The following is a 72089-nucleotide window of genomic DNA, read 5'->3' as shown; positions in this document are numbered from 1 at the left end:
CGTCATACAAGTAAACTTGAACACCCGGTATTCCTTGAAGGATGGCTTCCATGCGTCTCTGGAAAATTGCTGGGGCGGACGCTACACCGAAAAGGAGCCGGTTGAAGCAGAATAGTCCTTTTTGCGTGTTAACAACTAGAAGCTGCTTTGCGTTCTCATCTAGAGGTAGCTGACTGTAAGCGTCCTTTAGATCGATTGTAGAGAACACTTCGCCTCCACTTAAGCTAGCAAAGATGTCTTGAATTTTGGGCAACGGATATTTTTCCGTGTGGCAAGCAGCGTTGACTGTTACTTTGAAGTCACCGCAAAGTCGTATGGACCCATTTTTCTTTACTGCCGGAACAAGAGGCGTTGCCCAGTCAGCGCAAGCAACTGGTGTCAAGATTCCTGTCTGAACGAGACGATCTATCTCTTGGCTAACGGCTTCTCTCATCCCGTAAGGCACGGCACGTGTCTTAAAGAAACGAGGTACGACACCTTCGCGCAAGCGTAACTCAACGGGTGGCCCTTTGATTAAACCTAGCTCTTCCGAGAACAAGTCCTGAAACTCGTCTAACAACTGCTGCACTTGTAAATTGTCCTTAGTAGAGGATGGCTTACCGGGGGCAGCCTTCATTCCGACGGCGAGAACCTGCCTTCCGTGCTGTTCTAGGGCTTCGATGACGTCCCGCCCACACAGATCCGGTCCAGAGCACCCCAGCACCACCAAGGTAGCGTCCAGTGTGGTCCCGCCGTACGTCACCGAGATATTGAGTTGACCCTTGACGGGAATTTGACCGTGGAAACAAGTCAGTTGCAAGGTAGTCTTCTGGAGCCGAGCCCAAAGGTGACGGTATTTGGTGTAGGTAGGCCATGTGATGATTGTCAAGGGGGAACCGGTGTCTACTTGCATTCGGAGAGCCACGCCATCCCATTCTATGGTGCGATAAATTGGCTGGACCATGTTCACCGATGCCGCTTGCAAGTTGAGCAGAAATTGTTCGTAGTCGTCATTATCAGACCACTGACTTTCACAGTGGAATACTTTGTTTTGCCGGGACTGGTGCTGCTGGCACACACGGGCTAGGTGTCCTTGCCTCTTACAAGTGAAGCATTTAACAGAACGGAACTTGCATTTTTCCGCTGTATGACTACTTTTGCCGCAGCATGGGCACGTCCCTTCGTGCCGCCAGTCTTCCCTGCTCGTCGACTCTCGTAGTGATGGATGCCTAGTTGGTTGGCCTCTGCGCTTCATCGTCATAGCGTGCACATTGTCCGTGTTTCGCGCGCTGGCCATGTGGTCCACGTTTGCCGCTGTCATCTCTGCTGCACGCGCTGCCTCTTCCGCCTCCCTCAGCACGAGTTCCGCTTTTGCCCACAGCTGCCGACGAACACTAGCGTCGCGCAGGCCGCAAACAATGCGGTCCCTTAGCATCCTATCGAGGGCGCTACCGAAATTACACCTGCTTGCAATCTTTCGTATTTCCACGAGAAATTTATTTACCGACTCTCGTGCAAGCTGATTCCTTGTGAAGAACTTGTACGATTCTGCGATTTCATTGCACGCCGGAGCAAATCGCTCACCCAGGAACTTCACAGCGTCTTCGTATTTCAGGTCCTGTATCTTCGCCGGCGCGCATCGTGCAGCCAATAAATCCACTGTCTTTGTGCTCAACGCCGTGACCAAAATTGCCCTGCGTTTCTTCTCGTCCGTGACGTCGTGAGCCTCGAAGTATGCTTTCAAGCGTAGCCGGTAAGCCTCCCAGTTGTCCGCCTCCTCATCAACGGTTCGACCGCCTCGTCGCCACTGAAGCGTACAGACACGAATGTACAACAGTGAACAACATTTATTGGGAGCGAGGCTTTTTATAGCCTCTGAGGGGTATGCGCACACAACGTGCGCAGTGGCAGTGACATGTGCAAATGACGATGCATCACTATCTATATATCTATCTATTTATCTATCTATCTATCTATCTCTCTATCTATCTATCTATCTATCTGTCTATCTATCTATCTATCTATCTATCTATTCATCTGCTTACGTTTGGGTGCTCAAGTAGTCAACCCCCTTAACTTGGTGTGAACCAAAGTAGGTATCAGAGAGTAAGATGGTTTAACGAGTATGACGTGCTGATCAGGACATGAATAATGTTAAAACCTCGTCGCGTAAGTCATCAAACACTTCACACCGGACAGTGCCACATACCCACGGGCGAGTATGTGCCACTGGTATGTGGGTATGTACCACAGGTGGTATCTACCCAGGAACTTAGCATCTACCCAGGAACGAAGAGAACACAAAGAGGCGAATTTAACACGCGAGCGTTAAGAAATACTCGACATCGGTAGCATCGACCCAACGAATGCAAGGAATGAATGTCAGGGTCCCAGCTGGAATCAAACGCAAGCATTCTGCGTGGCAAAGGAGCATTTCACCACAGACCTACGCCAGAACTTGGAACTGCTTTTTAAATAGACGTTAATCTTCGTGAAACGTCAATAGTGGTTGTACTGCTGCCTGCCCAGTTTCATAAACATTACACACATGCTCCTTGAATACAGCTGTCACGTAGGGTTAACATCATTTGTGGCTAGTTTCTAGGTGCTGAAGTTGATTTATGTAGCAGTGTCGAGAGCCAGTGTCCTCGCGAGTATCAGCGCTCGACATCATCTTTTGGTGTTGATGAAACGCATCTTCCAGGTAGAATCGTTGCGCAAGTGCAGACAGCTGGTTATATAAACATCTGCCCCTCTTCAACATATGTCTTAGTGTGCAACATTTGTACATATATTTAGCGTCATTTCATGACAAGTCGCGCAATAAATAAATTGCAACACAGTCAACTTCCTTCCACATGCTTGGCTTAGCGTCAATTCCCAGGTACGTGGGATCTGCCGAAATTTTTTTCTCATTTATCGCGTGATTGCATAAATATTTGGCATTATTTGATAAGCTTCTGATGTACATAAACCAGATCAAGACAGACAATGAGAGTGTTGTAGGATATTTTGGAAGATATTAGAAGCAATTTCGACCCTGGTTTGTGTGATACTGTGTGATACCACCGAAGTCTGAACTCTCAAGAATTCATTTAAACACCTGGAGAGCATCAAGCACTGGTGATGTCCAAATTTTGTGAAAATAATGGCATCAAGCTCCAAATGAGATAGTTGCAATGCTCAGTAGCGCGAGCATGGGTTTTTTCTGAATATATTGTGGCGTATGCAAATACAGTTTGTACTTATAAAAATCAATGACTTTCATTGGTGTCACACGCAACTTTTATGACTTTGAACAGAAACTTGAAGACGTTCTGTGCTATGGTCAAACCTATCAAACTAAACTACCTACTTTGGAAGCCATAATGAACCCCCTTCGGGAAACACCCCTTTGAAAAAACGACATCCTAAGGCCTTGGCTACTTTTTAGGGGCGAAGCCCTTTAGGGTGTGGGTTTTCCCTCCTCTGTAGTATTAGTAGTAGTAATAATAGTAGTACTATTAGTATTAGTAGTAGTAGTAGTACTAGTAGTAGTAGTAATAATAGCTGTATTAGTAGCAGTAGTGGTAGTTGTAGGATGTAGCCACCTTTTATTCATGAATTGCACAGTAAATACAGCTTTGTGTATACGATCTTGGAAGTAAAACACTAGATGGCGCTTGTGGTTTTCGTATATTTCATTGACGGACGGATGGACGGATGAATGGATGGACAGACAGGCAGGCAGGCAGGCAGGCAGATAGGCAGACATACAGATAGATGAACGGAAGAACGCATCGCGCCTCTCATAATCATTCACTCTACGGATATGCTCTGACTTTTTCGTAGAGACACTGGGCCACAAAATCCCTAATGACAAAATTTTCAGCGAGAGTTTGCGAACCCCAAATGCGCATGTGCCAGTTTCGTGTGCTCTAAGCATTTTGGTCGCACTCTTCTTTTTTTCTTTTTCTTTCCCATACACTTTCCTCTTTACCTCCCTACGTTTATCGTATCCAAATGGGCGCGTGATTTGTTAACTTTCAGAAGTCGCTTTTATCTTTCCCTCTTGATGACAGCACAATCATTCTCATGAAATGATGATAAGTTCACTTTACATGGCTTTTCATTGAGCCCCCAACCTTTTAAATCAACCACCCATTACCACTACATAACAAATATGCTTCGTCTGCATACTGCCATATCTGCCCAAGCAATAGAAGAGCGAAGAATTAGGACCATGGATCACTACACTGGCACAGCAAGAACTGGTCGTCGGTCCCCGTGCATGCTGGTGACTGCTCTAAAAAAGAAAATGTGGCTGATCCCTCTTTCTAGGCATTGGTATAACAAGAAAGTGAAACGTATCTTCAGATAGGTAGTTGAACGTTGAATGTGCATTGTTTCCACACAAGGACGAACGAATGAATGTTACAGCAACTCATTGTGAAGTCATGCAAGTAACGGCAAGCAGCTCGCAGCACGCACCTCAATCAGAAAACTCACACGGAGTGAGCATACACAGGAAGAGTGTAGACTAACGGCTGTCAAAGCTTGACACTTACAGCACGATGTTCAAACAGAAAGATAGACGCACAATCGAACAGCACAAGTGCGAAGGACTGTCGTAATTCTTACTTCTTGGTGTGTGAGCAGCGTGTTCCTTTCGTAAACGTGGTTGCGGCAGCAAGCGAGGAGACCTTCGTGCTCTTTGGAGTCACGAGTGTCCAGCGAGCGCGAAGGGGAGGTCATGGTCCGTGATGACGGCGCTCAGAAAAACGCAAGAGCTGACGATCTATAGAGCGCGCCCAAAGGTTAAAAATTACTACAAAACGCTCAACACGAGGCTTTCGCGCCATCTCGCTGCTGATGACAAAAACACGTTAACGGTACGGAGCTCAGAGGATCGCCAAGTGGTATAATGTGTATGGCTTGCCGTTAGCCGTTTAAACAAGGTACAGACCTAGCGATTGGCGCCATGCACTGCACATTGGGAGGTCGCTGGTTCGACAGCCCACGACAACATCCACCCTTTTCATTTCTTCTTTGCAATTAGTTAGCATATATTTTACAACATCAAATCCATGACGAAAATACTTCAGTGGAGCCATGGTAGATGCCGGTATGAAACACTTCGTTAAAAAAAGAACCTTTTCAATTTGTGTGGGTTGATGAAACGTAGATGCATCGTGAATGACTTCCTGCAACGTAGATGACTCTCTTGAAAGAGACCCTTGTGTTTTTAGGACAACAGTATATTCTCATCAAAGAGTCGTAGGACGCAAGATTTAACGAGTCCTTTTATTAAGTCATATACGTCGCAGTTCAGTGTTCATCTAAACGAAAAACAAATAGTCTCTATACCCAAATAGCATCTATCCGTGCCGTCGAAGCAAGCGTTTTATATTCAACGACACTGAAAGATACCATGGCACAGGCTACATAAATGTGCACGCTGCGCTGGTAGAAACAGTGCGTGCTCCAGTATTCACAAGCACTTGCCAGTGAACATTGCAGTGCTTTCAGCAGTTTCCAGTGTACACGAGCATGACAGCGGTAAAGTCAGCGCCCATGCTTGTGCAACATATCTATTTTCCAGTGCGCCCAGCGAATTACCAGTGAATACCAGTGTGTACCAGTATCTCCAATGTGTTCTAGTGCCGAAAAACGCACTGGCATCCCGCTGGAGATGGCATTTTCTAATAAGGATATATTTAAAAGCAGATTTTGTTGACTGGTGTCGTTAAAGAAGCCAATAAGCTGGTTTAGTTGGTATGATTGCATGGTGTAACGAGTACACACAAACAGAAGGTGATCACAAGGGACGAAGACATGTATTCACTGGCTCGCAACAAAGTGAAATTGACAAAGCTCACCATTTGACGTGAGGCTGTAGCGCAGCAGTGAATTCGATGGCAACAAATCGGAATGTCATGTGAGCTGAAGCTCTTGTAGCACTCTGTGGTGGGTTCCACCCGCAAACGAAGCGGGCGGAACATAACACACGGGTGCGATGGAAGACGGATGGAGCATTCCCCCTCCACTTGAGCTACGACCATCGGAGAAGACTGGCATCTTTCGCTCGCACTTGAAATATACAGTAAGGTGATGTCGTCACCACACGAAAGCCGGGAAACTACGCGTTGAGTACCTATATATAATTACTATCGCATTGAAACAAAAAAATGAATCACAAAAAGAAAAAAATCGTGGCGGGCGCTTTACGCAAGTTTCTTACTGCATTCTGGCTTGTTTCCACCACGAAGCTGTTCTTTTTCTAATAATACTCAGCTGACAGCATACCGATGCTGGCTTCTTCCCCTTTTCATGCTCTTTGTGTCTGTGTCTTCGTTTCATCATCAATCGACTGTGTACGCCCACTCCACGGTTGATTGATTGATTGATTTGTGGGGTTTAACGTCCCAAAACCACTATATGATTATGAGAGACACCGTAGTGGAGGGCTCCGGAAATTTTGACCACTTGGGGTTCTTTAACGTGCGCCCAAATCTGAGCACACGGGCCTACAACATTTCCGCCTCCATCGGAAATGCAGCCGCCGCAGCCGGGAATCGAACCCGCGATTTGCGGGTCAGCAGCCGAGTACCTTAGCCACTAGACCACCGCGGCGGGGCGCCCACTCCACGGGAAAGGCCACCCACATACTTCTTGTAGAAACCCAGTACTGTGTTTACTGGGACCATGTTAATTAGCAAACTTCTTAATTTTATCAACCGAATTCTGCCTTGCCGTCACATGCTTGTGTACTCTCGAAATAATTACCAATGGTTATATTGCGTTCTTGCCACATGTCCGGCCTGTACACATTTATTTTTCTCAATTTCAGCTAAGACGACCAAAACACCACTGTTTTTTCTGCTCATTGTGCTTCATTGGGATACCTGAATATTTTCACCTATCATTTTTCTTTACATTGCTCCCTGTGTAAACCTCTATTTCCGCTAAATTTATTTCACTTGCCCCCAGATTCCTTCACCATAGCAGCCATTTTCTCGTTCGCCATTTAGTAAATTTATTTCAGTTGTGTTCACTCTCATTTTCCAGTGGTCTGTAATCGACGATCTGTGCATTTTGACGCTCAGTAGGATGAAATCAAATCAAATTAAATCAAATTTTATTTCATCTTTCGAAGAAAAAAGTAATAGAAGAGCTGTCACAAAACCTACTACCGTGAGTAGCTTGCCGAGGCCACAGCTCCTTCTGGTAGGAGAGCAGCAGGCAATGAAAAGGACAAATATTGTCACGGTTCTTAAGACAAACTTGATATAATAGGCTTGTTGAGTCGACTAGCCAAGCAGCAGCTCAGATAGCTGGTCTTCGTCCTCTTTAACTCATGGATCTCACCCAAGCAGATCATGTGGCAATAGTCCCCCCTTTGAAAGCATCGACTCAATGCTCGTAAAGAAAAAATGAAGGCATACACACGCAGATGTAAAAAACCAAAAGAGGGAGAGTGCCAGTACTCGCAGCACAAATGAGGAAGTTTCGCCAATGCTTGCGCCAAGCGCAAAAATAGAAGGCTTAAAAACACAGGAGAACACAAACAGCAGTAGCAGCGCAATGTCACGGCATGTCGCAACACGTGAAACCACAAGGGCTTCAGCCACAGGGGTTTCAGTGTGAAGTAGTGCTTCAGCCGAACGACATGCATGGTTTCCAGCCGAAGCTGTCAACGAGAAGACGCTGCGCCGTCCGAAAATACCTCGTAGGTAAGATCTGTGACACGTCTAAGAACATAGTATGGTCCAAAATAACGGATAAACCTGGTCGCCGGACAGGGATCTACACACACACTCGGTCCCCAGTATGGTGAGTGACGTTTCAATGGCGGAGGTTGTAACGTCGTGTGTCTGCATGTTGTTGGTGACTGGTGTTTATGCGAGAAAGCTGACGAGCTTCTTTGGCGTATTGAGTGTATTGCCCAGCGCCTGGAGCAAGTTTATTGCTTTGGTCACACGGAAGCATAGCATCAAGCATGGATCGCACGTTGCGTCCGTAAACAAGTCGGAAAGGCGCAAATCGCGTTGTTCCTTGCGTTGCCGTATTGTATGCAAACATGATGTATGGAAGAATCTCGTCCCAGGTTTTGTATCGTACGTCCACGTACAGGCCTGCGGGTCTCACAGGCGGAGTCTTGCGACGCTGGCACTCACGGCAGCCTTTCACATATCGATGTGCACTAGTTGATAGCCAAGGCCAGTAATACTGTTGGCGTACTCTGGCGAGAGTTCGCGAATAGTCCAAATGTCCTGACGTGGGCTCATCGTGGCACGCAATCACGCATGTCAGTAGAAACAACGAGTAGGAATGCTTTGTCGCTACCACGGGTGTTTTTCTAGTAAAGAATGCCTCTTATTAGACAAAAAGAGGACAGCCCGTGAGAAAGTGTTGAGGAACCTGAGAGTTCCGGCATTCCAGGGAATCAATAAGTGGGCGTAATTCGTCGTCTGTCCGCTGTTTTGACATAAATTCAGAATCGCTAACTGCTCCGAGAAAGGCATCTTCATCCTCGGAGCCCTTGACAGCGTGCCCCACTGGCGCTCGAGAATGCACGTCGGCATCTTCGTGTTTGCGCCCTCACCTGTACACAATCGTAATATCGAACTCCTGGAAACGCTAACTCTACCGAGCGATACGGCCGGATGGATCGCTGGGATTTGCCAGCCAGCAGAGCGAGTGCTAGTCAGTCACCACTTTGAAGGGACGACCGTAGAGGTAAGGCCGAAATTGGGTCGTCACCCACCTGACTGCTAGGCATTCTTTTTCCGATGTAGAATAGTTGGTCTCGGCTCGAGAAAGAGTATGACTGGCGTAAGCTATTACATACTCAACGCCACGTGTCGTTTTACAAGAACAGCGCCAAGTCCGATGTCGCTGGCATCTGTATGAATTTCTGTCGCAGGGTCCTCATCAAAATGGGCAAGAACAGGGGCTGTTTGCATTCTCTGTCGTAGCTCTATGAACGCTGCATCTTGTTCTGTGCTCTAAGTAAAAGGCGCGTCATCTCGGGTGAGTCACGTAAGAGGTTCAGGTAACTTCGAGAAGTTGCCGATAGATCGACGATAATACGTGCACAAGCGGAGGACACGGCGTACTGCTCTTATATCGATGTAACAGGCAAGGCGGCGACAGCAGCAGTTTTGTCTGGATCATGTCGCACTCCATCTGCACTAATGACATGTCCCAAACATTTGAGCTCTTGATAGCCGAAATGACATTTTTGGGGTTTCAGCGTGAGTTTAGCTGTGCGAATGGCTTGCAGAACCTTTCTCAGACGTTTCAGATGTTCTTCGAAGCTCTCGGAAAAGTTGACCACAACATCGAGGTAGACAAGGCAGCTTTGCCACTTCAAGACAGCGATAACTCTGCCCATCATCCTCTGAAAAGTGGCTGGGGCAGAAAAGAGGCCGAAGGGAAGAACTCGGAATTTGTAAAGTTCGTCTGGAGTCACAAATGTGGTTTTTTCTCGGTCTAGTTCATCCACTTTGATTTGCCAATAGCCACTCTTTAGATCGATGGACGCAAAATACTTCGCGCGTCGTAACCTGTCGAGGGAGTCGTCGACCCGTGGAAGCGGGTAAACGACTTTTTTCGTGACGCTATTAGGATTCCTGTAGTCAATACAAAATTGCAGCGTTCCGTCTTTTTTTCTTCACCAGAACGACTGGCGAGGACCAAGGGCTGCTGGATGGTTGAATAATCCCGTCATCGAGCATATATTTTACTTGCGTCTGAATAGCCTCGCGTTCTTTGGCAGAAACGCGATAAGGCTGGTGCCGGATGGGGCGGACATCATCGTCGGTAATAATTCGATGCTTGGCGAGGTGTGTTAGACGGACTTTCGAAGAAGAGGTGAAGCAAGATTGAAACTCCCTTAAAGGTCATGAAGGGCTGCCTTTCCCTCGTCTGACAGCGTCGAAATAATGTCGATGTGGTCCAGAAATTTCTCATCCTCATACGTTTCCTCGGACGCGTAGCACTCCGTGATGTCGGCAACAGGGTCTCCATAGGCTACGGTGGTTCCGCGGAAAAGATGCCGGTGCTCGTGATTGAAGTTCGTAACCAGTATTTGTGACTGTGGCGGGTGGTGCATACACCTTGGAGAAGCGGAAGTGAGAGGTTTCTTTCAGCCACCACGTCACAGTCCCAGAAATCTTCACAAGTGACTTCGATGGGAACAGTCGCTCGAGGCGGTAGCGTCACAGTGTCGTCGTAACACGAAGCGCAGGTCTACGGCAGTTATCAGCGTCTTGATCTATTGCGCCTTGAGTCGAGAATGTCACGATGCGCACACGGAGATTTATGATGGCACCGTACTCCCGAAGGAACTCCATGCCGATAATCAGCTAACGTGAACAGTCGCGGAGAACGAGGAAGCTGAGCACAAACGTAGACGCACGAATTTTCACTCTTGCCGTACAGCGACCCAGCGGTGTTACAACGTGCCCTCCAGCAGTTGAAATTCGCGTTCCTTTTCACGGCGTAATCATTTTCCTGCGATCTTTTGCTAGCCTCCCGCTGATAATCGAATAGTCTGCACCAGTGTCTACCAATGCATTGACCTGAAAACCGTCAATCAGCACAGGTATGTCAAGTGACACGCGGTCACTGGGTTCAGATGTGGATTTCGGCGTTTCTTCGGTACTGCGATTCTTCTCTGATGAAATGTCTTCCGCGTTACGTGCAAGCGGTGATGGGAGGTTTTCCACACTATGAGGCCCAGTGACCTTACCCACGAAGGCCGCTGCCTTCAGTTTTCCCGACGAGAGCTCGGAGAGCATTCCAGTGCCGTCACTTCGAAACGTGGCCCAGTGGCTGCGGGTCTCCTGTGAGATGGGGACCGCGATTGCCGTCGCGTAAAGGGTGCACGCTGCTGAGCCGGCCTTTGACCAATTTGGGTACGAGGTAACTTGACGGAAAATCCACACAGGCCAAGTTGCCGGTATGGGCATTCGCCGTAATAGTGAACAGCCTCACCACAATGATAGCAGAGGGGTCATCTGTCCGGCGTACGCCAGACATCAGACTTGCGCGTCGGGGCACGGCGACCATCGATGTCCAAACCAGCCTGTGCTGACTGAATTGTGACTGACGGCATCATTGTCTGTATCGGAACGTATGGCATTGTCTGGATCGGAACGTGCGGCACTGTCTGGGTCGGGACTCCTTGACCAGACAGAGGGGTGGAAGATCGCAAGGCTTCCGCGTACGTACGACGGCGACTGTCAGTAGACACAGGAGCCGCTTCCGGATCAACCGACATCGGCGTAAACCGGTGGGCGTGCAGCACCTACTGGACCTCGTCACGGATGACACTGGTGATAGAACCGACATCAATTTGTCTTGTCCCATACATCTTTTCCATTTCTTCCCGGACGACAGAGCGGATGATCTCGCGAATCCATCCGGGGCTCTTGCTCCCAGGGGTGGCGAAAATTTCGGAAGTTGAGGCAGCATTCACTTGACGGTCAAACAGGGCAGACCATTGGTGCAGTACTTGCTCTATTTTTGCCGCTTCAGTAATGAACTCAGCAACACTCTTGGGGGGACTACGCACCAAACCAGCAAAAAGTAGTTCCTTCACACCGCGCATGAGGTGTCGCAACTTTTTTCTTCGGCCATAGCAGGATCCGCTTGCTTGAAAAGCCGTGTCATGTCCTCGACGTACATCGAGACGGACTCGTTTGGCATCTGGATGCGTGATTGCAGTGCACGCTCTGCCCGTTCGCGGCAGTCAGGACTCCTGTAGGTCTCCAGAAGGCGACGCTGGAACTCGTGCCAAGATGTCAGAACATAATACCTGTTCAAAAACCAGGTCTTGGCACCGTCATTCAGGCAAGTGTACACGTTCCGGAGCTTCGCTGCATCATCCCATTAATTTATCGCTGCAACACGTTCAAACTCACTCAGCCAGTCGTCAACATCTTCATGCTGCTCTCTGTGAAAGGGGCTAGGCATGAGCGTGTTCTGGACGGTGCAGTAGATTGCGTGGACGGTGTCGGAGCTTGCACGGGATCTTGTGTCGAAGTCACAGTCGCTGCGTCAGTGGTTGGTGTCTCAGGCGGCAGGCCTCTTTGGCGGCGGCTTACTCTGTGAACAGAAGTGTTCACGGGTTGAGGGCTTGTGTTCCGGCTGCTGAGCGGGGTTTTGGTCACCGGGAGGATCGTGAGACGTTGTACCCAGCACCTTCACTAGTCCTGTCACGTTTCTTAAGATAAACTTGATATAATGAGCTCGTTGAGTCGACTAGCCAAGCAGCAGCTCAGATAGCTCGTCTTCGTCCTCTTTCATTCATGGATCTCACCCAAGTATATCATGTGGCAATTTAACAGCATTGACATTATTACAAGGTACCCAAGACACATATTAGCGGAAACTGTGAAACATCGGTACAAGAACGAAAAAAAAAGACGTAATCGTGAAGTATTTATGGCTAGGTGAAAAAATTTATTAAAAAACAACAAAATAATAAGAAGGTAACGCATGGCGAATTTTTAAAATGTATTAAGGGTTCTAATATTATTAACAACCTTTCAACATCTTTACATACATTCATCACAGAGCTCTTTCATTGATAACATTTCAATATCGACGCCAATTGTTTGCTGCAACTGGTTAAAGAGTGATGATAGCTGGTAACAGACCATTTGCTCCCCGTAGTTTGTGCGACACCGTGCCACTTGCCATTTCTATGGGTTGCAGGTGTTGTATGTTTTTAAATAGTTTTCTGGCTGACGAAGTTTTGCAAGGCCTTGTATTAGTTCTTTGTGCATTGTTTATAGTAACGATAAATCGTCTATTCATATAGTGATAGAACTCGAACAATACGCAATTTGTTAAATAATTCAGCTGTATGTGACAAATAGGGCACCTTGCATTTTAGTTTAATAATTAGTGTTTGTACTAGAAATAATTTCATAATATTCGCATTTCTTCTTGGACTTCCTACGAACACCTTTAATGCAGACACGAATACAACAGCTACGAATACATCTCTTGAGACTCAGTGCTGAGAAGCACGGAGATGATCACTTTGCTCAAGGCTGTCTATCAAGGACTAGCAGTCACCGAGGAGTTCTTCCTACCAACCCCAACCTGATTGGATCCAGGAGATTATTCGCTAGGAACCTCCACCCCCCTTTAATTTTTCACCTTAGAACTTAAATTCATTTCGTATTCACTCACAAATGATCTGTATCATTCGTTCTATTCAGCCTCAGGAAAGTGCTAAAAGGTATACCCGCAGAGTATTGCCTCAGAGCTACCAACAGGGTGGTGCCACCAAATATCAATGCTATATTCCAAGCCAGTTGTGGGTTTCCTCCGTATGCAAGGACTCTCCACACGAAGGGTCGGACGCAACAAATGCGTAGAGTATGTTTTATTCACTTGTAAAAGTGTAGCTGAATGCTCACCATCAGGATCCAGGCCCATCGCTTGCGGAGCAACTCTCACGCTTCAGAATAGGAGAAGCAATGGCAGTTGTCGTGGCGTCACACCAGATCGTAGTGACGGGTGTGCTGGCGTTTCTTGCTGAGACGCTGTGGACGCCCTTCAAAAACACGAGGTGCTTTTGAAGGGACACTCGACGGGCTCTTCAAGGACAACGGAGGCGTCTGTCAGAGACCCTGAGCTCTTGAAACAGCGCGGCTGCCCCCTCCTCTTTCAGCGTCTCGGCAGGGGGGTGAAACTTCGCGGTTTTTCTGTCCCGTGACCACAGCGATCCTAACGTTTGGGCGCTGTACTACCTAAATGAACGTTCTTGTTCTATTTTATAGTTAATACTAGGTTACTCATTAACTCCACAGTTTTTACTACACAAGTGAACCTAAAGGTTGCAGTTCGAGATTGCGAAAATAAGAGCGCCACCCGAAGTGGAAAACGGGAACTGCGCAGTCATCCTATCTCTCACGGCGAAAAAGGGGCGTTTTTTTCGCGCGCCCATGTATGCTACAGCCTGCGGTGTCCCAAAGGCCGCTTTTACCGCTGTAAAGTTTGTTTTAGCGAAACCCATGCAAGATTCAGCCAAACAGACGCATCCATGGATTCTCGCCGTCATCACAAATCGTGCTGCGCTGAGTGGTGTCGGAATTCTTCACGACACACCGGCATAAAATTCTTTCGGATCCCGGCGGACGAAAGGTACGATCTGCATGCTGCTCGTTTTGTCTTTCTACGCTTGCACGGCATATCAAGATGCGGTTGCTGCAGTAGCTGTGTTTTTAATTGAGCTACACGTACATAATTTATTCATTACATTCTGATTGTCTGCTTTTCGGCTTCAATTATACATGACAAACATGGCAGAGCATCTGGAAATTATTCCAGCGAATACATTTGCTACGCACGATTGTTTATACTTGCGTTTTCAATTTAATGCGTTTCGATCGTGCATTGCATTTCGATGTTGCACTTTGGCTGAAGGCAATGCAAGACATGTCACAAATGTATTTGTAACAGCATATACTGTAACTAATAGAACAGTGTAAGCTTATCCGAACTCTTTTTATTACCTTTTGATTGCCTGCGTTCAGTGTGTTCTCGTTGCATGCGTTATTATTATTCTTGAATATTATCAGCCTATTTATGTCCATAGCTGGAGGAAAGCGATTCCCATAATCTTTTGGCTATAAGGGAGGGTCCATATACGTTCATAGCATGTGTTGTTAGTACTATGTTAATTAAGTACTGAGTACATAAATTATTACACTTGTGAGTTTAGACGGATGTTATTACATTATTGCGTTTCAATTGTGTGTTTTCATCTTGGCCTCACGTAAACCCACGGCATATTGCAGAGGAATTTAGCAATAAATTTATAAAGTAATAATTTATAATGTATACTTCAATTTCATGTTTTCAGTTTCAGCCTTAAGTACAATTACGATATATTTACAAGAATGTAATTGCTGCTAAAAGCCCATAAATAATTGGACAATGTAAACTTACGTGTTCTACTAATTTATTACCGGTTTTAATAAGGTTTTTATGAAAGATTTGCAGCAGGGCGCGAGAAATACCCGAGGAATACGCAGTGCGCGACGGTATATATATACGAATAGTTGTTTAGAGATTTTGGTGAGGGATGATTGCTATTGTCTGCAAAAATATATTTTGAATTAGGAGGAAAGCTGGGGTCGTTGCCACCAAACATTACTATCGCGCAAGTAGAAGCATGTATCCGGGTCTCTTAATAATAAAGACAGATTTTATTTTAAAGTTTGCTTTCAGGATTGCTATCACAAGTCGTCTTGGTTACAAAAATTCAAATAAGAAAGGAAGATGAGAAATGTATCAAATAACGCTTACTTCGAATAAAGATGCCAGTTTTCACTCAAAGCTATCCATCGACGCCTGAAAACAGAAATAAATCCATTCTAACACAAATACTACACACGCACACATTGATTTTCCAGATCTCGCGCTTGGCTTCAGTATGCGAGACAGCAGGACCTGGCTCATTTACCACCTCGTCAGATCTACAGCAGCTACCGCCTGTGCTCTGCCCATTTCACCAGCAGAGACTATGCAGACCCTGGACAGACAAGGCTGCTAAGATGTGCTGTGCCAACAGTTTCCATCTTTGGCGATGGGCAGACACACGTCGAAAGTCCAGGTGGGAATACTGTAAAGTGATCATACAACAGCACAAACTTTCATGCCTCTACATCTATTTACAGAAATGTCTTAATACTCAATATGAGTACCTGTCCGAGTTATCATGACTCAGTATTTTTAAGATTCTCGCGCAGATTACACCAATAATACCAACGCATGGTGTACACAGCATCCATGGATTCGCCGGCATGATTTTGCTGGTAGATATAACTAGCTAAGTAAAAAATTTGCCGGCTTCACAATCGTTAAATTTAGAGCAAACGTCTCACTCAGAACGCCCTACATGTAACCTCCTCGATTCTGATTCAGTTGTCTCTGCTATTTTACCCGTGGCGTAGCGTTTTACAGGAAAAGGCGAAAATGACCTCATAACTTGAGAGAGTACTCCATGTGGCGCGTTATCAGCTATTTCGCACATGGCGAGTGAGTAGCGGCCAACTTGGTGTCGCTGTTAAAACAATTGCGCGATAGCTCTGACAGTGGGAGCAACAGAACTGGCCTTTTAGAAATATATATATATATATATATATATATATATATATATATATATATATATATATTCTACGACACCCTAGTTCAAAGTCACTTTTAAAATTAAGAATCCAAAAGGTACTTTATTTTTATTAGCTTTATTATTACAAAATTACTTTTATTTTCAATGGGCCAAATAAGTGTAATTGGCAAGAATTCGGTTACGCGCTAGGTCATCACGGGCACCACGATGTTAACCTGTTCTAGGCACATCGCATTAAGATTTTTAAAATATTGGTTTAGGATAGTTGGGACACCCATATATTAGTGAGTGACACGTAGCGTTATCTTTTTGTGTGTTTACACTTTTTTTATCACTCGTACTGAGACATAATACACGAGGAGACCAATTATTAGTGAGAAAACGCCCTGAGTGATTGTAATTGCAAATATTTAATGTGACGCCTAATACCAGCTGTATGTATCTCACGCTGAAATCTGTGCTCCGCCAATTTCTCTTCACAGGCTCTCCTCGGCCCGCGAATACCACTGCAATGCCCGCTCACAGCGCCGATGAAGAAGTTCAACAGACTGAGCCCTCATGTACGCAAATTGTATTGTGTAGGCCCGTGTGCTCAGATTTGGGTGCACGTTAAAAAACCCCAGGTGGTCGAAATTTCCGGAGCCCTCCACTACGGCGTCTCTCATAATCATATGGTGGTTTTCGGACGTTAAACCCCACAAATCAATCAATCAAATTGTATTGCTCTCTAAGCTCTTTAAAACTATTCCAGATAAATTAATGCCCTGAAGTTATTGTTTTAATGTCACGTACCATTTAACAGATCTTAAAGTGCACTAGGGTGTCAGCTGGGCGAGCTAGTTCATTGCTAGGGGACGAGAACCAGAGCGATGTATACCGAAAGGCAGGACGAGACGAGTGCTTGTCCGATCCTTTTCTTGCTTGTTTGTTGCCTCCTAAGAAGGATTAGTGCCCCGCCGCGGTGGTCTAGTAGTTATGGCGCTCGACTGCTGACCCGCAGGTCGCGGGATCGAATCCCGGCCGCAGCGGCTGCATTTTCGATGGAGGCGAAAATGTTCGAGGCCCGTGTGCTTAGATTTAGGTGCACGTTAAAGAACCTCAGGTGGTCGAAATTTCCGGAGCCCTCCACTACGGCGTCCATCATAATCATATCGTGGTTTTGGAACGTTAAACCCCAGATATTATTATTATTATTATAAGAGGGATTACTGTTTTTTAAAGAAGACTATGAATTCGTTGTTTTTTTCCTGAACATAGCATTTTAAACGTATAACCAATAATGTTTGTTAACAAGGAGTATGCTAATGATTAGGAAAAATTAGTTGACGCTTCATGTTGCCCACGATGCTTATACATGCCATTAGTAGGCTCAATGCCCAGCAGTGTGCTTATCAGAGGCCTGTTCCCAATGCCCCAAGTTTGAATAAGTGAAGGATCGAGAACTAAATATGACCGACTGATTACTCATGGAAATAATCACTTCAATTCTAAAAGCCGCTAGAACTTTTACTAGGTTTAAAGATCATCGTCAGCTTTCACAAAAACACAGTCTAAATGAGCTTGTTTTCTAAATCTTTCAGGTTCCAATCCAGCGGGTCGACAACACAAGCCTTCTAGGTGCTCATCCCGGACAGCCAGAAAAATGAAGAACCTGGAGAAGATAAATTCAAAGCTTCGGAAGGCACTGTCAAGAATTGGCAAGAGAAAGGTTAAAAAGCTTTCCCAGTCCGAGGCGTTGAAGGCTATTAGGCCCTACGTCCGCAAGCGATTCTTTAGATAGCTTGAAACTCAAGGTAAAATTAATGGCGTGAAACGTAGAGGACGGAGGTGGTCGCCCGAGCACCGCCAGTTCGCTCTAAACTTATATTTTCATGGTCCGAAAGCGTACAGACATCTGTCAAGACTGCTTGACATGCCAACTGTGAGGTCGCTAAAGCAGTGGTTATCAAATATTCCAATGACTCCCGGAGTTATTCCAACCGCTACTGAAGCCCTCGAAGAAGCTACCCGAAATTGGCATTTAACAGATCGTGCGTGCACATTAATATTTGACGAAATGTCCTTGAAGGAACATCTGCAGTATGATGCAAAGCATGACATAGTTATGGGATTCTCCGATGACGGTAGTGAAAGAACACTAGCCGTGGCAAATTCAGCGCTCCTGATACTTGTGGCAGGCATTTCAAAAACGTGGGTTCAGCCTGTTGCTTACACAGTATCAAGGACCAAAACGCCCGCAGATACTCTTCATCATCTGATCATAACATTAATCAAGCAGCTGCAGGGAGCCCGGTTGTTTGTGAAGGCGCTCATCTGCGACCAGGGGGGAAGCAACATCACTTTGGCAAGTAAGCTAGGTGTGACGCCTGAAGAGCCGTTTTTTGTGCTTGAAGGCCGCAAGATTTATTTCCTATATGACACACCACACTTACTTAAATGCACAAGGAATAATCTCCGCGCACCTCACAAGCTCCATATCGGGCAAGAAATTGTGGATTGGTCTTTCATTACGCAACTATACGAAACCTCGCATCCTCTCAAACTCAAATTGGCGAAGAAACTAACCGACAACCACGTTTACCGGAAGCGTTTCAATAACATGAAAGTTAAATATGCCAGCCAGGTGATGAGCGAATCGGTCTCAGTGGCCATTGATGTATTCATTGCTCTTGGTGTGTTGCCGGCATCCGCCAAACCAACAGCTGATTTTCTCTAGAAGATAGATAAGTTATTCGACTGTCTGAATAGCTCTGCTGTAAAAAAAGCCAGTGACAAGTTACGGTATGCAATTTCGGAAGGGTCCGAACACCTAGCCTTTTTGCGGGAGTGCCTGTCGTGGGTTGAAAGGTGGAAATTTGACGGGCCTCGGCAACCACACACAGTTGAGGCATGGAAGCTCACCTTAAAGGCTATCCTTCTCCTCTGGGACGACCTCTTTCAAGATTTTCATTTTCGTGTTCTCTTGACTCGCTGGCTACAGCAGGGCCCCCTGGAGAACCTTTTCGGGCTTCTTAGGTTAAAGCATGGCTGCAATGACAACCCAAATGTGCTTCAGTTCACATCAGGTCTGAAACACATTTCTGTTGGCAAACTGGTTGCCCTTTTTTCAGAAGGAAACTGTGAACAGGATCGCAGCACTGTGTTGGCACAAATGTCAGAGCCACCTCATTCGCTTCCTACTACTTGTGATGCAGCACCAACAGTCGATATGCTTCCTGATGAGGAACAGCCCGTTAGCCTTGATATAGTAGAGAATAACGTTCTCTACTATGTTGGGGGATATCTCGTACGGCAATTTTTGTTGCACAGGCCTCCACACTGTGTGTGCAACACCCTTTTGAAGAATGCCGACCGCCAGCTTTGTGCATCACACCAGTATTTTGCTATGTTTAAGGCAAGCAACATCTCCTCAGATTTATTTGGCAATGTAACAATGCCTTCTGACGATTGCTTTCAGGATATTAAGGCCATGGAAGCTTGCTTTTTGGAATATATCGGTGTTGTGGCGCACCTGCCTAATGTGAGTGGAGTTTTGGCAGGCATTTTGCACAGTTGTATGGGAAGGCAAAAATTCTGCTTTGAAGAATGCAAGAAAGCCTTTGTGCACCTCTTTGCAAGGATTCGCTTCTTGTGGCATATTCGCTTCGTGAACATCTCCTTGGCTAAACAACGCACCACAAAATCTGCTGAAGCACAAAAAATGCGGAAGTTTTTGTAACTTTTAGGATTCTGTTTGCATATTTGAGGTCTTGAAAAACTGAGCGCTCAGAAAACACGGACGACAAAAAGACACACATATGCGCAAAAGTAGGCGCTACTTCCACATTTTTGAGCCACCGCTACTTCTATAGCTGAGGTCACCATTTTCTGCCTCTGAAGCGGATATGTGTATGTACTTCGCAGATATCTGAAGCAGATATCTGAAGTGGATATCTGCTTGTATTTTGTTTTTTTTTTCATTAAGCAATATAGGTATGTTACGCTGAAAAAAGCATACACCCTTCGTGTTATTTTATGAGAACACTCTATAGTGGCTTCAGTATTTTGTAAATTTTTGCTTAAGTTTTTATAAAGAAACCTGATGCAGAATAGAAAATGTAGCAATGTCTAACTCCGGTACCTTATAGTTTTTGTATCATTTCCTCTTGCATCCTATGTGTGCGGTGTGCCCTATTATCTTGTCCCACTCATGGGATGATTTTATATCGGGATACGTGCTGTGAACTTGTGTATAGTTATTTCTGTTTTTCTTTTGTCTTTGTATATACGTATGTGCGGCAGTTTGCACTGGATTGATACTAGGTTATTAGCATGCTGGCATGTGCGGTCCACTTTTGTATGCGACCAAAAACGTAAAACATTCAAGTTGTATTTGTACTGCATAAACCGTACGTTTAGGCAATAAAACATTCAAACAAACTCTGCTCTTTATTCTTGTCTAATTTATGTGTACACGTAAACAAAAACAACGTCTTACTTAGAATAAGTAGTGCACAAATAGGTGGATGGGCAGACCATCAATCAGAACGCAATGATGGCCGTTTTCATCATGTGGCGGGTTGCGCAACAGGAAGGTCACGTGCTTGTCATCTGAATACCTTCCACTCGCTCAATTGGGCTTGCTGGTGCATCCCAATTGAATTTGGCGCTAAATACCCCCCCCCTCGCCACTTGTATCCTCAGTAATCAAGATGGCGTCCCCCAGTGCATGTATGCAATGCGCCGCCATGTTTTCGTACCGCCCCCAAACACCAGGCGTTCGTCCGGCGCTGCAAGCGAATATCGCGTTCCATGGAGGGTATAGGAAGTTTCACTCCCCTGGTCTCGGCACCTATGAAAGACCGGCGCCTCTAGCGTCGGGTGGCTTCCTCGTTCACGTTCTGTACTTGTGTTCTAAATATAAGCGCTTCGTTTCCTTCCGACTGCCTTTTGACTTGCCACTGCCTGGATATTACTGCAGCTGGCCATGATGACTGTCAGTGCGTTTGTTTTGCTGGTGCCTGTGTGGCATGTGTGTGTGAGAGCAGACGAAACTCAGCATGGTGCGTGTCATAGCTTTGTGTGCTCACGTGACCAAGCCACCTATGCATCGACGTCACTGCCCACTTCGCCACCGCAAAATCAAGAATGGCGCTCATAAATAGAGCAATATTAAATTATTTAGCAAAAATACACAAATCTCGGCGCGTGTATTGTTCTTCTTGGAGATGAAGGAAACGCTTACAGCAAAGAACACGCATGCCACAAATTTGGTGGCACCACCCCTTTAATGTCAAAGCCTTTGCTGGCTCAATCTCGAGGCATCCGGTCATACCATGGAGTGTTGGCAATTGTGATCTCTCCCTCGCACTTTCTCAGCAATCACGTGATGGTACAGCGGTGTGTGCGCTAACCATTCTTCGTCACTCACGGGCATTCGCCAAGCATATACTGAAATTTACAAAGTGCCATCCAACTTTTTCAATACTTTATCTTTATACAGATTAGCTGCTTTCATTGTAATTTACGGGCAGACCTCCTTACACACTAAACGAAAATGACCTGAGATAACCTCAAAAACTGGGTAAACCATTTGTCCTCTAGCGAACTACATTTCCTGGGTTTTTTTTTACCACCTACTATCGAGGGAAAAATTTACTCTCGTGCTAACTGAGTTTTTGAACGTAGGGAGAGTAGTAATTATTTACTCCAGTGAGGTTTTGAGCGAGTATAGAGAGAGTAAATGTTTACTGCCTTCACAAGGTTTTTGAGGTGAATTCTGGGAGTTATTTCCAGTGGTAAAAAATAAACATTCACGGGTGCATTCACCCAAAGTTGACAAATTTATTAAATAGCAGAAATGATTGAACCTATTAAACGCAGAATAGGTGACACATAGATTCACATCCAGACAAACACGCACACACAACAAATGCAGAATAATACACCACTCGAACAGACTGCACGCGTTGCTCGACTAGACTTCGACAATTCGGTATATATAGGCCCGACTTTTTGACCGGCCGTGTAGTACCGGTAGGAGAGCTCTTTTTTTGCATCGATTAACAACGGTTGAAGGTACAAGCGTGAACTTAAAGTGGGCTGCACGGCACAAAATGTCACATTGACCTTTTATTATAGATATACGCGATCTCACTTTTTTGAGTATCCAATAATTACTTGGCACACCGGGCTCATGGCCCCACGCGTGTTAGCACTGCTGATGCACAAGTCCATAAAATATACCTAAGTACGCACAAACCATGGTAGCTCAATGATTTTCATTGAGCGACGGGGCACAAACACAGTAACAGCACGTATTCATCACAACGGGCGTAGAAGAGCGGTCTACGCCTGCATACAAGCTGCTTACCTACAGCGTGCTAGGCCTTATCGAGGAGCGCGGCTATTCGATAAAACACAGGTGGCAATCACAGAACACATATCCTGTGCGAATTTCGTCGTCATTTCAGACACAAATGAACACGTGACCACTATCTTACGGGCACGCGGCGGTGGTTGCATACTTCCAACGAAACATCACCGTTCGGGTTTTCTTCGTGCTCACCGGCAGCCGCTTGTTGGTTCCGTCTGCCTCTTATCGGCTTCGTGCTACATGTTTGAGAACAGTTGGTGCATGAGGCGGGCAATTCGGGCAGCACTTTACTTATGCAGACATCACCTACTGTGGACCAAAATATATCCGTTGCTTCTTTCACCTGCCCCGGCGACACACTCCCACTGGTTACTGGCCGCCGCAGCTCGGTGCCGACGACAGAGTGAAGCATTTTGCTTATTGCTTCTTCAGTAGGCAAGTACGGACGGTGACACCAGATTGATTTTGCTGCCACTGGCAGATCTTCGTGATTCGGCTCGGAAGCGAGATATCCGCGACGTGCAGGTTCGGAGGCGCTCGGAAGCGCACGGTCACTCGATGATGTAGAAAACACGTGGCATCTATCAGCCCAACCAGACACACAGATACCGAGCTTCTTGGACCGTCTGTCTCCAAGGCCACCACCGAGCAAAAGCCAACAATTGGCTAAAATATGCAGGACAACTTTCCACAGCAGGTTTTCTTTCTTTTTTTTCATTTTTGAGAGCCCCCCCCCCCGTCTCTTTTTTTTTCGTTCACAGAATGCTGTTCTCGTTTGTTGTGCGTATGCTGCCCCCAGTTCCAGTAAAAGTGCGTTGACTCGAGGTCAGTCCTAAGGCACGGCGATGCCAAAAAAAAAACAAAAATCATCTGTGGTCCTCGCGTACCTCACGATTCACTGAGAGCGTCACAATGGGGGTATGGGCCAAAACCGCCGGAGCAGCTGCACCTTGCAGTCACGTGGTGATAAACCCTGAAACGCAGGTTAAAAATCACGTGATAGAAAACTCCCTACGTGGTAAAATTACATTTTGACATCCTTTTACTACTTGCCTGAGAGGTGGTCGTAAAACTATGTCACGTACCATCTTTTACTCCTGCACGAGGCAGTAATTTTAAACACGAGAGAGTTTTCAGAGGTCATAAGCCGCGAAAACCACAAACTCGGATAGTTTTTGCTTACAGTATATGGCGCGGCTTATGCGTTCCCCGTGGTAGTGCGTAAACTGTGGCACATACCCGCTCTCGGGCACATATTTGCATGTCCGCATGTTACGAAAAACGTAGCACTGTGTCGTTATCACGCTCTCGGTGTTAACAAAGCCCTGACAGCAGAAGTGTGGTACATACTCTCGTTTATTCCTTGGATTGTCAGCTTGATGGTGGTACTTGTATATGATCAATATAAAATAAAAAAGAAGCGACATGGTGGTACTTAAAGAGTTCACTAGATGGACGGATGGACGCGTGGACGGACAGGCAAACAAGCAGACGGGCAGACAGACAGAGAGACAGACAGACAGACAGACAGACGGACAGACAGACAGACAGACAGACAGACAGACAGACAGACAGACAGACAGACAGACGAACGCACGCACAGACGGACGCACGGACGAACGCACCAACCCACGTACGGACGGACGCATTGACAGAAGCTCCAACGGATAGACGGATGCTTCGCCCCACTCATCGTCATTCATTACGTGGATATGCTGTGATTTTTTTTAGTGGGTGAACTTCTGTTGCAACATCGTTTGAACACTTAGAGAGTTGAGTGGTAATTACGGTGGCTTCCCTTTGTATTTATCACAAAAACCCAAATTAATAGAGCAGTACGCGTGTAACCCATCGCTAGAGTCGATGAGTAAAGTCACCGCTAGTTTTTTTTAACAAAGTGACTGATGATGACTGTACTGCTCATCAACTGAAATTAGTCCCACACGGAATCAATAAAAGCTATACTCGTCAAACTTTCGTGTTTTGGCGTTAAGGGCCCAAACTTGTCCACCCTGGCCCATTGTCGTCTCACATTTTGCCTTATTTTAATTTTTATCTGTACTGTTATGTGATGAAGCCACAATTGAGTCAAGTTAGACGCGATAAGGAAAAAATGCGTGCCTCATCAAACTTGAAGATTGGCAGTATTTATTTCAGAAAGAGTTCACCAAATTAGGCCCAACAAAATCTACAATGTTAGAGCGTTTCTCTCTTCTCACGTTAGCAAGTGTTATGAAAACAGGGCCAACAGTTTCAACAACAACATAAAAATACAAACTTTACATGTCAAAGCGCTCACCAACAGGCCAATGGCGATTGTTGCGAAAATGCCAAAGAAACTGCTCCAGAAGTAGGACATTCGAGACAGTGTAAATGGCTCTGCAATTCTGAAGGAAGTAAGAAACCAGAATATGGAAGTTTTTTTTATTCTAGAGATGTGAAAACGCTACATATTTTTTTTATCGCTAGCATCACCAAAAAGGAAAGAATATGCCATGTTGCGGACACCACTATATCTTGAAACTTCATGCTTTATTTATGTTTGCAAATATTTATAACTAGTGGCTGTTTTTTTCACCATTGTATATCCACTACCTGTTCAAGCATTTCAGTTGGTCAAAGGAGGAGAGGGCGGCAGGTTGGCAGCTATATAGGCTATCGGAAACAAATATTTCTAGGTCATCAACAATTTCAGAGCTGTAGGGGACATATTTACGCGCAGGCGACATGTTTGGCAATAATCAAAAACAAACGCAGTAATGCCGTGGGTTCCTAAAGGAACAAAACCAAATAGAAATTTTATGTATCTCCATGAAGCGAATGATCACAAGTGGGCCAATCGGCAGGTGTTGTATTATTGAGTAACCGTACGTTACAAATCAAATCAAAATCAAAAATCTTTTATTTTCAACATTTCATACAAAGGTGAAAAAGGGAGAACTGGAGAAAAAGCCGATAGTTGTTCGGCTTGACAAAGCTCCGGTCCCCCAGGCAGACAGTAGTGAAGTTTGTTTCAAAACAATAGAAGAAAGCATGTTACAAAGTATAAAGCAATAAAGCAATAATAACATTTCAACTGACTATAAAATAAACATTGCGATGAAGGAAGAGAAATGTATAAATTAAAAACAACTATAGAGCAACTACAAAGTACAACCGAGAAACACTTTTTTTATAACATAGAAAATTACTATAACAGCAGAATGCTATCAACAACCAGTGGGATTTTTTTTCTAATTCTATGTTAATGAGCCGTTACAGGAACAGGTCCAACATTTTAGTTTTCTTTAGCGGTAACACTTCAACACTTTGTCTGTTGAAATGGTTAAGTAGGGAAGGCAATGGATGACAAAGGCGCTGTTGTCCATAATTTGTACGAGAAAAAGGAATTTGCCATGAGGCCTGGCGGCGAAATGAATATGTACTTTTGTTTTCTTGTAGATCAGCTAGGGTTAAAAATGAATCTAGCTTTCCTAGCAATGCGCTCTTGTAGCATTGTAGAGTTTTCACTTTCCAAATATCCCCCGCTTTTATTATTTTAATTTGCCGAAAAGCTCTTCCGTATGTTCGGAGAAAGAAACATTCGCGATAGCTTGAACTGCCTTCCTTTGAAGTGTTTCCATCATCTGAATATTTTGTGCGGTGGTGTTTCCCCTTATCAGTGAGCAATAAGTGAGGTGTGAGTGAAAGAGAGCATGATAAATGAGGCGCTTAATTTATAGGGCAATGTATTTCGATAGCGATTTAAAATACTAATACCTTTTCGCACTTTCGCACACACATTGTCAACATGAGCATTCCAGGACATTTGCTCGGTGAATATAACTCCGAGTGTTTTAATAGAGGACGTAATGATAATCTCATATGAACGTAATGTAGTAGAACTTCCTTGGGCACGAAAAATGACACTTTTTGTTTTGGCTTCATTAGGAATCAAGCAGTTTGCCTTTGACCAGCGTTGAATTTTGTCACAGACAGTGCTAGCTATAGGCTATATTTCTTCCAAGTCTTTTCCTGTAAAGATAATCGAGCTGTCATCTGCATAAGCGAAAACCTTACACATATCACTAATTTTTACGATGTCATTATTGTAATAAAAGAAAATATCGGGTCAAGGATGCTACCTTGAGGCACACCAGCTGTTAGAGGTTTTGTTTGTGACCTATAATCATTAATTTCAACAAATTGACGTCGACTTTTTAAATAAGATCTGATACATTCAAGTGTTATTCCTCGGAAGCCATATCGTTCTAGTTTCGTAAGCAACAGTTGGTGGTTGACTCTATCAAATGCTTTGCTAAAGTCTAAGTATTACCCTAACGTTAGAAGCTTTTTTTCAATGTTCTGAAGAAAAAGATCATTTTGTATATTCAATGCACTTTCCGTAGACCGTGTGTTTCGAAAACCGTGCTGACACTCGGTTAGCAAGCTATGTTTCTGCGAAAAATGATCAATACGGACGTTGTGTGATGACGTTTATTGAACCGGAGAAGTCGCAACGATGTCGCAACGAAAAATGGCCGTACGACAAGTCTGGCAAAAGGCGGCCCAGGTTCTCGTGCAATCAGAGCACGGGGTTTTTCCTTCTCTTTGGAAGGCGCATACACGTTAGTGCGTATGCTCCACTACAATACCCCCCGGGTTGAAGAGTAGCCATCCTGGCGACTCAGGGAGTAGGCACAATGAGGGGGTCGTAGTAGGGCTTGAGACGGTCGACGTGTACGGTCTCGCGTCCTCGACGGCGCAAATCTGGCGATTGTGTTAGGGGCTCGACGATGTAATTCACTGGTGAGGTTGCGTCAATGACACGGTATGGACCATGGTACCGGGCCAGAAGTTTAGAAGACAGGCCAGGAACGTGCGGGGGCACCCAAAGCCACACGAGGGAGCCAGTACGAAACGTAGGCGCTATGTGATGAGCGTCATCATGCCGGGTTTTTTGTAGACCTTGAGCCTCACTTGTCATAGACCGAGCCAACTGACGGCAGTCTTCAGCGTATCTGGTGACTTCCGAAAGCGGGGAGCACTCCGATACATCAGGGCGGTACGGGAGTATGGTGTCGAGTGGGTGGGATGGTTCGCGGCCGTACAACAGAAAGAACGGGGAAAAACCGGTAGTCGCTTGCGTCGCGGTGTTGTAAGCGAAGGTAACAAAAGGCAAGACAGCGTCCCAGATAGTGTGGTCGGAGGAGGTGTACATCCTCAGCATGTCGCCAAGTGTGCGGTTGAACCGTTCAGTGAGACCATTCGTCTGTGGATGGTATGCGGTAGATTTCCGGTGGATGATGTTGCATTCAGCGAGAATAGCTTGGATGACCTCCGACAGGAACACTCGACCCCTATCACTGAGTAATTCCCGTGGAGCCCCATGGCGGAGAATGAAGCTGCGGAGAATGAAGAGTGCAACTTCGTGGGCAGTCGCTGCTGGTAGAGCTGCAGTCTCAGCGTAGCGTGTCAGATGATCGACGCCGACAATAATCCACCGGTTTCCAGAGCGACTATATGGGAGGGGGCCATAGAGATCGATACCCACGCGGTCGAATGGGCGAGCCGGGCATGGGAGCGGCTGTAACATGCCAGTAAGGTGCCGCGGAGGTGTCTTGTTCTGTTGGCAAGTGGTGCAAGACTGAACGTATTTCTGCACAAAGCGATACATTCCTCGCCAGTAATATCGTTGGCGCAGCCTTTCGTAGGTTTTCAGGACACCTGCGTGGGCACTTTGAGGGTCTGCATGGAAATTCATGCAGATGTCAGAGCGCATATGAATTGGGACAGCAAGGAGCCACTTCCGACCACCAGGCATGTAGTTGCGGCGGTACAGAATGCTGTCTCGCACGGAAAAGTGGGCTGCTTGTCAGCGTAGCGCTCTCGTGGAAGGGACAGCAGACGGATCGGTAAGGTAGTCGAGTAACAATGCAAGGTATGGATCTTTACGCTGCTCCGAAAGTATGTCAGTGGTGTCTATTGGTGACAAGGTGGTAAAAAGTGGTGACAGAGAAGCCACATCTGGGGTCAAAGGCGATCGCGAAAGTGCATCGGCATCTGCATGCTTGCGACCGGAACGATATACTACACGGATGTCGTATTCTTGCAATCGAAGTGCCCAACGTCCCAGGCGTCCGGACGGGTCTTTCAATGTGGACAGCCAACATAGAGCGTGGTGGTCTGTGACCACGTGGAAAGGGCGGCCGTAAAGGTACGGGCGAAACTTCGTCAAGGCCCAGATTATGGCCAAACACTCCTTCCCTGTCACGGAGTAATTCAATTCAGCCTTCTTGAGAGCGCGACTTGCATAGGCGACTACGTATTCGGCTTGGGTGCCTTTCCGTTGTGCCAAAACTGCACCAAGACCGATGCCACTTGCATCGGTGTGAATTTCTGTGGCAGCAGCGGGGTCGTAGTGACGAAGAATGGGTGGTGAGGTCAGCAGGCGGCGCAGCTGGCGAAATGCGTCGTCACATGCAGGTGACCATGCAGATATACCTTTGCTGTTGGAGAGCAGACTTGTTAGAGGTGCGATGATGGACGCGAAGTTGGGCACAAAGCGACGAAAGTACGAGCAGAGACCGACGAAACTTCTTAGAGCTTTCAGTGATGTGGGCAACGGGAAGTCAGCGACAGCCCGAAGCTTATCGGGATCCGGAAGAACACCGTCTCTTGTGATGACATGTCCCAAGATGGTTAGTTTTCGTGCTGCGAAGTGGCACTTTTTGGAGTTAAGTTGTAGGCCCGCAGAAGTTAGACACGTCAGAATCTCGTGGAGGCGAACAAGATGTGTCGGGAAATCAGACGAAAAGACTACGATGTCGTAAAGGTAACACAAGCAAGTTTTCCACTTATGGGCACGCAAGATGGTATCGATCATGCGCTCAAATGTGGCAGGTGCGTTGCAGAGCCCAAATGGCATCACTTTGAACTCATATAGACCATCTGGCGTTACAAAGGCTGTTTTAGGGCGATCACATTCAGCCATTGGCACCTGCCAATACCCAGAACGCAGATCCAAGGATGTAAAGTACTCGGCGCCTTGTAAACAGTCAAGAGCATCGTCTATTCGTGGTAGCGGGTAGACATCTTTCTTCGTAATCTTGTTTAAGCGGCGATAGTCCACGCAAAATCGAACGGTGCCATCTTTTTTCTTGACCAGAACGACAGGTGATGACCAAGCGCTTTGAGAAGGCTGTATCACTCCACGTTTAAGCATGTCGTCTACTTGCTCCGTAATGACGCGGCGCTCTTCGGCGGAAACGCGGTAAGGACGCTGTCGCAGAGGCAAATGTGAGCCGGTGTCAATAGTATGAGTGATAGTCGTGGTGCGGCCCAAAGCAGGTTCTTGAAAGTCGAAAGAAGAGCGAAACTTGTTAAGGAGAGCAACAAGTTGGCGGCGATGCGAGAGGGGAAGGTCTGCGTCAATAGCATTGTCGAAGGCTGACAAACTTGATGGCTCAGACGCATGAGTTATTGCGGCAATGTGACATGGCGTTTCGTCGGGAAGAATATTATCATCGATATGGTCGACAGGTTGCACATATCCCAACGTTTCACCACGAAGTAAGCTGATGGGGTAGTTGCAGTGGTTGGTAACCAGCATTACGGTTAAACCAGATGCAATTGTAAGAAGGGCAAATGGGAGAACGATGCCCTTGCGTTCAGTAAAAACAGAAGATGGCGTAAACACCACCGTGGCGTCAGGTTGCGCCACACATGAAAGGCTTACAGGGACCGAAGCTTCCGGGGGCAAGGTGATGTCGTCGTCAGCGATGAGTTTGCAGAGCCGAGGAGACCGGTCGGGTGGTGGAAATTCATATGTTGGCACAAGGGACACTTCGGCACGGGAACAATCGATGATAGCTTCATGACCTGATAAGAAATCCCAACCGAGGATAAGGTCATGAGAGCAAGATGGCAGAACAAAAAACTGTACGACGTACAAAACATCTTGGATGACGACGCGCGCCGTACACAGAGCCGAGGGATGAATGCGTTGCGCGCTAGCCGTGGACAGCACCATGCCACAGAGAGATGTGGTCACTTTCTTCAGTTTTCGACAAAATTTGACGTCCATCACAGAAACGGCGGCCCCGGTATCAATTAACGCTAATGTGGCAACTCCCTCAACATCGACATCAACAACATTTTTCGGCGAAAACGGAGGCCTTGGGAATTGCGCACAAGTTGCAGTTCTTGCCTCCGGAACTGCACTGATTAGTTTCCCTCCTCAGGAGGTGGTCGACGACGCATAGGCGATGGCGACCGGCGACGAGGGGATGGGAAACGAGCAGTCGATGGGCGGCGATCCGAGTCTGAGTGCCTCTGTTCATATGCAGATGCGGTGGCCTGCTGCGGCGCGTAGGTAGGAGTTCCGAAGTATGCGTTTGCAGGTGTGGGGCGACGGCGGCAGAAGCGTGCAATGTGGCCAGCGATGCCACAGGCGAAGCAGATAGGACGATTATCTTGAGTGCGCCACTCATTAGATCGATGGAAAAAGCGAGGTGAGGGCCTGTAAACTGGAGGCGAGGCCGGAGGAGGTGGAGCTGATAAGGCGACTGGATGCGGTGGGGGCCGCGCGACCACAGCTGCGTAGCTGAGAGGTGAAGGTGGTGCAGGCGCTGGTCAGCGCGGAGCTTGCGGACCTCTGGTCGGCCGAACGCTTCAGTGACGAGTGTCTTAAAGGAAGACCAGTTGGCGATGGCGGTTTCGCGGTTCGTAAACCAAAGTTTAGCTACGTCTGCCAAGTAAAATATAACGTAGGCGAGCTTAGAGTCGTTGTCCCACTTGTTACTGGCGCTTACGCGTTCGTACAAGGAGAGCCAGTCCTCGACGTCTTGCTCGCCACTGCCGCTGAAGATTGGTGGGTCCCGTTGGCGAGTAGCGCCGGGGCAGGTAGACGGGACAGCCGGTGGTGCTGGCTGGGCTGGGATGGGCTGGTTGGCGACTGCGTCAGTCATGTTTTGCAGTGGTCTCTCGGGCAACTTGCGAGAGCGGAGCTCCAGGTCTGCTTGGGGATCTCAGCAGCCTCCACCAAATGTGATGACGTTTATTGAACCGGAGAAGTCGCAACGATGTCGCAACGAAAAATGGCCGTACGACAAGTCTGGCAAAAGGCGGCCCAGGTTCTCGTGCAATCAGAGCACGGGGTTTTTCCTTCTCTTTGGAAGGCGCATACACGTTAGTGCGTATGCTCCACTACAGTTGATAATCTTTTCGAGGTCCTTCGACAATATAGGAAGAGTAGAAACTGGTCTATAGGTGCCAATATTGTTTTTATCACTTCCTTTATGTAAAACAATTACTCGGGCTACTTGCATATGGTGAGGGAAAACTCCAGTCGACAAGGATGTGTTAAAAATAGCGTTATCGCAGGAGCGAGAAGGTCTATGGCATACTTAATTGGTCTGATTTCTAAATCGTCCATATCCCTACTGCGGCTATTTTTCAGACATGAAAATGTTGCAATCACCTCAGTGTGTACGAGACGATATCATGGGTCGAACAACGCTTTATTGCCTATAGTGACGAGTTTAGGTAGGCCAGGCGGGTGACGTCACGCTTACGTAGGAGCGACAGCTTGCGCTCGCTATCGCGGCCGTGCCAACTCGGTTATATCTTCCTTTCCTTGGGGCAATATAGGTCGCTCTGGCATGGGGTACCGACGAGGCTCGCGACGTTTCCGAGTGCTTCTCCGTGGTAGTGGCGGCTCTGGAACGGGACCCGAGCCTGGCAAGCCTGAGGAAGGTGTTGTGGTAGTGTCGGGGCATGGTAGCTCTGGAACCTCCCGGAGATGTTCCCGTGTGCGTCGCATTTCTCGGCCATCTTCTGTTTTTACCAGTACGGAGCGTGGAGCTCCCGCTGATCCCAGCACAACGACCGGGGACCACGTCCGTGTGTGCGTGTCGTACAACGAGGCCCTCTGACTCGGTGAGAGGGCGCGCAGGTCCCGAGCACCTCGATTGTAGTAGACCTTCTGCTTGTGGCGAATCTCCTGGAGACGGGAGTGCACCTTCCTGTTGGGCAATGGTGCCGGCTTCAGGTGGCAGGAGGGAACCGGAAGCAGTGTTCTCTTCTGTCGACCAATCAGCCTCTGCACAGGTGACATCAGAATAGCATCACGTGGAGTATTGCGCAACTCAAGCAGAGCTAAATGGAAGTCTGGGCTGTTATACGAACACTTCTTCAGCAGCGTTTTCGCTTCTTGAACTGCCCTTTCGGCCATGCCATTTGCGCGAGGGTGATAAGGGCTTGACGTCACGTGGGTGACTCCTAGCTCATGCAGAAACTCACGGAGCTCTTGGCTACTAAAAGGGGGCCCGTTGTCACTACAGAGCTTCACTGGTAAGCCGTGGACAGAGAAAATTTTCGCGCACCACTCCTTCAAGTGCCGGGCTGTTGTGTATCGAAACTCCTTTATTTCAAAATAAAAGGAGTAGAAGTCTACCATTAAGGCAAACTCTTTACCACCGTGATGGAATAAGTCCATGCTAACCATTTCCCATGGCAGACTGGGGACTTCATGCGACAGTAGAGACATCTTAGTGTTTTGCTTTTGGTGAGCCTGGCAAACTTTGCATGATGCTGCAACCTGGTCAATGTCACTCGACATGGATGGCCAAAACATGACACTCCTAGCCCGAATTTTCATCTTTTCCGCCCCCGAGTGGGCCAGATGAAGAAGCCGAAGGATTTCAGCTCTTAGCGCTTGGTACGGTTACCTTGTTGCTGCGAAAGACGAGGCCATCTTGTGTATGCATCTCTTTTCGATACGCCCAAAATGGCCTGGCACATGCTGGGACGTCCTCTTTGTTTTCAGGCCAGTCAGTCTCTGCATAGGATCGGATAGTCGACAGAGCAGGATCCTTGGCGGTTGCCACACGTAGTTCCTCGAGGCGACGCTCAGAAGCTGGAACAAGGGCCATGACGTTAACATTGAAGCACTCGGTTTCTTCCGTCAATAACGCCTTGCTTGGAAAACGAGAGAGCGCATCAGCCAAAAACATCTCTTTTCCTGGCTTGTACAGTAGATTAATGGCGTATCGCTGCAATGTCAGTCGCATTCGTTGCAGTCTAAGTGGGCACTGGTGAAGTGGTTTACTGAAAATTGGCACCAACGGACGATGGTCGGTTTCCACCGTAACCTCAGATTGACCGAAAATATAGTCGTGAAATTTTTCGCAGCCATGCACAATCTCCAGAGCTTCTTTTTCAATCTGCGCGTACCGCGTCTGAGCATCGCTGAGCGATCTAGACGAGAAAGCAGTAGGGCGGCCTTCTTGTATCAGAACGGCGCCAACGCCCATGTGGCTGGCGTCAACAGAGAGGGTGACTGGCTTTTTCGGATCGAAGTAAGCAAGCACTGGCGCTGTTACTAAGGCTTGGCGCAGCTCATTGAAGCTGTATGCTCTTTTTCTGTAAAGACCCAGGCAATATCTTTGCGCAGCAATGTTCTAAGTGGTGCGGTGAGTACCGACATTCGAGGAATGAAGCGCTGCACGTAATTCATCGTTCCGAGGAAGACTTTCAATTCCTTACTGTTACTTGGCGCTGGCATGTCCAAAATGGCTTGGACGCGATCGGGTCCCAGGCTCAGTCCTTGCGTGGTGAAAACGTGTCCCAAGTAGCGAACTTGCTCCTGTAAAAAGACACATTTCTGTGAGTTCAGACGGAGGTTGTGCTCACGGCAGCGTGCAAGCACCCCGGTCAAGTTGTCATGTTCTTCCTTCGTTGTGCCCCAGACTAATATGTCGTCCATTACAACCGCTACTCCAGACAAGCCCTCCAAGAGGCGGTTCATGGCTGCTTGAAATATTTCCGGGGCGGAAGCAATTCCAAAAGGCAAGCGGATAAACCGATAGCGCCCGTAGGGCGTGCTCATTGTGCACAATCTGGAGCTGCTGTCAGAAAGTTTTATTTGCCAGAACCCGGATGTTGCGTCCAAGGTAGAAAAATATTTAGCTCCAGCTAGTCGTTGCGCGACCTCTTCTAGAACAGGCATAGGGTAGTGTTCACGCAGAATAACCTTGTTAAGCTCCGTTGGGTCGAGACAAATTCTTACTTTATCACCTCTAACTACGGCTACCATATAGCTAGACCATTCTGTTGGTTCGGTTACCTTGGTTATGACGTTGTGCTCCTCCATGCGTTGAAGTTCGGCCTTTACTTTTTCTTCAATGGCGACCGGAACCCTTCTGGCTGGCACAACAACACCGACGGCGCCGGGTTTGAGCTTCATTTCGTACTCAAAATTCTTCAGCTGTCCCAATCCTGTGAAAACATCGGTGAAGGGCTGAGCCGCCGGGTAGAGTTGCTGCGTCTCGACGCTATCAACGCGATAAATCAAGCCAAGGCTTTCTGCTGCTGCTCCGCTGAGGGTCACCGGCACGTTTTGCTCAATGACGAAGAAGGTTTCATCGTGCTGTTTATCGTTCACGGATAGCGACAACTTTAAACTGCGCAGTCGTTTTGTGGCCGAAAAAACTCGTTATCGTGGCTCGGCAGGTTTCACGAGTCTTTCTCGGAAGCGACAAAACATCTTCCTTCGAAATCACACAACAGTTTGCCCCAGTATCAAGTTTGCAGACCATCGGACGGCCTTCAATGGAAACTGTCGCGGTCCACTGGTCGCTAGCGAGTGCGTTCACGGTTAAAGCGTCCAGAAAAAAATCTGACCTTTCGTCAACATGTAGCTCTCATATTTCCCTGCGCTTTGCATCTTCGCTGTGCAAGAAGGATGACTGCGAGCATGCTTGGGCGATATGATTCAATCCTCCGCATTTCTTGCACGCTTTTTCTGTTGCTGGGCAGCGGCTGCCGCGGTGAACTTTGTAGCCACATTTGTTACATGGCTTTGTTACTCTGGCCAACGCATTTATGGCTGCAGTTTCAGCACCTTCAGTGGTGCCACGTATCTGTCGAAACTGCTCCTCGCCTTGCTCTTGGATGCGACAGATTTCGACTACTCTTTGGTAAGAGGGGTTTTCAGAAATTAACTTCTTTTGCAGTCCCTTGTCCCGGATACCGAGTATGATGCGGCTACGAAGCATGCGCTCTTCCAAGTCTCCAAAATCGCAGTGTTGGGCTAGCGTTCGCAATTCGACAAGCCAGTCATTGAAACTTTCGTCCTCTTTTTGGTCTCGGGAGCCGAAGCAAAACTCGTGGTAAGTGAGGTTCTTCGCGGGCTGGCAGAAGTCTTGAAATTTTTTAATTATAAGGGTTACATAGGTTGTGTCCTCTCCTGGCTCAAACTTGAACGAAGCGAACACTTTTCTAGCCTCTTCCCCAATGGTCACTAAAAGCGTCGCCGCCTGCACTTCTTTTGGTTGTTTGTTCAGCTGAGTTGCCGTGGAAAACAGTTCAAACTCGCTTTTCCAGGTCTTCCACCCAAGCCAAGCGTCTCGCGATGTGTCGAGGGGCTTTGGAGGCGGCAGGAGCGTTGTCGGCAATGCAGGCGGTGTCGGCAACGTAGGCGGTGTCGTCATGCTGGCTGTTTTCCGCTGCCATCATGTGTACGAGACGATATCATGGGTCGAACAACGCTTTATTGCCTATAGTGACGAGTTTAAGTAGGCCAGGCGGGTGACGTCACGCTTACGTAGGAGCGACAGCTTGCGCTCGCTATCGCGGCCGTGCCAACTCGGTTACACTCAGAAGTGTTAGTGGGCTTTAGAAATACAGAGTCCCTTAACGAGGTTTGATGCAGTGTGGGCTGAATGCCGTGATCTACGCATCCCACTTTCACAAAGAAATCATTGAATAGGTCCGCAAGTTCTGTGCCGCCTATAGAAGTACCATCGACATTCAGTGTATCTATTCGTGTAGTGGCTGGCCTGCGATTTAGTGTATCGTTCATTTTTTCCCATACCTTGTTATTTCGGCGCATACAATCAATATTAATTATACGCGTGTATTAGTCATATTTTGCCTTTTTTCTTTGTTCAATTTATTTCTAAGTTCTTTATAATCTTTCTACTTTGACAAGTCCTTCGACTTGATAAAACACTGGTAAAGTATATTTTTTTGTTGATTTGTTTTTTGAATTCTTTTGAAATCCAGGGCTTGCGCGATGGCTTATGATTTCGGTAGCGCTGAACTAGAAATCATTTAAAGTAAAGCATTTTCAGTTTGTTCATAAACTTGTCATATGACTCATTGGCATCCCTAGTGGAAAATATGCCAGTCCAGTCTGTTTCGCGCACAGCTTCTCGGAATTTATCAAGTGACTGAGCCGATATCTTGCGGTACGTTGCATTACTAGTAAACGTGCTTTTAGTTGACGTCTTTCGTTCGAGGAAAAGATATATGGGCATGTGATCACTGATGTCATGGCTTATAATTCCCGATTTTGAATTATCGATAGTCGTGTTTATTATGAAAGTGTCTAGTAACGATGACGTCGTAGCGGGTACACGGGTTGGTACTTTGATTACACTGTAGAAGTCATTGCACTCCAGGATTGACAAAAACTGTGTAGTAGCTGCTGTACTGGTCGTCATGTCTATAATAAAGTCCCCACCAAGTGTAAGTAGGTTTGATTGATTTGTGGGGTTTAACGTCCCAAAACCACCATATGATTATGAGAGACGCCGTAGTGGAGGGCTCCGGAAATTTCGACCACCTGGGGTTCTTTAACGTGCACCCAAATCTGAGCACACGGGCCTACAACATTTCCGCCTCCGTCGGAAATGCAGCCACCGCAGCCGGCATATGAACCCGCGACCTGCGGGTCAGCAGCCGTGTACCTTAGTCACTAGACCACCGCGGCGGAGCAAGTGTAAGTAGGTAGCCATTTTCATTTACAAATAACAGCAGATTGTCTAAAAACTGAAAGAAGGCAGAGGGGCTGGAATTAGGGGGTTGATATAAGACCGCAAATACTGTCTTTTTTTTAATGCATAGAACTTCGTAATCTTCGGTAGCAACCCTATATTCTCGAAGAATATCATGACCATTTAAAGAAGTTAAAATCGCAATGCTGCCACCTCTCCCCTCCTTGCGATTTACATTGAAATGTTCGTATCCTTGAAGTGCATAGTACTCTGCGTCATTATTATACCAGGTTTCCGTAAACATCAAAACTTCAAAATTGAGGTTACATGATTGGATTAGGACAGTTACCTCATCCGTTTTGTTCAACAGCGACCTTGCATTTAGATGCATAATTTTTAGCAGTTTGTTAGTAATGCTGTGCTTCGTAATGATGTCGCCTGGACTTGCATAGCCTGAAGGATTCATCTCAATTCTGGGCATGAATATAATGTAGTGTCTGTGAATTATGTGTTCGTTATCTTGTTCAAATCGCTTTCACGCATTATGCGGACAACAGGCGAAGTCTCCGTGCGGCGTGCATGAACAGTGCCATTTTTCGTCCACACAAATTTCCAGCTGTGTTGCCGTATGCGCGCTATTGCCATTCCGAGCATTTTCTTCACATCAGGGCAAAGGTGTTCATTTACGAACACAGGACATTCAGCAGGTAGGCCGAGGGGTGCATTTGTTAGCCTTTTCTTGCGCGACTTCTGAAGCAGTTAATCGCGTTTGTCCCTCCGCTGAAATTGAACAATTATATTGGTATGACCAACCTGCTTTGTTCGAACTCTGCGGCAAACGTCAAAGTCCTCGGGGGTTATAGTCTCGCCAAATACCTGACCAATTTTTCGGAGTAGTTCAACAAGGTTCTCATTCGGTTTTTCAGTTATTCCTTTCATTTCCAAATTTCGATTTCGCAAGTACTGCTCGGACTGCAAGAGGCCTGATCGGCAGTCCGCCAGTTTCTTTTCCAGAGAAGAAACTTTGTGCTGTAGCACACCGTTTTCTTTCTTGAGCGCATTATTTTCCTTTAAAGTTGCCACTAGTTTTTACTTGGTGTCATCTAGGGTCTTGCTGAAGAAATCCATGCTCTTCTTCATTTCATCAATTGCAGTGCGCAGATTTCCTTCTTCTCATCGGAAGCTTCGCTCTAGCGCTTCTTTCGATTGCTTCCACGAATTTCTGATTTCATCTTTGAAATCATGGATCAGTCTCGAAACTTCCTTGTTCATATTAGTTACTACCGACAGCACGAAGAAAATAACATAAACCAGAGCATTGACTCATTTATTGTATACTGAGCGACGTCATGTGCATATACAATTCTGATTTTATTCAATTGCCTATTTAATGCTGTTCAAGTCTCTCTCTCTATGTCTACGTTAAAGTCCCCGACCTAAATACAGGGCTTGTGCTAGCACATGTTTAATGTTGTCGTACAAATTCGTGATCAGTCATTGTGTATTGTAGACATTTTTATTCACATACAAAGATGTTTCCGGCTATAGCAACGGTTTCATATATGCCCTAACAGCGAACAGTTAAAATGAACAAAAGAACTAGGCCCTAACGTTCGTAATTTCAACGTTGAAGTGGCCGACTCCTATAAATGGTTCGTGCTTCTAGGTGTCTTATAATGCTGTTTGATGGTTATCAATGTCGCGCATGTTTCGACTATACCAACTGTTCTATACCAGGACCACAATGAAAGACACGGTTAGGTATTAAGGAGTTTTGCACGCTAGAAGTAGCAAACAACTGTTTAGACCCTTGTAACTATTTTTTAAATAGAGAAGGCCAGTGAAGATGTGAGGCCGGTAACTTAAGGAACTGTAATGGCGAAATATCTGCCTGTGTTAACACATGTGGTTAAAGTGCATGCTTGTTTTGAAAAACGTCAGACAGACATGACACACGTGGCAACGAAGGCGTCCTAGATACTTCCTCCACCACCCCCTCCCAGGAATTCACAGGTTGCACCGGCAAAGCGTTCTGATGGAGAGTCCTCGCGCGTGCGTTTGGCTTCACACTCCTCAAAGGTAAAAGGTTGTTAAACGGGTGTGTGGTTCGACTTTTCAGAGATGGACTAATAGGACTGCCACAAACATTATTCCCTTTAAGAGCTAACAGCACCGGGCCTTACAGTTAGTCCCCGCAGACGAGCTCAAGGGACTAACATTTATTCCTCATATATACACCTCATTGAGTAATTGTTAGTCCCACAATTTGCCTCAAAGGACCAAGAATTAGTCCTCACGTTTGCACCTTATAGCGCAACTGTTCATCCCCAAATTTACACCTTACCGGGCAACCGTTAGTCCTTAAAGTTGCACCTCCATGGACGAACGGTTGATGTACTTAAATACTCCAGTCAATTGAACTTTTTATCCCCAGCTCAAACTTTGTTTTTAACTATTTTCCGCCAGCCCTAAAACTTTTTTCGCCTGTTTTTCTGTGCAGTGAGCAACAAATAGCGCAGAAAAAACACGCAAAACGTAGTTAGCCACCTATGCGTAACTGCTTTCGCATTCACGGCAATAACAAAAGACAAAAGTGAGACAATAAAATCTTTTATTTTTCTGCATATACATGAAGTTTCTCCATTCTTATATATCAATTCATGGTGAAGTGTACAAGCCCAGTCTTGTCACAGCTTGTTGACTCCTTGGGGAGCTCCTCCGACGGAAGCGATAGACGACAGGCATGGCAGACGCCAGCGCACACAGCCTTCTGCCTGCTGTGTTCCAATGGCTGTACGTGCAATAAGATTGTAGAAATAGTTAGACACACGTGACAGAAGATGAAAATGCACAAATATGGCAAGTACGTGCAAGGTAATACCATAACATGCGCGTAAAATATGACACACGAATAACTTTACCTTCACATCTCGTACAGTCCTTCTGTAGCTGCTCTGACAAAGAAGATGGATGACAAGCGTCGCAGACGCCAGCGCACACAGCCTTCTGCATGGTGTGTGCCCACAGCTGCACAATAAATATGCAAATTTGAGTACACAAGTGATGGAGGAGGAATACGAATGCATATTAGAAATACGTGGAAAGTGAAATAAAATCATACGTCAGATATGACATGCTAATCATTTCACCGTGATGTCACACATCGTCCAGGACTTATTTCGAGCACCGTAGCGCAACAGCTTAGGATCAGTGGCCACAGCCACGACTCCGCGAACCACCCTGCCGCCAACAAGTCGGCAAGATTTAAGCGAGCGACATCGTTCAGCTCGAACAAGTGAACGCGATACCAAGCACGGAGTTGCACGCGGAGTATCTGCCGCCAGTGAACTTCGAAAAGGAGAGCGAGCGTACGCTTGGCCACCACCAGGAACAGCGCCGAGCTGGTTTAAAGCTTGCGCCGAACAAATCGACGGTAATGCGGCGCTTTTCAACAAACTCGAGCGAGTGCGAGTGCAGCACGCAAACGCGAGTCTGCCGCCGCGGCCAACGGAAGGCTCCGAGCTGCTTGCAGCCGACTGACGGGGAAGCCAACTGCAATGGCGACCAATTTTCACTGAGTTTTGAAGCTAGCGAAAGCCCCGTCAGCCCACGCTGGTGCACGCGACATACTACAACCAAGCTCGTTATGAGAACCCGCAACGTGTTTTCGACGACTCCCAACACAGCGATGAGGTCTCAGCTCAATATCGTGAGTCCGGAGCTCATCGCGGCGGCGAAGACAGGCCAGCACTCTATGAGCGAGCGCACAGGAGGCCGACGGCAATGGTGGCCAATTTCCAGGTGGTCACAAAGCACAGGCGAACTGCAGACGCCCAAGCTGACCTTCGCGGTGCATTCCGTGAATGCGATATAAAACACGACCGAGCCCGTTGCCGGCAAGCGCGATCCGTATCACACACGCGACAAGTAGAGTAGAATAAAGAATGATCACCTACTTGCGAAAAAATCCAGCGCTGATTTCCGCCCTGAGTCGGACTGAAGTAATGTATCCGATAGGTGTGCTGTCTTTTCGGCCGCCATGTGTGCCTTCCCTACTGTTGATGTCGTGTGTTGGTCGTGACTATCTTGAAGCCAGAGATATCCAGCGTGGCGTGGTGACGTGTCGAAACCTGCTCCAGACTTCATGGGTGCGGGGAAACGTATAACCAGCAGCGCACGCTCATCGAAGCGTACACACAAGCACCACGTCGTAATTCCTAGATCGTCGAATTCAGGCGGCCGTGGTCGAGCACTCCGAATCTGATGCAACGCGAACCGTCACCAGCCAAATACGGGGAAAGACTGAGCCAGGATAGGAGGAGGACGTATAGTGACCTTGGCAACGGTTTGCGCACTGCCCGCATTTCCCGGGCACTTCATCCCTTTGCAGCGTGTTTGCAGACTAAGGGGTTTGCACGCGGCATGCTTCCCTCTGTGTTTGCTCCTCAACGGTCTATCCGTTGATCGTGAGCACCTATTGGGCTCCGTTACTCTTTCTTCGGGTAATTTTGCCTCAGAGGGCCCTTGTCCAACCGTCGTCGTCCAAGGCATTGGCTCGACGGCAACACGCACACTTCCGCTTCCGAAGGGCACGCCGACATTCCCCGAACTGTCACTGCTTCATTTTGAAACGTACAGCAGGCGTTCTGCTAATGGCGAGTACAAGGAATGACTAAGCATGGCACCAGCGTTACCTTTTAGGTTAGTACACAAAGGAAGAATGCGAATGGCTGACAAGACGTACTGAAGAAATACTTCGAAATCTTACAAAAAACGGCTACGCCAATAGCAGTGTGCATACTAGCGCATAAGCACTCTTGTGTCGGCCAGTGTGGGCTAGAGTATACAATAAATTATTGAAAGTTGAAATACATAAAACAAGCAGTGTGTAATTAATGCACGCTTCATACAATACTAAGCTTGAAAGCACCGCATCCTATAGTTTCATACAATAACATAAATTGGCGTGATGTCTCCTTGAATTGCGCTACCTCGAAGTAAGTGCCGCGTCACGGAAACAAGGGCGGTGACACTGTTTGCTGAGGTGGGTGCCATATTAGGTCAAAGTCATTGACGCGTATGTCACCTTTTCTTAATGTAACACGCAAACGTTTGCTATAAACACGAGGGTTATTCTGCAGAAGTAAATTTAATAAAACCAATGGACTCCGATATCTTATCAAATATGCTTCTCGTAGTATACTTCTGCATCCTTCGACACAACGTGGTTGTTGTGTCAAAGGTAATGCAACCCAAAATCCTGTCGCCATGCACTGTTTGTTCTTACCATTCAACTGCTTCAGCGTGAATAGACTACCGATGTGAACCATTTGACTGATTCTCGAAGCGTTGGCCAACAGAAAATAGCTAGAACTTCTAGGTTTGAGTAATGTTAAGGTCGCATAACTCTACTGCACCTTCTTCCTGAGGGAGTCTTAAATAAACTTACACAGGTTCTTCAAGGCCTCAAACACTGAGCTAATGTCAATACTATAATGTTGGGACGTGTCATCTTTATTTATGACTCGCTCCGCACCTGTCTTTATCATTTAGGCAGGGTGATAGACACAGCACAGACGGGGCGTGCGATGCAATGAGCGGGTGCACCAAGACCTTTCTTACAATGAAGTGAGGGTGGTTCATCCCTTACGAATATACACTCCTGTGAGTGCGTGCATATAAGCCCAACCAAAGTTTCCATTTCGCCTCATCTAAAAGGGCATCGCCAGCACTCAATTATACTTTTAAATAAAGTTAGCACACTTTAAACCGGAAGAACTGCTAATAAAGCAGCTTGCAGTTTTTGAACGCGTGCAGTGTGAACTTAACTGTGGTATGCTGTGGGTGTATTGCTTAGAAAATTTTCTTTTTTATGTTCTTTCCTTTGTTTGCGATGACATCACTATCGCTGTAAAGATTTCTTGAACATTTCAATAATTCATAAAAATTCCAGTAATCTATGAGCACCACGTACGTGATTGTTTACACGGATTATTACTTTATACTCCAAAAGTGAAGGAATTTGATGTCACGTCAAGAGCCACTCTTCCATTTGAAAGCCTCCCTCGCTCATGATCTGTTTTTTTTTTGTTTTTTATATGATCAAGCGCAGGAACTGAACGAATCAATGTGATAATACCTTGAAGCCTTGAGCGAATTGCTTGTGTTGAATGTCTTCGGCGATGCTGTAAGGAACGTCACGTTTCCAGGGCAGTAATCCAAAGAACCAAGCATTTGGTGTGACGCTGTTTCTTGTTGTATCCACTTTGACATATGCCACATTTGAAACATAACCACGACGATTGTCCCCACGCTAGCGCCCTTCGTGAGAGAGAGAAAAGATGGAGTAGCAATTATTTATTTATATATTTATTTATTTATTTATTTATTTATTATTTTTTATTTAAAATACCCTCAGGGCCAAAAAGGCATCAAAGAGGGGAGTGGGTAAATTTATGAAAAATACAGATAAAACAGTGCAAATATTACAAACAAAACAATACAATAAAAGACAGATAATATCAACATTTCTACAGAATGTACAAAAATAGTTATTTCCAAATATGCAAAAACAGAAGCAATAAGAATGGGTAACCGATTTTCTTGGTTATATAGTATTAGCTCATCTTTCGTAAAAAAGTTTGAAGTTACTGATGGTTGCGACATTCGAGGAAGGTGGTTCCAATCAAGAGATGTGCGGGGAAGAAATGACTGAAAGAAAGACCTAGTGTGACATGATGCGATTCCTACCTTATTGCGATGATCAACACGGTTTGAGATGTACAGAGGCTGGATTTACAAATAAATGACGCAGGATGCGCTCACTGAGCAAGCGAAAACCGTTATCTGGGGTTAAGGAGGAGTGCAATGTTAGCCCCATACATTGACAAAATATATTGCTGCGCACACTGCACGAACATTCGCCGATCTCGGAAGGGGAAACCTGTGCGTGCCAGTGCTGAGAATTGCAGCTCGCCACTTTCAGCTTAACTATGTGTTACCGTCACGGGACCCTTGCGGCCTTTTTTTCTTCCCATTTACATTACAATTACTTCTGATAACGTCCTTAATACTTTTATTCATCTTTTTGTGTGTTAGTTCTCAAATATACTTGGTCCAACAAAGAAAACAAGCCTCTTATTTACGCCTCTTTCGTTCACTTATTATATTTGTATTGAAGTGCCAAAACTCCGTCATAATTACGAGACACCCAGTAAAGAAGGATTCTTGAAATTTTGATGAATCAGTTTCCTTTAAAGGAGCCCTGAAACACTTTTTCAGATAATCATTGAGTGTATTCAGTAAAAGAGCTTATTGCCTCACGATTTGAACGCCGTAAAAAGCTTAAGAATTTGTCCAATGTGAGCGGAGTTGCAAAGATTTGTCGCACGCTGCAGTCGCATTCTCTTTTCTCTCATCCCCACAAAAGCACTCAAAGCTGAGCAGGAAGGGATAGAATGGGAAACAAAATACATCACGCGCGCCTCATGACCTCGACCACGTTGTTTCTTTGAATACGCGGCTTTTTTCAGTGTGATCGCACACGCAGGCAGGAACAAGTCATGGCCTCTTGCGGCGATTGCTATAAACACCGAGCACGGCATGTTAAAATCAACCAATGGCTAATATGTGGCCTCCTACGAATAATTTTTGAGCTTCCTCCGCCTTTTCTTGAGAGACGAGAAAACAATTTTTGTCTAATTGAATTCCAGGCCACGTGCTGTGCTAAAATACATCGTTCGAGTGTTCTCGCCGGCCTCTACAACTGATTGGCAACATTTTCTCATCATGCTCAAAACGTGTTGCAGGGCCCCTTTCATAAACGCGAACTGACAAGAATGGATGGATAGATTGACATGGCTGTACCCTTTAGATCGGGCGGTGGCTGACGTCACCAAGCCTGAATACTTAGTGAACCAAAAACTAGATTTATTTTTTTCTCCAAGAAATAGTGAGGTTGAAGACTCGTACTTTTCACTGAAGGGTTTAGTTTTCACCCGTGTCTTGACTTTAGCCACCAATCAGATAACCTCTTTCTAGTTAATTCTACACGCTGAAAGTCTATTTTGCCCTTCCTGCCCCTAAATCCAAGTGCTTTAAAAACTCTGTGCCATCATTCTGAACTATAGGGTGAAGCCCTTTACAGAACATTATCAAGTGTTCGGCAGTTTCCTCCTCCTCTCCACACGCACTGCATACCGTGTCTACCCCTTCGTACTTGGCCAGATATGTCTTGGTTCACAATACCCCCGTCCTGGCCTCAAACAGTAGAAAACTACCCCGAGTATTATCATACATCCTTTACTTGGCGATTTCCTGCTTAAAAGTTCGATAGATCTCCAGTGCGGACTTCTTAATCATACCAATTCTCTATATCGGTCTCCGCTTCCTTCACCTTCTTCTTAACCGTAAGTATTTTTTGTTTGGCCCCCGGTTGTTTTCTAAGTTTTTACCAGTCAATCTTCTTATTCGCTTCCTCCATTTTGTATCGACATTCTTCATGTACAAAAGTAGCTGAATACCTTCCTAGCCCAACGCTCCTCCCCCATTTCTCTCAATCGCTTCTCAAATTTTATCTTGCTGCTAGCTTCTCTACCCTCAAATGATGCCCATGAAATATAACCCTGTACAACCCTGATTTGGTGTATTCCCGTGAGCTCTTAAGGCAAGCCTACCTATTCCACGTTGCTTAATTCCGAATCTTGCTTGAATATCTGATCTCATGCACAAGACCGCATTGCCGAACGTCGGACCAGGAACCACGACTGCTTTCCATATTCCTCTCACAACCCAATACCTAATGAAATTACACAGTGACCTGTTTTTCATCACCGCTGCATTCCTGTTACCTTTAGTCGTCACGTATATTTCGTGTTCCCTTAGGTACTCGGCCCCATCGCTTATCCCTACGCCCAGATATTTGTATTTATCTGTTATCTCTAGCGTGACCTCCTGTTTTCTAAGCTCACTACCTTCATTGTCATTGAAAATCTTGACTGCTGATTTCCTTACTGAATCTGAAATCTAACCTATCGGCCTCATTACCGCAGATGTCCACCAATCTCTGCAAATCTTTCTTTTTGTCGGCCATTAGCACAATATCTTCTGCGTACATCAATGCTCGTAGTGCCTGTTCAATCAGTTCTCCTTGTTTGACGAAAGAGAAGTTGAAGCCCAGTCCACTTCTCTCTAATTTCGCCTCTAATCCTTGTAGATACATCATGAATAACAAGGGTTACAGAGGACACCCCTGCCTAAGCTCCCGTTTTACTTCTGTAGGCTTGGATACCTGTTTGCCCACTTTATAACAACATTATTACCTTTATAGATATCCTTTAAAAGATTAGTGACTCCATCTTCCACACCTAGTGTGTGCAGTATTTCCCACAAGTCCTCTTGAACCACGCTATTGCACGCTCACTTGATATCCAAAAAATGCCAGCCACAGGGGCTTGTGTATTTTTTCTGCTTTTTCGATGCACTGCGTTAATGAGAACAGATTGTCTTCTAACCTCCTGTGTTTCCGAAACCCATTCTGCAGTTCCCCAAGGACCCCCTCGTCCTCTATCCGTGCCTGCAGTCTTTCCTTTATAATCTGCATCGCCAACCTGTAGACCACTGATGTCACTGTTATAGGACGGTAGTTGTTTAAGTCATCTTTGTCCCCCTTTCTTTTATAGATCATGCTCATCCTGCTAAGTTTCCATCCATCAGCGACTTCACCATCGATTATTGTTCTGCTCACTGCCTCTCTCAAAGTCTGTTTAGACTTCGGACCCAATGTCTTCATCAGCATAATTGGAATACCATCCGGGTCTGTTGATGTACTTCTTGGAACCTTCTTCTCCGCCCTTTCCCACTCTCGTTGTGAAAGTGGAGCCATTGTGCCACTTGATCTATCCCTGTCTATTGTGGTGCATAAGGCACTTTTTTGTTCAAATGTTTCTGTCAACTTTGTTCTTATATATTCAATGGCTTCGTCCCCTTCTAGCCCAGTACCTTAAGGTGTAGTTATAAACCTCTGCTCTAGGCTCGTTTCAATTTTTATGGAGTATAGATGGTTTCGAAATTTCGCAGCTGTCTTTCTGTCCTCTCTATGTACTTCTGCCAGCCACTGAGTCCCCTTTCTTCTAGTCTTTTGATTGATCAGGAAGGATGCTTCTCTTTTACAGCTTAGAAAGATTTCCTTTTTTTTTCAACATCATATGGCTGTTCACCCCGCTGGTTAGCATGTCTGTGTTCCCTAGGGGCTTCCTGACGTTTTCCCATGACTCTCCTAACTACGTCATCCCACCAACTCTTGGGTTGGTGTCTTCTCTTCAGGGGTGACTTGTCACGTGCATTATCAAGCTCTAGCTCAGTTTAATTAGATTCGTGCATGTCCACACTGTTTCATTATCTTCAGTGATTACTTTCTTCATTTGTTTAATAGCTATTTCTACTTGTCTTTCTGAATAAAAGTTTTCCTGCATTTGCTCATCTTGTCTCCTTCCCACTTTCACTGCTCTTCCAAAGCTTAGCTTGATACGTTTGTGATCCCTACCCAGACTTCTGGAGCCACGTTTCACCTACGTACATTCCCCTGAGCCTATCGTACATCCTAAGTGACATCAGTGCGTAGTGTATCGTCGACTGCAGCCTTCCTACCTTGCATGTTATTTGCCCTTCACGCTTCTCGGTACTGTTGCAGTTGATCAAATCATGCCTTTCACACATATCCATGATCATTTTGCCTGTTGGGTCAGAATACCCATCTATATCTTCTATGTGCACATTCATATCTTCTAGTATAATTATCTCGCACTGTTCTCCTAATTCCTCAATCTCCTTTGATATACACTGTACCATTGCCTGGTTTTCCTCTCTGGCATTTGCTCCCATCCACAAGAACACCAAACCACGAAGTGTCATTTGCACTGGCATTTTCTCTTTTACCCATAACTTTTCTTGCACTCCTGCTTGTTGACTCTTTGCCTCTCTGTACTTTCATGAAAGAATGCCCCAATACCACCCACATTTTTGCTGCCTTCTGATCTATCACAATATTCCCACGCGTAGGCTGGATTGTTAAAAGGTTGTTCCATGTCCCTAAGATGTGTTTCTACAAAACTGTATACAATCGGATTCCCCTTCCTTAGCTGTTTTTCTATATCTTCCCACTTCAGCCTATTCTTGCCACCCTGAATGTTGATATACCCGATGTCTGAATTGGCTCGGCCCTCGTGGCTACGTCAGTTTCTGCCACCTACTCTATCTATCTTAAATACTAGTGCCACTTCGGAATCTTGTCTGCCCATACCACCTGTCAAAGAGTCTCCCTGGTTTTTTTCCTCATTACTAGCGATCCTGCACCTCGAAAAGACCGCGTGCCCTCCAGAAAAGCTACATCGCGTCCTGCAAATCGCCAGCCCACCTCATGGCTTAGCCGCCCATTGAAGTGAATTTAGTCTCTTTGAAAACCACCCCACCTATGCACCTCGGTGTTCATTTCCCCCACCTCAAAGCCTTTCTTTTGACTCATCCGTCATATCTCTTGGTTTGCGTTGACAACCGCTCTTTGCAGGCCGCCGTCATGTACCGGTACCTCTGGTATTGTGCACAACACTATCTGCAAGTGAGAAGAAGTGGCGCGCATTTCATCGACCCATTTCGCCAGTGTTGTCGCTAGTACTGCCGTATCTTCTTTCAAAACATCGTGTACACCACCTGAAATTATCACGAGGTTTCGTCTATCAACCGTAGTTTTGACTTTTGCGCTCGCTTGCCTCATGACTGCTTCCAGCTTGCGTCCTGGTAGCGTCCCTACTGCAACCCTCTTTTCACCTCTTACCCTCTCTTTGATTCCTTTTGCGCATCCATTTAAGTTTGAGTCTCCGACGGTTATCACATGCTGTTACTTTTCAGCTGGGGGTTCCTAATTCTGTGGGTTACTTGCACCTGTGACGCCGGCTACTTTGTCCCTTCCCAGCCCCACCACTACTTCGCTCAAGCTGGGTGTTGCGCCAATTGAACTGGCTGAACCAGTTTTTTTTTAATTTGTTTGCTCTTTCTTCTGTGCCGGTCTGGTTGCCAGTGCCCTAGTGTTCTTTTCGTCGGCCTCTCCTTTGTTCACCTTCGCTAGTGTTTCCTCGGTGGTCTTCAGCATTTTTATCATAGCCCTCGTTTTCTCTTGCACTGTCGCCAACGCAGTCTCCAGCTTCGTGATTCTGATCAGCAGTTCACTCGGGGCAACCATCACTTTCTCCATTTTTTCCTCGACCTTACAATGCCTGCACTGGCGTCTGCCTCCTCTCCATTCGTTTCTGATCTTGGGTTCATTTTCAAACCCACCCCGCATCCCGAACACTTTACAGCGTTTTTAACTATGTGATTCTGACACCAATTGTCCTTATGATTTGTCTCACTCGATAATTGCAAAACACAATCCCTGCCCTACGAAAAAGACGAAGTCTAAGCTCTACTACAAACATTTGCCTGTTCAATGTACGTGCATGTCCCCCACGGTGTGGCAAAAGAAAAAAAACAAAAAACACATACACAAGCACAAACAAATAAATACCTGGTGACTGACCCCCGAAAAAGGCTTACAATGTAAAAGTGCTACAAAGATTTTAACTGCTGCCTTATTAATTATAAAGGCAAGCTAAAAACATGCAAAACCACTTATCTGCACAGTCAATTTGGAGTGCTCGAAAACATATCTATCCATCGTGCCAATCTGAACTGGCATGGTGGATGGATGGATGGATGGATGGATGGATGGATGGATGGATGGATGGATGGATGGATGGATGGATGGATGAATAGATGGATGGATGGATGGATGGATGGATGGATGGATGGATGGATGGATGGATGGATGGATGGATGGATGGATGGATGGATGGATGGATGGATGGGCGGATGGATGGATGGATGGATGGATGGATGGATGGATGGATGGATGGATGGATGGATGGATGGATGGATGGATGGATGCATGGATAGGTGGATGGATGGATGGGTGGATGGATGTATGGATGGATGGATGGATGGATGGATGGATGGATGGATGGATGGATGGATGGATGGATGGATGGATGGATGGATGGATGGATGGATGGATGGATGGATGGATGGATGGATGGATGGATGGATGGATGGATGGATGGATGGATGGATGTGGCTGTACCATTGAGATCGGGTGACGGCTAATGCCACCAAGCCGTAATACTCAGCGAACCAAAAACTACATTTATTTTTTTTCTTTAAACAGTGAGGTTGAAGACTTGTACTTTGGAGTTAAGAATTGATTTGCTCTCGTGCCTTGAGATTAGCCACCGATCAGATAATCTCCTTCTAGTTAATTCTCCCCGCTTAAAGTCTATTTTGCCCTCCTTGTCCTTAATTTCCCGTGCATTGGAAAACTCTGCGCCATCAGCCTGAACTATAAGGTGAAGCCCTTTACAGAACATTATCAAGTATTCGGCACTTTCCTCTTCCCTTCCATACGCACTGCATACCGTGTCCACCCCTTCGTATTTGGCTTGATACACGCGCGCCTCTACAATTTCGCAGTCATCGAAATGCGACTGCTGCGACCAGGTACAACCTGCTACCCACGGCCGAGCATTTTAACTGCTACACTACCGAGGCGGACGTTTGCACGTGACGAGTTTCATTTTATGTAACCATACTATGTACTTATGGCGAGTATCATGCTAGAAAACAACTACGATATTTGCCTGCTGCATCTAAGCAGTAGCTGCACTTACCTTAGAGTGGACAAATGGAAATAGAACAGCCTGTAAACAAAGTCCCACGTAAGGCGATGTCAGGCTTGTGTATACCATCAGGAATACCTGTTCAGAATAAGCAGCCATGTGTGAAACAGTTGCGGCCAAGAAAGGTTAGATCATGTAGACTGCTAAAAATCATTCGAAGTAACGTAGTGTGCTGGGTGAGTCAGTATACATATATATGCATACTATTTACCAATACTATGAGCTTTCGCAGAGCCCAATACAGTAAGTGAAAAAACAATGCATATGAGAATTGGAGTAGTTTGTATAGAGGAAACGACAAGTCAAAATGGTAAAAAGAAAAAGACTGGCAAAACAGTGACTGCCTAAATGAATATTAGAAAGTTCTTTTGCTCGCAGTAAACAGAAAAAGATGCTAAACTTATTACAGCAATCATTCAAGGACATCAATTTAATTATAAATATATATGTAACAATTATCTCTCTACAGTATGTTCCAATGATGAAAACTCATATTTTTTTACAGGTTTCCTACAACAGGTTATAATGCGATGTATGCGCTCTAAAGCTATTAAGCACATTAAAATTGTGGTTGTAATCTTCATAGAAAGCCATCCACCTAACGAAATAAACAATTTGATTTAAAATGTATTCCAGATTTTCATTTCCCATAAAAATTTCCTATCCAGGTGTGTCGCGTTTTGTCATACCAGCCACCTGTTTGATCTACGGGGTTGATGGAATCCTGGCCCCCTACCACTTTTCTTTGATACGTGTTTGTCCCGTTTGTGCTCTAGCGTGGAGACATAATTGCATCGCTGTCCCTGCACCCTCTCTCTCTCTCTCTCTTTCTATATATATATATATATACATATATATATATATATATATATATATATATATATATATATATATAGAGAGAGAGAGAGAGAGAGAGGGTTAATGTTAATCCTATCCTTTTCGATCTCTTCTTACCTCCTACCCTTGTGAGCTACTGTTGTGCGCCCTTTTATTACCACAAACAACCACATAACATCAAAAGGCGTGTATGACTGTCGTATTGTCTTCCCTGCAAATATTATCCACGCTGTGGAAACTGACAAAGCCTTGCTTCTTTAAGCCGCCCGTCGGCGACGTGAGCCATAAAAATGATTTCTTTGAGGCGCAGCCACTGCCGAAGCGCTTGCCACCTCCTTAGAAGCCCTTTTCGGCAGCTACTGCGACACGCGTTGATAATAAGCGAGTGTTGTTGAAGCCGTTATGTTGAAGTTGAGCGTTGAAAACAGCGGGCTAGAGGCTTATTTCGCAAGTCACTCACCCGTCCTAGTTTACCCGCTGCCGCAATTACCTGAAGATAAATTCGTGATGGCACTACGTCCAAAATAATTTCTCCAATGCAGCGAACGAGCACTCAAACCACTATGTTGTTCCCACTTTCCTGGTGGGCTTACCCACCTGGAAGAAGTGACGCTCCGGCGACTTCGAGTTTTTGTTGCTCTTTCGCTGGCGGTGACCGCTTACTGACCTACCGCGTAGAGCATGGCACGAGATGCCCACCCCCGTTTTTTTACGCTCTTATAACTGCCGCAGACGCGACACCTTTGTTCTCGTCGAGCTCATACCTAAAGCCAACGCCTTTGTCACCTCAGAGAAACCGGTCAGCATCCCGGTAGCCTTCCAGACTTTTCTTACAAGTGTGAATAAACCGACGATTCCACCAACACTTGTTAAATGTATGTATGTATGTATGTATGTATGTATGTATGTATGTATGTATGTGTGTATGTATGTACGTATGTATGTATGTATGTATGTATGTATGTATGTATGAATGTATTTATGTATGCATGTATGTATGTGTGTGTATATGTATGTATGTATGTATGTATGTATGTATGTATGTATGTATGTTTGTATGTATGTATGTATGTATGTATGTATGTATGTATGTATGTGCAGATTGTATCTTAGCTTTAATAATACATTGATTTTTAATCATTACGAGTTTCTCCCCGGCTGCTCAACTACCACAAAAATTGCTAGCTTCATGACGCAAATCTCTTAACCTATTTCTCAGAGAGAACAGGTTGACGTAGTCTGCTCTGACCTGAGCAAGTTTTTTGGCGCAGTCAGCCGCTCACTGTTTTTTACTAAACTTGCAAACATCGTCCTTGGCTTATCGGTTGCGAATCTTATAATCAACTATCTGCTTAATAGGTGATGTTATGTTGCCCTAAATGGTCAAACATTTTTTTTGTACAAAGTTACTTAGGGAGCCTCTTAAGTCTCGGTATTATGTCCACTCTTATTTTTAAAATGGTATAACGATATTTGTTAAGCAATTCGTTATTCTTCTTTTCTTTTGTAGCCCCATAACACCGAGATATATAAGGGAATTCATTGCGTTAACGACTGTCGCTTGTGCAGTCGATTAGTGTTGTTTCTCCGAATGGTGTGTCTACAATATTTAGCTAAATACCGAAAAGACCGGATGCTCGGTCAATATCATTTCTATACTTTGTCAATACCATGCGCAAGTTAACTGCGACCACCAATTGCCTGAGTCGGCCGTTCTAATGCACACTTCCCTTCCCTCAAAACAAAATACACAGCATATCCATGCAGTGAATGATAATGACTGGGCCGAAGCCTCTTTCAGCCCGTCCGTGCTTCCGTCTGTCCATTCGTTGTTCCTTCCGTCTGTCCTTGCGACCATCCGTGCGTCCATCCGTCAGTCTATGCGTCCGTCTGTGAGTCTGTTCATTCGTCTGCCCGTCTGTTCATACGTCCGCCCGCCCTTACATCCGTGCGTCCATTCATCCATCCGTTCATCTGCTAATCTGTCTGTCCGTCCATCCGTGCGTCCATCTAGTGAAGACTCCAAATACCGCCATCTCCTATCTCTCATCCCCTGTCACACATACCCGCCCTAGAGCGGGCATGTGCCACCGGTGGCTAGTTACAACTACTACATACATCGGAGGGTGTACAGACGCACGCCTTAAGGAGCTTCGCCCCTAAAGATTCCTTCTTATCCCAGCGCCCAACGTTTACTAATTACAATGCTGAGTATAGGGTCTCTATCAATTCGCCCAGTAAATTTGATGTTTCGACAGTATGAGATCTCAAAAATATTTTAAATCTACCGAAGTCCAACGAGAGATCGACAGCGTACCAAAAGCGACTGTTCGAAAGAACTTTGCAGGATTTTGTTTATTGTTGATATGGCGGAGGTGGGGACCTGCGACCTAACTGCTTGTACGTGTATGTATGTATATATGTGACGCAAGAAGGTAGCAATGGTTGGTAGAAGCCTAGGAAGAAGACATGCTTTAGGAAAAAACATGGAGTATGAGCCAGGCTACGTCGCCCATTCATCATAGCGTCACACGAGTCGATGGGATGAAGACCTGGCAGCCACTTCAACAACCGGCCATCATCATTGAACACCTCAGCAAGACGCAGTGACCCAGAACGTGGACCAAACAAGTTCATTCCACCTCTACACCATGGCCAGCATCCTGACAGCATCCTCAGTTGACCTTCCTCAGTTGACAGCATCCTCAGTTGACCCAAGTACACTAGATCAGTGGACGACAGCCCCGTACAGGACTGCTTGAACCTCTTCGAGCTCCACGCCGCCGCTGCATACTGGTAGGAACGAAAGATGATCACAAACTTCACTGACTACATTTCAGGTGAGGCATTCAAATTTTACCTCACCCACATCTTCGAGGATGATGAGTCTTGGAAAAATATTACAGAAGAAATGATCGCCCGTTTCAAAGAATACGATGAAGACCTGTCCATACCTCATCAGCTGAAGACGTTTCAACTCACCCATCACAGTTACGCAAAGTCTTCCCGCAGTGAGCCTATTTCCCTAACAAGACTTCAGAGTAAATATTCCACCAATGTACCATTATGCGACTCGTACGAATACACGTCACGCATTACAATACCGACTAGAGACTTGCCCATCACAGCAGACGAGGTAATTCCACCGTATGCCGATAGGAATGTGGACCATTTTGCCAAAAGACCTAACTTACAGTTTGATGTTTCACGAGCAATTAAATCTGCATTCGCAATGTGTTACGGCACTATAACACTCCAGGTGTCACTGAACAACCCGAATCATTAATGCTTCGTGTCGCACACATAGCCCACACGGCTTTGGGCGCGTGGTGGCATTCACGCGTGACGAGTTCATGAATCCTCACGACACCAGCCCACAAACCGAAGTTCAAGACCAGAGCCTTTCAAAAGACGTTATCAGCTCAATTACGCAGCAAAAAGAAAAACGTCATCAGAACCACCTCAGGCCGTTTCTTCTGTGCTTTCATCTTCAAGTGATAACACACATGTGAGTCGAAGCACTACAGAAGTTTTGAATCTACCGATGCCGGCGCATTGTGAACTGACAGAAACATTTACAATGAATGATGGCACACAATCATCTGGAAAGCTTTCTCATGAGTTTGTCACACTGCTTTTATCTCAAGAAATGTCCTGCAGTACAGTATCGAATACCGACTCACCATGCAAAGAAAAGCAGACTCATGTTCCTGAAAGATGCACATCTGACCAACTTTCGCAACGAAACGAGCAATTTCAACAGAGGCAACTCCACGAACCCCAGGAACTACAACAGCTACTCGAACAAGAACAACGATCAAGTGAAACCTTCTCACGAGTACACTTGTGGCTCAAAGATTATCAGAGACAACAGCAAATAAAGAAGCAAAGACAACGTCAATGCCTAAGCCATCCTCGCAGAAAGCAACGTCGCGAATATTTCTGCACCAGTTCTCAAGGCCATGTCTGCGATCCACCAAGCTGAGGAAACGCCACAGAAATTTACGAAAGCGACATGAAGCTACAACGTATACAACGGAGAAAAAAAGACATCGTCCCATTGGCCTTGGTTCTCACGCACGCCGACTAGAAACAAAGCGTCTGTTGCCGCTGCGGCGCTGGATCCGTTGCCAAAGACATCCGTCAATTAAATTCTATACAGATTTCAAGCCTTGTTCGTTCCTCACTACTAACCAGACTGTGTCATCATCATAATCCATGCTGAAGGCATGGTTATGCTCTGCAGAACACAACAGTCTACCTCGCCCACCTGAAGTCTCCTAAATGTCACCAGACTGCCTTTCCTGTGAACTTTTCTGCAAGTGCATGGAACCGCCGTGTGTCATAGAACTACTGCATTTTCTGGCATTATTTCTTTATTAAGAGACTGCACTTGTTCATGCTTTATAGATTGCAGCTCGCGCATTCTTTCGGGGAGGGAAGGAGAATCATGTGACGTAAAAAGATAGCGATGGTTGGTAGAAGCCGAGGAAGAAGTGCTTTAGGAAAAACATGGGGTATTAGCCAGGCCACGTCGCTCATTCATCATAGCGCCACATTAATGTATGTATGTATGTATGTATGTATGTATGTATGTATGTATGTATGTATGTATGTATGTATGTATGTATGTATGTACGTATGTATGTATGTATGCATGTATGTATGTATGTATGTGTGTGTGTGTATGTATGTATGTACGTACGTACGCATGCATGTTGCGCATGCATGCGTACGTACCCCCAATGTTTTTGGACCGTTTTTCTTCATTATGTCAATGGGCTCGTGTTTGTTTCATTATAATTTTTCTTTATTACGATCCTTACATAGCTCATAAAACACCTAACGTGGGTCCTTTTCAAGTTGAAACTAGGAAAGAGCATCAAAAGAAAAATGCCACACTAATATCAGTTTTCTCTGTACGTATAACAAGTCTCGATCACGTACTGAATTAATTTCAAAAAGAATGAAAATATAGCAATGTTATAGGGTAAAAAAAATTCTAGAACAGACTCACCTTGTTCAGAGAACCCAAGTAAACGCACAGCGTGCTGTACACTGGCATGATTATGCCTAAAGATAGTGCTGCGAAAATAGATTGAAAACCTCAAAACTCATTGTGGTACAATTGTGCGAGAACACTCATACATAGTAGCTCTTTCTTGGTCCTATAGCAAAAACTCGTTACCATATGTCTTTCTCTGCGATAAATTCAGCATTCAGGGCGGTAAAAAAACTGCCCTGCCGCGGTGGTCTAGAGGATAAAGTACTCGGCTGCTGACCCGCAGGTTGCGGGACCGAATCCCGGCTGTGGCGGGTGCATTTCCGATGGAGGTGGAATTGTTGTACGCCCGTGTGCTCAAATTTCGGTGCACGTAAAAGAACCCCAGGTGGTCGAAATTTCCGGAGCCCTCCACTACGGCGTCTCTCATAATCATATGGTAATTTGGGACGTTAATCCCCACATATCAATCAATTAATCAGGGTGGTACAAACTAAGTTTCTTTTTCGCAATCCCAACACTAGTCACAACAAAAATATTCGCAACAGAATTTTTTGATATTTCAGTGCGAATATTAACTGATGCGTTAACAGCGTACAGCGAAAATGATTTTTTCATATCTTTTGATCTTCAACATAGGTCACTGTGGCCTTTGTAATGGGTGAGAAAGGGCATACATCGGGGCTTTCTTCTATAAAAATCTAAGTTCGAATTTAAATTTGAAACACGAACTCCAGAAAGTCCACTTTACTAAGGAGGAGGAGGAAATAAACAAGCGGAAGAATAGTGAGGTTAGCCAGTTCTTTTTCCGGTTGACTACACTAGCCTGGCAATACGGGTAAGAGAAGTAAAGGACCACGGACCCGAGATAACGGGGGAGTTTCTACTCCCTCCCACGCCTAGCCGTGCGTGGCTTTGCCGTGTCCGGGGAAAAGGGGATCCTGGGGGTGGAGCCGACGCTGGGTGATTGGACCGTTAAGGCCCCCCGGCAGAGGCAGCACACCCCTTTGGCCCCGGCTTCACGTAGACGGCACCCCTGGGCTGACCCACCCAGGGGAAATCGGCAGTCGCCTTTTCCTATCTCCCTCTCCCTACATATTCGTCTTTATCGCTTACTATTTATCTGTCCTGTCTTCTACTCTCTTCCGTTTACTTCCAAACTTCCTGGCGGCTAGGGTTAACCCTGTGCAAATAGCCTACCTTGGTCTAGGTGCATTGGGTTATAGTTGCGTTGTACGGCTGGCGTCTGCAGGTTTTAGCATCCACAAACTTGTAGCGTCCCCTCGTCGGGCTCCGTGGTGGGGGCTGCCAACGCTTCTGAAGAAAATTAAACTTGCATGCATAGAGCATTTCTCTTATTATGTGATCGTACTGCCTTAAAGCGTGTACGCACCGAAGACTTAGGCTTTTTCAACCGATCAAGTGAAAACTTTCCCCATTTTCATGTTATACATAGTGAGATAAGCAGCAAGCAAGCCAGAACTGTATTCCCTTTGTAGTAGCCAGATGTCTCACAGAAACTCTTGGAGCCGGGTACAAAGTTACCAAAATGCCCAGCGGAGACCTCCTCCTTGAAGTTCGAGAAAAAGAACAATTTGAAAAGCTACAGAATCTATCAACTTTTGGTGACACTCCCATCACTGTAACGCCACACAGATCGATGAACACAACCCGTGGAGTAGTATCTGATGCTTATTTGCTCGGCTTGACTGAAGAGGAACTTCTGGAGGGGTGGAAGAGTCAGAATGTGACCAATGTACAAAGGATCACCATAAGAAGAGACAACAAGGTAACCCCAACGAAACACTTGATACTCACGTTTGCTTCCAGTAATCTGCCAGAAAGTATTCAAACAGGGTACACAAAGACGTCGATCAGACCATACATACCTAACCCGCGTCGTTGTTTTAAATGCCAGAAGTATGGCCACGGCTCACAAAGCTGTTGCGGTCACCAAACTTGTGCACAATGTGGAGTGTCAGGCCACAACTCTGACAATTGCGAAGAACCATCACACTGTGTGAACTGTGCCGGAAATAATGCCGCGTACTCACGTTCATGTTCTTTCTGGAAAAAAAAGAGATCATCACTTCAAAGATAAAAGAAAACATTACATTTAAAGAAGCAAGAAAAAGAGTCTCGCCATTTTACGGCCCCACATATGCTGATGCGGCGCGCCAGGGGGCAGTGTCGCACCAGCCCTCGCCACTCCTTCGGCCTGCGCAGAGCGAGCCATTGGCTGTGGCGCCTGCCCCCAAGGCGGCAGTAGTTGAGTCTACTCCGCCTACTATTGAACAGAGACCAGAGACTCCAGGGTCCTCGGGTCTCAAGGCCTCGCCTCGCCAGGCGAGGCCCAAGCTTCGAAAAACCAGCTCGCATGAGCGGGCATCCAGTGCCTCCGAAGAGGCAATGGATACGGTGGCACCCCTGGTGCCAAAATAACGGCACGGCTCTCTGGAGCGCGCCAAGAGAACTAAAAAGCTCATAACAGGGCCTGACAATGGCCCTGGTACTTGAGCTCGACCTTTCAGCTTAAACAAGTCACTCTCTTAACGTACACACAGCACTACTTTACTTCCAATATGGACACACAAATTATACACTGGAACGTCAGAGGACTGCTTAAGAACCTGGACGACGTACAAGAGCTTTTATACAAATACTCACCTCAAGTGCTGTGTGTACAGGAAACACACCTAAAATCCTCCAATACAATTTTTTTACGTGCTTACGTCATATACCGAAAGGATCGAGATGATGCTGTGGCGTCATCCGGTGGCGTAGCCATTATAATTAACCAAGGAGTAGCGTGTACACATTTACCACTCCAGACATCTCTTGAGGTGGTGGCTGTTCGAGCGGTACTTTTAAACAAACTCGTCACCATCTGCTCTTTGTATGTACCTCCCCACCACCGTCTTGAAAGACGTGAATTTCAGTCTTTAATAGACGAACTGCCAGAACCTTATTTGCTTCTTGGGGACCTAAATGCACATAGTGGACTGTGGGGCGATTCTCGCTGTGATGCACGAGGTCGTCTCATTGAACAATTTCTCTTCTCTACCGATGCCTGTTTGTTGAATAGGAAAGAGCCAACATACTATAACGTTGCCAACAAAACTTATTCGTCTATCGACCTCAGAATCGTATCACCTTCACTCCTACCCCTACTCAAATGGAAACTCATAAATAATCTATATGGTAGTGACCATTTTCCTGTAGCGTTGAGTTCACAAACAACTTATGAAGGTCCTCTACACTTTCCAAAATGGCTGATAAACAAAGCAGACTTGGAACAGTTCCATAACACTACACGTTTGAGTTGGACAGACATATGTAGGTTAAACATAGATGAAGCTGTGCAGTATTTCACAGCTTTTCTAACTGACGCAGCAGCCAAGTGCATACCGCAAACATCTGGAATGCCCGGCAAACGACACGTCCCATGGTAGAACACAGAGTGTCGTAATGCGCGAAAGGAACAGAACAGGCATGGAGGTTGCTGCGGAACTCGCGGACAGCGGAAAACCTTGAGAGCTTTAAGAAAATAAAATCTCGAGGCAGGAGAACGCGTCGGCAGGCCAGAAGAGAAAGTTGGCACAAGTTTTTATCAGGGATAAATTCGTATACACAAGAGGCCAAAGTCTGGAACATGGTTCGTAGGGTAGCAGGAAGAAAAGTACACTCACTCCCACTCGTAAACACTCGGGAAACCTTGGAAGATCAGGCAAACTTCCTCGGTGCACACTTTGAACGGGTATCCGGCTCATCCCACTATACTGACACTTTCCATAAATACAGAACAAGAATAGAAAAGCAGAAACTCGAACACAAATCCACTAGATACGAAGCATATAACCAAGCTTTCGGTCTAGCTAGGCTTCGAACATCTCTAAACTCCTGCAGCACTTCTGCCCCAGGTTTTGACCGTGTGGTGTATGAAATGTTAAAAAACTTACCAGCAGAAACACGAAAAACCTTACTCTGTTTGTACAATGCTATTTGGTTTTCTGGCACTATCCCTACCTCCTGGAAAGAGGCTATTATTATTCCCATTTTGAAAGAGGGCAAAGACCCTTCTTTAGCTTCAAGTTATAGGCCTATTGCACTTACAAGCTGCTTGTGCAAAGTCTTCGAAAAAGTGATAAACTACCGACTTGTACATATCCTTGAAACAAACAATTTGCTCGACCCATTTCAGTGCGAGTTTCGAGAAACTAGATCCACCACATACCACCTTGTTCGTATCGAGGCACAGATCAGAGACGCCTTCATCCATAAACAATATTTTCTCTCTGTGTTCCTCGATATCGAAAAGGCTTATGATACAACATTGCGTTTTGGAATTCTAAGAGACCTGTTCCACCTTGGTGTGCACGGAAGAATGTTTCATATAATTGAAAGTTACCTGTCAAACCGGACATTCCGTGTCCGTGTGGGCAGTGTTCTCTCACAAACATTTGTCCAGGAAACAGGCGTGCCACAAGGTGGTGTGCTTAGTTGCACACTTTTTATTATCAAAATGAATTCCTTGCACTTGTCCATCCCCCGCAATATGTTCTAACGTACATATGTCGACGACGTTCAGCTTGGCTTCAAGTCATGCAACTTGGCAATGTGTGAGCGGCAGGTTCAGCTGGGTATAAACAAGGTCTCCAATAGGGCAGATGAAAATGGATTTCGACTTAACCCACACAAAAGCACGTGTGTCTTGTTCTCTCGAAAGAGAGGCATGCACTCGGAACCTGACATTCGACTGAACGGGCAACGTCTGTCCGTCAAAGCCGAGCATAAATTCTTAGGCTTAATCTTGGACAACAAGTTGACCTTCGTACCACACATAAATTATTTAAAAACAAAATGTTTAAAAGCCATGAATGTTATAAAAGTGTTGTCACGTACTACTTGGGGTAGTTACAGGCAATGCCTCGTGAATCTGTATCAAAGCCTCGTTCACACCCGATTAGATTATCGGGCCTTTGTTTATCAGTCTGCAACTCAAAGTGCTTTGAAGATGCTGGACCCTGTGCACCATTTGGGCATCCGCCTTTCTACCGGTGCTTTTCGCACCAGCCCCGTAGAAAGCCTGATGTTGAGTCAAATGAGTGGTCGCTTCATCTGCATAGAACTTACATGTCCTTTGTTTATTTCCTTAAGGTGAAAGCGGATAAGAAGAACCCCTCATACTCTACTCTTAATGATTTGTCGAGCTCAATTCTGTTTCAAAACAGACCTTCGATGAGGCAGCTCTTCTCAGTTCGCCTGAAAAGTGTAGCTGAGGAAACTGGAGTCTCACTTGAACACAGTTTAATGGCTCCTGTAGCATATCCGCCACCGTGGCAATGGCAGACTATAGACTGCGATGTGTCCTTTCTAGAAGTTACAAAACATGCGCCTATTGCCCATATTCGAATATACTTCCTGGAACTTCAACACAAATACACACGTCCTGAGTTCTTTACAAATGCCTCCTAGTCCAACTCCTCTGGGTCCTAAGCTGCTGTCGGCCCATCCTTTTCGGATGCTGGCCCTCTACATCCAGGCACAAGTATCTTCACAGCGGAAGCTTACGCGATACTTGTGGCAGCTAAACACATCAAACAATTTTAAATACATAAAGCAGTAATTTATACAGACTCCTTCAGTGTGGTAACGGCTCTGCACAGTCTTAAAAAACAAAAAACCCGGTCCTTGTCTCACTTTACTCCACTTTGTGCACACTCTACACACTCAAACAACATGTTGTAGTGTGCTGGGTGCCAGGGCACCGTGAGATCGAAGGCAACGTGAGGGCGGATCGGCTCGCTGCATCCGTCCACAAAAGCACTGCCCCTACACCCATACTAATCCCGGCCCTTGATCTTAAGCCGACTCTCAAACGAAACCTCAGGGACTACTGGCAGAGCAAGTGGGATACACACACACAAAACAAACTACACTATATTAAGCCACACCTTGGTCATTCGCTGCCAGTATCAAAATCGCGTCATACAGAGGTAATACTAACGAGACTCAGGATAGGACACACGTACACGACACACTCATATCTTTTGTCCGGTGGCGACCCACCATTGTGTGACAGATGTGGTGAAGCACTAACAGTTCTTCACATTTTAATTCAGTGCAAACAATTGGACACTATAAGAAAACAACACTTTCCATTACCCTACCGACAACATATACCTTTACACCCTGCAGGGTTCGTCGGTAGGTAACGGCTTTTTAGTTATAAATCATTTCTAGCGTTTTTAAAAGAAATTCATAGTTTTCATATCATATACCCGGGCATTCCGCAGCACGACCTCTCCTGAGAGGTTTTCGCTGCAGTGGCTACACAAGACAGCACTTGCCTCACGGCCCTTGGACGCAAGGGTATGAACGAGTGAGGCACTTGTGCTAATGCCATACATATCCACCATCGTCTTTTATTATCACCAACTTTGTTCATCTATTCGCACCACACACACCTTTCACGGCATGTTCGTGATTTTATTACTTGTATGTTTTTACCCGCCTTACCGCGAGGAATTTTATGGCCCTTATATAGCCGCTAATTACAATCATCGTCCTCATTCCTTGTCCCATAAACTGGCGCTTTTTGGCCATCAAATGGCCGTTGCGCCAAAAAACACCATATATCATCAAGAGAAGTAAAGGATGAGAGAACAAAGATGTGACAAAAAAGGAAAAGAACAGTAGGCAAAGAAACTATAAAATAAACGGGCCTACAACACTGCTCGAAGTCTGCCACCGAAACCAGTTGAAACCAACGTAATAACACATTCAAAGCCTTCTCGGCGGAGAATTGACTATGCCAGTGTCCCACAATCTTTTTTTTTTCGGGAAAACTGTGGTCATGTGAGCAATCTAACGCATCGTTCAGTTCTTGTCTTGGTGCAGTTAAACCGGTGTGCTCCCACGGAAAAGGGGTGGTTCTTTATTCGCTGCTGCAGTTGAGGCGCTGGCCATTCTTATAAAAAAGACATTTTACAAGAAAGGATGTCTGAACGCAGCCAAGCCAGAGGTGGCGCAGTAGTCTTGTCAGCTCAAGATACTCCTGGCGGAAGACAAAGCTTCAGATGGGGACCGAAGGTGTGTAGGCGAGTAATTATGAATTGCATCGAGTTCTACTGTGTCACTGTGAGGTGACGTGCAAGCAAACGAAGCCTTGTAACTGCATTGACTCTTGATAATGGTATATGGCTGTGAATTGGGCACCGTCAGGTGCACACAGAGTGGCCTCATCTGCTGGGTCGCTGCCATATTTACAATGAGTTTATCCATTGGTGCCGACGCTGTATTGTTGCTCCTCGCTTGGTGGTGAAGAAGCCTTATTCCGCAACTAACTGCTCATTAGGCTCATAACGTAAGCATAGCGTAAGACATCGAAAAACTGCCTTCGAGCCAGGTAAGATGTGCCGAGCTTTCGAATATTCTCCTGCTATAAATTCTAGTGTTGCATGTAGATGGGAGACTGCTGACTTTATTTATAGGTGATGGACTTTGCGAGAAGAACCACCGCCTCTGCTGAGCTTACCAAAGTAACAGAGCCATCTGTGTAAATATAAAGCCATCCAATCAGCCTCTCATACCCTCATGTAGGAACAGGAGTGTGGCCTGTTTCAGAGCTAGATGCGACGGCTGCTTATGCTTTTTCTAGCCAGGAGTGCTTAAACGAGCTTTGAGTGGGTGTAGGGAAAACATTGGCATTGGAGGTCACGCTGCATGCATGAAGTGCAATGGAAGCATTGCGCGATACAAATGTACACTGGCGCTGAATGCTGAGTGAGGCATAAAAGTGCGAAGCGAGGCGAGGTGATGCGATTGATTCTGAGTAAAATGCCTTTTGTGCATTCTAAAAGCGTCGACCCTGATAATATTGTGACTGAATTATCACGCTCGATGATGACTGGCACGGCTGTAGAAGTGAATATCAGAAGGTGAGGCCATTCTAGCAGTGCTTAGGCTATAAGAAACTCGAAAACACTTTTGTTCTTGAGTCCCACGAAGCGCAGGTGAGCTCTAGCGCATAAAACTTAGGAACAGAACAGTGTAATAGAAAAAGATCGCTCGCAGAGATGCACTCCACGTTTTTCCAGCAAATACCTTTTCTAGAAGGGGGATTGCGGGGAAATTATTTTGAATGTAGCATTGTTAGGGCTCCCGAAAAAGTCGCAATTACGTCTTCAAAAACCGGCGGGTTTTCTCGTAGTTCATGGTGTGTTGGTTTGTTTTAACACCATGCAGGCACACCGCCTTATGTTTGAATGCAACTAGCAAGCACCTCTCTGATGTCTGCTGTGGGTCTTGTCCTCGAAGGTCCTTTATAATCTTTGTAGCTACTTTCTGAAGCCCTCTACGCACATGGAGGCGTGCCATTAGGGAGGCCCAGATTTAGATGCCATCTGCACATATTAATAGTTGACGTGATCATGAAACAGTGACAATGAGGCTGAGGGGCATTAGGTTAAAAAGTGGGGGGTAAGAACTCCACCTTGGGGCACACTGCCAAAGATGCAATGATGCATTCTTTTGCTTTTCTAAATCGGTGAAATGCATGTCCTGTCCTTCAAGTAGCTGCCGAAACTCGACTTCTTGGCCCAACATTTTTCAAGATATCCAAAATGGCTTCATAAGATATGCTATCGTATGTGTCTTTCATGTTTAGGAACATCGCCATAGATAATCGTTCCAGGTTTTTTTGGCGTTCCATTGATAAAACCAAGTCAATGATGATATTGACAGAAGACCGCCTGCTCCCAAAGCCGGTCATAGCTCAAATATGTACCTCATAAACTTCCAGATATCACTCAAGGCTAGTCAAAGCCGTCTTCTTCATCTTTTTTCCGAAACATATGGCGATTGAGTGCGATGGGGCGACAAGCGGACACGTCCAGACGTGGCTTACATAACTTAATCACAGAGATGAGGCGGCTAGATTTTAACGAAGGATGGACCAATCCACTACTTCACGAGTCGTTGGGTGGAGATAAAACAGCCCGTCGAGCTGCTTGACTGAGGTTGCAAAGAGGTATTTACACGATTCCATCAGAACACAGGTGAAGATTGTTTGCGTGTCATCAAGGCTGCCTGAAGCTGGTCTAGGGAAGGAGTTGTTTATTTTCGAAGGTTTTGTGGTTGGTGTGTTTTCTGGTTGACGCGTGGTGGAGGCTGATTCCTGATTAGGAACTTTTGCGCCGAAATATTATGCTACGCCAAGTACGGGGCGGCCTTGGTAGAAGGCAAGGCACTTGAAGGGGTGATGTTGATGTGGTGCTGTTCATAGGCCGCGAACAATACGCTATGTTTGCGTTAAAGTCTTTCCTAGATCAAGCGACCCACACAAAGATTTGCACCGAAAAAACCGATGTGAGTTGACTCTCCTCTGAATGTATTCTTTCAGTCGTCTTGCCTCCTTTTCAGAACGCTTACTTCGTCGTTCGGCATGAAGACGGATTGCTTTGGGCCATTCCTATACCGCGTCATATTCGCAAAAGTTTGGCGTTGGTTGAAAATTATAGGCTGTTTGTTGAACAGAATCTCCAATCATATCCTTCAGCGGGTCAAGAAGAGATGCTTTATTTTCCTTAGAGCTGTCTTCTCTCCATGGCCTGAACTTTCACCAGTTGATGCGAGTTGAAGCGTTGCCGTTTTGTGATTTGCTCAGGCGCTTCATTTTTGAAGAAGGGCATGTGTGGTCTCTCCAATACGTTATCAACACAGCACTGCACCTTATCGCTTAGACTTTGTGACGTACCATTAAGGTGAGGCAGCTATAGTATGACGATCTCCGTAAAAATGTAGGACTGCCGTCGTTTGCCCAGCGCACCTCCTGATCTCAAGTGAAGGAGAAGACTTGCCTTCTGCAATTATCCATCTTCTCACTTCCGATAGGGAGTCGTGAACGTTGAAATCTCCGGCGATCATCCGTGGTACAGGAGCGGCTGCTAAATGTGCCCTTAGTGTTGCAGAGTCAAAACGGCTTGAAGGGGACATACGAAGTCCGTTAAAGAAGTACCCGACCTTTGGTAGAAGAAAATCAACTGGCATAATTGGAGCATCGGAAACCTTATCCCCCTAGAAGTTGTCTCCTCGGGACTCAACAAACTTCCCGCAGTGGTGCTGCAATTGTTAGAAGCATTCTGAGAAGGCCTCTTTTGAATTGGTGTTTGGCTCAGGTCTTGCTGCAGCCATATTGTACTCCCATGGTCTGAATTGCTACCCTTTTAACGGCGTCTTGAGTGTGGGAAACAGCCAGAAGTCGCACGACCCATATTAGGAGAGTCAGCAGTCTGTTTAAATATACAAGAGTGCGACTTCTCGCCGAAAAATGTTGGACCAAGTGTGAGGAATGTACAGAAGCATCTTCGTTATGGAAGCACCAGTTTCATGTTGACAACAAAGGCCTCTCGCCCCGCACAGCATAACGTTAGTGACGGGGGACATCCCTGTACTACTCTTTAGTAATTGTTAGATCCTGTGGTGCGTACTCGTGGTGCACCACACTGCAGAAGCCAAAGAAACCACTAGGTGTCACTTTGACGTCGCTGCGCACTAGGCGAGCCTTCTTTGGTCTTGATGACGTAGAATGCTACCACTGTGACGACTGGGATTTGGTTTCTGGGTCGTACTTGTACACCCAAGACTCGCCAAAAGAGATAACAGTGTTCAAGAAGTTAAGGCCACTCCTTGTGAAATCCAGCATCTCGGGTGAGACTTACACATGAAGTGAATTTCGCTCAACCATAGGTAGTCTCGGCCCAAATTTCGCCACAATTCTCTTCATGGCCAAAGCTTCAGTCATAATGGAGTTTGCAGAGAAACTGCTGATGCCCGTCTCATTCTGCGATTTCCCGGACGGTCACTCGACGGTGCCGCATCACCACAGCGTTCACTTCGGCATAAACCTGGTCATTTCGGCATGCTGATGGCTAACCGAAGCGTGGCTCACTCTCCACCGATGGGCGGCTGTCTTTAAACCGGTTTTACCACTCTTTATTTCGTCAGCGGCTCATATCGTGGTCGTCAAAAGTCGTCTTTATTTTGTGAATGGTTTCCAACTGGCTGTCGCCCAGTTCTGGCAAAACTTAATGCAGTAGTGCTGCTTCAGTCACTCCGTCATTCTCCTTCTAATGAAAAACTGACTAGAGCACTGCGCACAACTTCGCTAAAACATTGCGTCCCAGCGACTCACGCTATTGGCAGGCGAGAAATTTTTGATGCATGGGCACGAAAGTCGCCTGATGCAAGCACGCTTGTCTCAAGTTCATCAGGTGCTCACGCAAAAACAATAAGGTCAGATACTTTCATAACAGACCTCGTACACACACCTACTAGCGTGAAAGTGAGGTGGCCACGTTTTGCTGTCAAACAGACTGACTGGTTGTTATCATCACGCTTTGCAGACTGCTCGACATAGGCAAGCTCGCACATAATATAAACGATGACTTCACTCTGCACGTTGCAGGTAGGAAACTTCAAGGTTTCCTGCTTGGATAGCCGTATCGTATTGTGAACCCGTTACTGACAAATAAAAATAATGGAAAATTGGTCCGTGAACAAAAACGCTCCAATATGAGAAACGTGAGGTTTATGGCGTAGAGCATTCCATTAGAAAATTGACGCCTCTTTCAGTCTGCAGACATGGAGCCATGGTGCTTCTCCGTACTTGAAAGCAGTCGGTTCCGTGCATCCCATAACTGAAGTGCACCTTTATCAGCTTGAGTGTGATTCCTAGTGAGGAGCGCATGACTGGTATTCATGAGAGCCTCTGTCATGGCTACGACTTCCTTAAGAAAATTGGTGAATGGTATTCTGGGGACACTGCGTTAGAGTGGCTCGAGCGTGCCGCGGAGGCCAATAAGCGCATCAAGTCACGTCACACGTGAAACATGAGCGTCACCTGACAGTTTTCTGGGAAACAAAGCGTTTGGCCCTGAGACAGGCGCGCGCGCCTGTCTCCGAGGGGATAAGGTGCAGAACGCAAGGTGACGGGCAGGTGCCGCCACCGTGTCGTCTTAGCAAAGCGATGGAAACACTGGCTTTTTCGTGCAAACACTGGCTTTTTCGTCTGTCTGTCTGTCTGTCTGTCTGTCTGTCTGTCTGTCTCTCTGTCTGTCCATCCGTCCGTCTGTCCGTGTGTCTGTTCGTCCGTCCATCTGTCCATCTGTCTCGAACGATCGTTCTCTCATCACACTAACCCACCCACGCAGCGTGCACCTGCACGGCATTTAAAGATCAATACACATGTATGGATGAATCCTATGAGCGTCCCCTTTATAATGGGGTGGTGAGGTGTGTTCCACCAGAGTTGCAAGAAAAAATACAAGAAAACGTTTTTATATTACACTAATGTCCCCTCTACTTCGATTACATTTATTTTATTTTAACAAAAACTAATTTTTGTTCCATCTCTGCCTCTTCAAGCAGAGTGACCTGATTTTACCGCTATTTCTGTCATTTATCTCTGCTTTTCTGTCACCAATACTCAAATTATCACTCAATTGCTTCTATCGCGGACGTGTTTTCATGTTTGTCCCTAAAACCAAAAGCCTCGTGAAGGCTTGTACCCACACGTATACCTGGGTGGATATCGCCGCATTCTATCAGAGCATTTTCCATCATTTTGTTAGCTTTCCCACAGTATGTTGTTCCTCTTTATTAAGTGCCGCTTTATGACTACATGTTCTAAGCAAACCCGACCTCGCTTCAAACAGTAAAGCGCTACCCTTTGAATTATGATAAGAAGACTCCCACCTGATTTTGTTCTTGTCCTTTCAGTAGTAACTGAGAGCTGGTTTTTTTTTGTCATCGCTGTCCCCCAATAAATCCTCTCCGCCTGTCCGACTTTTTGCTTAATTCTCCTTGTTGCCATATTGCCTAAACTACCAGCCCCACATTTCTTTGTGAGCCTCCTAGTTCTTATTTTCCAGTTTGTGTCCACACTCTTGTCCACAAGTACCTCAACACTTTCCCGGCCCGTCTACACTCCTTAATTTTCTTAGGCCTCTCTTCAAATCTCATTTTGCTCTGAGCTTCCCTTACTTCCAAGCCAGTGCATAGACATCGTTTACAGCCTCATTCGTAGTTTTCCCATGAGCGTTCGACAGAGGCATCCCACAGTCCTTTGATTCATATGTATTACTCATTGCACCTCTGACCTCACGCATACCACCAAGTTCCCAATTGGAAGCCCTCGAACCATTACACCTTTCCACAGACCTCAAAAGACTTCGTATGTTTTGTATACCCATAACGCTCTCTGATTCATTATCGCAGCATTCCTCTTTCCCTTTGCTGCCAATCTTTTTTTGTTGTACCTTTTTATAATGCCGCATTCAAACGAAATCTCCGGAGCCCTCCACTACGGCGTCTCTCGTAATCATATTGCCACAGGCATGGAACGAGGTTTAGCAATGCCAATGATAGTATGTGCCATGGTGTGAAAAAAGAAGAGGACTGTTGGTCTGCTCGTGCTCTAACGTTCCGTTCGGCTCGACGTCCAGTGCTGCTGCTGGGAACAGACGTTGTGGTCGTTCTGTATTCACGTGACATTTTCTGGTGGAGGTGCGGGGTAGTGTTGTATGCACTGCAATCAGCAGCAAGGTCCCGACACTAGTCGCGACTTGGAAGAACCAGCTGACCTACGGCCTAGCAGGCAAACTCTAGGCCTACCTCCTGAATTCGGACCATTTCCACAAGTCGGCAGTACTATGGCTAGTGCGGGAACGCAAACCCAAGAAACATTGATGCTGCCTCCTCTATGGTTCTTCAACACTCCGTGAACCCCGAAGCCGTTCCACGGTTACCCTTACGAGGACTTCGACGACTGGCTTGAGGACTACAACCGTTGCGGCAGCGTCAACGAGTGGAACGAGCAGCGAAAGCTTCGGTATGTCTACTTTTATCTCGAGGACTCTGCACGCACTTGGTTCGAAAACCATGAAGCCACTATGACAACCTGGCCAGAGTTTTGCAACCAGTTGCGGATTACCTTCCGAAGCTTTGACCGAAAGAAGCAAGCGGAATGGCTCCTCCATTCCCGAAACCAGCGTCCGAACGAGAGTGTTGCCATGTTCGTTAAGGACATGTCGCGGCTGTTCAGGCGAGCTGACTCCTCAGTGATGGAAGAGAAGAAGGTGCGCCTCCTAATGCGGGGAGTGAAAGAGCAGTTATTCGCGGAACTAGTGCAGAACCCTCCCAGCACTGTAAAGGATTTCCTCCGCGAAGCCACCACAATGGAGAGAATGCTAAGGCAGCGTTCGTACCAGTATGAGCGTCCTGGCAGTCTTTCGTCAGTGTCGTCGGCCCTGCCAACACCTGACGTCACGACTATAAGAGACCTGACGGAGCTCGTGCGCAGTATTGTGCGCGAGGAGCTGCAAAAGCTGCACGTGGTGTCTTCTCCGCCCCATGTTGCTGCTCTAACGGATGTCGTTCGCGAAGAGGTCTGGCAGCTGGTGCACCCCATGACGACTCTGCGTGCAGCCGAAGTCCAACCTATGACGGCCCCGCGTCCAGCCGAAGCTCCGCTATTAACGTACCCGGAAGCAGTACGTACTCCTGAACCGGCTGTTGGCTATCCGTCCCGTCCGTCCACCCTGCAGACGGGGCCGTCATTCTACTCAGGACCGCCGCAGTACGGCCACCCACCCCTTACACGTAAATCCAGTGTATGGCGTGCTCCCGACAACCGGCCTCTATGTTATCACTGTGGTGAACCAGGTCACATCTACCGTGGGTGCGCATACAGGCACATGGGTCTTCCTGGCTTTCGTCCGGATGCTCGTCGACCCAGAGATGGTGAGCGGCCCCGTGCTATCGCCGAATACTTGGCAAGCCAACGATCCTCAACCCTTCCGCGTCGCCAATCCGGCTCACCGTCTCCACGGCGTTCCACGTCACCTGGCCAACAATTGACCTTTGTGGACGTCCTTGCAGGAAAATCGCCTAGATCCACAAGCCCGTGCCGGGAAACCTAAGAACAGCCATCTCTGGGGATGAGGCCGCTGTTGATCGACCGTTACAAGACCCTCCCCCGATCTGCCTGCCGACATCCAACGACATCCTTTCACCGTCATGTGAAATCGACGACAAGCGTGTCTCTGTTCGTATCTCTGTTCTTGTCGACAACCACCCGCTGACCGCTCTGGTAGATATGGGTGCCGAATATTGTGTTATAGGCGCTGACCTCGCTGCACAGCTAAGAAAGGTAACGACACCTTTGGGACACGGAACCAACCTCTGTACTTCCGGAGGT

The 72089-nt window shown here is 46.2% G+C and overlaps 2 protein-coding genes across 2 annotated transcripts in view; one reads left to right on the top strand and one right to left on the bottom strand.

Moving 5' to 3' along the window:
• The window catches only part of LOC142767894 (uncharacterized), an 8490-nt gene extending 3777 nt beyond the window's left edge, over positions 1–4713 (bottom strand). The window contains exons 1-2 of the mRNA XM_075870139.1: positions 4600–4713; positions 1–1786 (exon numbers count right to left, since the gene is read on the bottom strand). The exon at positions 1–1786 is cut by the window's left edge and continues 843 nt beyond it. Coding sequence (XP_075726254.1) covers positions 1–1786; positions 4600–4713 — 1900 coding nt within the window. The remainder of the gene's footprint in view (positions 1787–4599) is intronic.
• A 9202-nt stretch (positions 4714–13915) lies between these two features.
• On the top strand, positions 13916–17894 carry LOC142767893 (uncharacterized). The gene is made up of 4 exons (XM_075870138.1): positions 13916–14124; positions 15399–15598; positions 16597–16674; positions 17695–17894. Exons 1-4 carry the CDS (start codon positions 14024–14026, stop codon positions 17892–17894), a joined length of 579 nt encoding a protein of 192 aa, XP_075726253.1. The 5' UTR covers positions 13916–14023.
• Positions 17895–72089: the final 54195 nt, after the last annotated feature.

The sequence above is a fragment of the Rhipicephalus microplus genome, chromosome 7, assembly GCF_043290135.1.
Source record: "Rhipicephalus microplus isolate Deutch F79 chromosome 7, USDA_Rmic, whole genome shotgun sequence".
Lineage (NCBI taxonomy): Eukaryota > Metazoa > Arthropoda > Arachnida > Ixodida > Ixodidae > Rhipicephalus > Rhipicephalus microplus.
The sequence above is the reverse complement of the archived record's forward strand: the minus strand, read 5'-3'. Positions and strand labels throughout refer to the sequence as shown.

Excerpts from the sequence above, each read along its gene's own strand:
- LOC142767893 (XM_075870138.1), top strand. The coding sequence starts at position 14,024 with ATGGATTCTCGCCGTCATCACAAATCGTGCTGCGCTGAGTGGTGTCGG. Across the intron at positions 14,125-15,398 it reads CGGATCCCGGCGGACGAAAG|ATCTCGCGCTTGGCTTCAGT; the intron begins GTACGATCTGCA and ends TTGATTTTCCAG. Across the intron at positions 16,675-17,694 it reads TCAACAGACTGAGCCCTCAT|GTTCCAATCCAGCGGGTCGA; the intron begins GTACGCAAATTG and ends TAAATCTTTCAG.